General features: G+C 34.1%; 1 protein-coding gene across 3 annotated transcripts; it reads left to right on the plus strand.

Annotated features, from left to right (window-relative positions):
• Positions 1–11498: 11498 nt before the first annotated feature.
• Positions 11499–58601, plus strand: LOC123559656 (uncharacterized). Of its 3 annotated transcripts, XM_053552516.1 has the most exons (8): positions 11499–11792; positions 14143–14181; positions 23001–23058; positions 35234–35289; positions 37441–37496; positions 45060–45300; positions 53539–53623; positions 55918–58601. In XM_053552516.1, the coding sequence occupies exons 1-8, from the start codon at positions 11775–11777 to the stop codon at positions 58371–58373; spliced, it is 3009 nt and encodes a 1002-aa protein (XP_053408491.1). In that variant the 5' UTR covers positions 11499–11774; the 3' UTR covers positions 58374–58601. The 3 variants fall into 3 exon arrangements, with proteins under 3 accessions (XP_053408491.1, XP_053408492.1, XP_053408493.1); XM_053552517.1 differs by lacking the exon at positions 14143–14181; XM_053552518.1 differs by lacking the exons at positions 11499–11792; positions 14143–14181; positions 23001–23058; positions 35234–35289; positions 45060–45300 and having other exon boundaries at positions 37449–37496.
• The last annotated feature ends 13488 nt before the right edge of the window (positions 58602–72089 follow it).

The following is a 72089-nucleotide window of genomic DNA, read 5'->3' on the forward strand; positions in this document are numbered from 1 at the left end:
ATCACTGTTTGTCATTCAGATGCGTAGCATTATATCACTCGGGCTGCGCCCTCGTGATATAATTCCTTCGCATCTGAACTCCAAACAGTGATTTATTCAGCGACAAATCACCGATGAGATATATTATTTCTTAAACAAACGCACCGAAACTTACTAACATGTATTCATAATAAACTATGCAATAACGTATGTATATTAACAGATTTGTATACTGATGACGGTTTGCAAGTTTAATGTAGTACTGTACAAATTTTAGCAATACTTATACAATTTTATGTAGAATAAGGTAATGGATCGATTGATGCCTAAACAACAAAAAAAGTTGCAAACTATCGAATCAGGTCTTACAGAATTATTCTGAAGTTTAAGTCATGTGTACATATTGTACGTGCTCTTCTATGATGGAATTACTTTAGGACTTCAGATTTTTGTTAGCTGTACTAAATATGTCTGGTGATGTGCATGTTAAACTGATACTATTTTACATCAGCATTTCAAGTTATAAAAGGTTCTTATTATTTTAATGTTTAAGTTTTTTCCATGTTCATTTTTCTTTTGAAATCAAATTCTTGAGTAATGTTACGCAAAGATAGTCAGCCGGTGCGTAGATGTTATTTTCCTTGTGTAAAAATGATTTTTCGTACATTGCTATTGAATAAGTATATTACAAGTCTGGATACGGCTTATCGATGAGATAATAGGTTAACCTTTTATACTTGATGAGCATATGAATATTAATCTAAAGTATTTTTCTATCATTTTCCATTTTTAAATTAGATTATTTATACATTTGAACTGCGAGAGTCAACAGATCTTCACAATCATGTTATTTAATACACTGAAAATACTCAGAAACAGTGTTATTTAGTGCAAAGTGTAAGTTGACATTTAGGAACAGTGTTTTAAAATTTCATTGCAGTTTCTAAGTTCAAATGTATAAAATATTGTTGAACAGTGTTATTCGCTGACAGCTAGTAGGTGAACAAAAGATAATATATTGTGTTATGCAATCCAGCTGCTAGGTGGACAATAGATGCAATATTACGTTAACAGTACAGCTGCTAGGTGAACAATACATGCAATATTGCGTTACACAGTACAGCTGCTAGGTGAACAATACATGCAATATTGCCTTACACAGTACAGCTGCTAGGTGAACAATACATGCAATATTGCGTTACACAGTACAGCTGCTAGGTGAACAATACATGCAATATTGCGTTACACAGTACAGCTGCTAGGTGAACAATACATGCAATATTGCGTTACACAGTACAGCTGCAAGGTGAACAATACATGCTATATTGTGTTACACAGTACAGCTGCTAGGTGAACAATACATGCAATATTGCGTTACACAGTACAGCTGCTATGCGAACAATAGATGCAATATTGCGTTACACAGTACAGCTGCATGGTGAACTATACATGCAATATCGCGTTACACAGTACAGCTGCTAGGTGAACAATAAATGCAATATTGCGTTACACAGTATAGCTGGTAAGCCAGCAAGTAGTGTAAAATTGAGTTTTACAGTGCAACATCTGGTAAACATGGATAAAACATTTGGTTACACAATCCTACTGTTAGATGAACAATAGATAGCACTCCAAAGCCAGTTTTAGGAGGTACAACTAGCCTCAATGCAACATCAGAATGCATTTTAATAATTCAAGAAGATGATAACTACTTTTATATTGTATCACCGTTGTAGAAATATTTTTGATTGTACAATTATCCTCTTACAAAATGGCTGTGTCCGATATAGTGTGGAGGTTTATACTAATAAACTTAGATAATGTGGCAGTTGACCTAAATACAATCGACACTGTTTATTTTCCAATACAGGTAAATCCAATTTTTGTTTTACAATGGATCTATGACGGATTACCATTGAATACCCCTGGACTTATTGGACTCAACTGCCACATTATCAAAGCTTATTAGTACATAAGTTTATGTGGCAAATAAAAACACGGGTGTTTAGACTTTCTTATAAGGTATAGTGTTGTGAAACAGGAATTCGACGAAAAAATCGAAAAAAGACTGATTTTAAAGGCAAGTTTATCTGCTAGTCGTTGTGGATTATTTTTGGAGGTCATGTTTGTCACAGATTGGAATGTAAGAAATGACTAACTTTATTAATAAAATGAATCATATTCATTATGCAATTATGTCTTGTTTGTGAGGAAAATATATTGTATGTCTTTTGATGTATGAGAAGAACGTGAATTTATTCTGTATATTTTCAGTAACTACACAAAGTTTGTAAGTATTTATCTGGTGTTTGTCAACCAACGAAAATATGTACATAACAACAACGATTATCCTTGAATATTAAGTCCGCACGAAATACCGTAACGATTTTGTTCCAACCTACGAGAGGTTACGCCAAACAAAATTAAATGATTTGACGGTATAATATCATGTGTGATTTTCTGTGATAAACGTACAAAATTAGAATAAGTATGTATGTGTTTTTGTTATGTATGAAAATACACAAAACAACTTGTTTTATATATTGTAATAAATTAGTTGCAATTGCATGCTAGAAGATTTTTTAAAATATTTTTTTTATCATTATTAGAAGCAATGTTAAGTAACATTTAACGTACGTTCTGAATAAAGTGTTTCCCACTAAGCGTTTGACGCGCATTTAAAATATTACGATGTGAAGTTTTCCCACAGAAGTACTGGCGTAGGTTGGTTGCGTATTGTTAGCTTTCCTTAGCTACGTCTTGAATACACTAAGAGAGAAGTGTTGTAATGATCTTATCCTCCTCAGGAGTGAAGCGTTGTTAGATTTTCCGTTATGCGTATGATGTACGTAACGAGTAAGACTTTGTTAGTTTTTCCGTTATGAATATGACGTACGTAACGAGTAAGGTTTTGTCAGATTTCCCATTGTGCGTATGACGAACGTCAGTGGTAAAGTATAGTTAGTGTTCCTCTTATGCATATGACGTACGCTGCATGTTGAGATATATATTCTTAGCTTCCCTTAGCTACGTCTTATGTAATGTTGCAAGGTTTCTGATCGTCCCTCGGGAATGAATTTTATTAGTATTTCCGTTTCTGCCTCTAAAGAGCGTTAGGAGAAAAATGTTTTTAGATTTCCCGGCGTTCAGAGTGGTATTGCTAGTTTTCACGTTTTGCGTATGACGTAAGTTAGTAGTAAAGTATTGCTAGATGACTCTGACATAAGTTAGGAGTGAAATGTTACCCCGTTAGGTGTATGACGTACGATATGAGTGAAGTTTGTTTAAATTTGTCTGTTTTACGCAAGACGTTCATTAGTATTGAAGTTTTGTTAGTGTTCCTGGTATACGTTTGACAAACGTTACGAGTGAGGCTTTGTTAGTTCCCCATTATGCGTATGATGTACATTAGGAGTGCAGTAATGCTAGATTTCCTGTTGTGCGTATGACATTCGTTGAATCGAATTTCGGGTAACCTTATCTCTCACATATGTTATCAAGGATTTGAATATCTGGGTCCCATATGTACCAATTGTGGTGAATGGCTTTCAACTGATGTTGGTCAAAACCATCACAATGAAAGAAAGAACAAAGCTTGCTGTTTGTGGATAAATCTGCGGAACAAGTAAACAAAAGGGTCATGATGACCCTGGATCGCTCACCTGAGTAGTATGAGCTACATATTTCAAATGTCAAACTGATGATAAAATATTAAGAAAGTCAGTAGGTCACATTCATGGTCAATGAAATTCAGTTTTACGCTTTGTGTGCAAAACTTTGTATGTCATCAAAAGTTCAAGGATGTATCTTAAAAAACAAGAAAGTAGGTCAGTAGGTCAAGGTCACAGTCAAGTGACATCATATTATTTTGGGTCATCAGGTATCAGGATCAGATGAAGTATTTTTCCTATATAACTCACATAATAACTAAGTGACCCCAGGGCGGGGCCTCTTTTAACCCCAGGGGCATAATTTGAACAATTTTGGTAGAGGACTTCTAGACAATGCATCATACCAAATATCAAAAGCCTTGGTCGTATGGTTTCAGACAAGAAGATTTTAAAAGCTTTTTCCTATATAAGTCTATATAAAACTTGGGACCCCCAGGGCAGGGCCTCTTTTCATCCAAGGGGTACAATTTGAACAAGTTTGGTTGAGGACCATAACACAATGCTACAAACCAAATATCAAAGGTCTAAATGTTGTGGTTTCAGACAAGAAGATTTTTTAATTTTTTTTTTCCTATATAAGTCTATGTAAAACTTGGGATTCCCGGGGCGGGGTCACATTTGACCCTAGGGGGATAAATTGAATAATCTTGGTAGAGGACCACTAGATGATGCTACATACAAAATATCAAAGCCCTAGGCCATGTGATTTTGTACAAGAAGATTTTCAAAGTTTTCCCTGTATAAGTCTATATAAACCATGTGACCCCCGGGGCGGGGCCATAATTGACCCTAGGGGGGATAATTTGAACATTATTGGTAGAGGACCACTAGATGATGCTACATACCAAATATCAAAGCCCTAGACCATGTGGTTTTGTACAAGAAGATTTTCAAAGTTTTCCCTATATAAGTCATTATAAACCATGTGACCCCCGGGGCGGGGCCATAATTGACCCTAGGGGGATAATTTGAACAATTTTGGTAGAAGACCACAAGATGATACTACACACCAGATATCAAAGCCCTAGGCCCTATGGTTTTGGACAAGAAGAGTTTTAAAGTTTTTCCTTTCGGTTGCCATGGCAACCAGAGTTCTGCATGGAATTCAATTCTTTGAACAATTTTGAAAGGGGGCCACCCAAGAATTATTCCTGTGAAGTTTGGTACAATACAATTGAAAATGGAAGAACAACTTCAAACTGGTTTTTAATTTATTTCCAACTAGTTTCGGCTTTCAATGCCTTCATCAGGGGTATAATGTTTACAAGCAATAACGTTGATGACGTCATGTGGAACATGACGTCATAACAACGACGTCAAAACGTATGCAACAGCATGGCGTAATTTAACATTCAAAAACATTATACATATTATACAGAAATGCACAATGTAAAGGATCTATGAAGATACATTATTTCCAGAGAAAATGCAGATGGCAAAAAGGATATTAAAAGTCTGGAAAAAACTTGAACATTTATAATGCTTATTACTGTATTTTATATATCAAAAGTAGTCTATAGAATTGACTGATTATACAGAGAAAAATGTAAGAAATGTAAAACATAAAGATTAAAAATCTTAAATTAATTATTAGTATAAATATTTTGAGTTCATTCCATTTAGATAAACTGTGTCTAACTCATGCATCCAGTAAGTCTCCCTCAGAAGACGTTTCCAATCACCATTTATGTGTTCTATGGGCATGAATGAAAAGTCATCAATTGTGTGAAGGTTGGAATTAAAATGTTCAGAAACATTAGTCAAAGATTCGGGATAATGGTTTATATCAAAACGATGACTATTCATGCGTTTAGAGCACATCTGGTTGGTCTGTCCAACATACTGAAAATTACACCTTTTACATGTGATAACATAAATTATACTTTTGGAACTACATGCAGTAAAGAGCACCGATATAGAGTGCAGTAAAGTTTGAAAGTACTCGTAGAAGCCCGTTAAACTTAAGCGTTGTATATTGCCGTAGCGGGATCCGTATTTTGCCATGACGAGCTTTTGTAGTTCAACACGAAGGCTATTTTTATTTGACTATGATACCCTACAAGAGACTTTGCGAGACATTCAAGAAACATTATTATGTATTTGTCTTATCCGTCTGCGTTCGAGTCACAAATTAGTCTTGCCAGCAAAACACGTGACAGATTAACAAATTAGTCTTGCCAGCAAAACACGTGACAGATTAATAAATAAGTCTTGCCAGCAAAACACGTGACATATTAACAAATTAGTCTTGCCAGCAAAACACGTGACAGATTAACAAATTAGTCTTGCCAGCAAAACGCGTGTCAGATTATGATGATACTAAACAGCAATACTTAGTATGGCATGTAGTTGACAGCACATTCATTTTCCAATAGGATAGAACTTTACAGCAATTATAATACTTTGTATGGAATGTAGCACATTTTCCTAAAGGATAAAACTTAACAGCAATACTTTACATGAAATAAAATTGACAGCACATTCTCTTAAATGATAAAACTTAACAGCAATACTTTACATGAAATAAAGTTGACAGAACGTTCTCCCAAAGGATAAAAGCTAACAGCAATTATAAAACTTTGTATGAAATGTAGTTTACAGCGCATTCTCCCAAAAGATAAATCTTCAATGAATGATATAAATTATCTCCAGGCCAACAAAACATCCGTGGATTATGTTAAACGTTGCAAACGCATCAATTTTTGGCAGATTATAATTGAAGAAGGTAGTTAGGCAGAATACGACGTGATCTCTGAAATTTTGAAATATTTAAAATGCTTTAAGTGTAGAAAAGAGAATATGATAGGTATTCAGATTATATATGGCAGTAAGGACCAAGCCACAAGTTTTAACAACATTAGAGGGTTGGTCCTTTGTGTTTGTTTGTTTGTTTTGGGTTTAACGCCGTTTTTCAACAGTATTTTAGTCATGTAACGGCGGACAGTTAACCTAACCTGTGTTCCTGGATTCTGTACCAGTACAAACCTGTTCTCCGCAAGTAACTGCCAACTTCCCCACATTAATCAGAGTGGAGGACGAATGATTTCAGACACAATGTCTTTTATCAAATCGTCACGGAGAACATACGCCCCGCCCGAGGATCGAACTCACGACCCCATGACCCGTAGACCGACGCTCTCCCTACTCAGCTAAGCGGGCGGGTCCTTTGTATTAGTATTCAAAAGTTATTAGAACAATTAAATATACCAGTTTACTAAAAGATTTGCAAAAATAATGTTTAAACTTTCTACTTAGAGTGGAAACTTAGTTTAATGTAATGATGTGTTAAAGTCCATTTTCCTCTGATTAATATTTAACAGCTATAAAAGGATTGGAAATAAACCAGTTTCAGTTTTGTATGTACATACGTATTTAGTTCAAAGGTAAGTTTTGACACGGAGACAAAGTGAACGTAAAAATCCATTTCCTTGGTAATTCCGTACGAGAATATTGTGTCGTGTCGTAGAGCTTTTCGGACATAGCCCGTCAATTATGCCATTCATGCCAATCAATTTGCAAGCATTTTTTAAACAAATCCATAATTTGATTGATGCAGACTAGGACCTTTGTCTTTTTTCATCAATGTTACATAAGGAAATGTAGAGAACAATTACGCGTTTATAGTATACAATAAGTATATAAGATTTATTTCATTCTCTTGATAATTATATCAAAATGTCTTTATACATAAGTTACAGACCATCTAGTTCTAGCTTTGTTGTAATAGGTTACTCCAAATTATACAACGTTCCAATGCTTGGAAAGTTTAAATTTCGATGACTATTCAAGGTATTTGCATTATAAAACTGATTCGTAGGAAATGCAGTAAAATACTTTTTATGTGATACAATATCGTGTAATAGATGGGGAAGTGTTTCCATGGAGTGCATTGAGCACGAATGTTCTCCAAAACGTAAGGCTTTCTAAGACTTTCTAAGACTTTCTGAAGAATGCAAACGTCAGAACTGAACTAAAAATACATATGTGTAATTTAGTACGGTGTACCGTTGGGGCCATCGTGCTATCGATGTCGCCTCAGGTACGCGCAATTCCAAGACGAGATGATGACACGATGATCATGTGTCGTGTTTGATTTTTAATCAATCGGGTTTGTAGGTCAAAGGTCAAGGTCACAAACAGAGCTCAAAGGTCAAATATATCCGCCATACTTCGTGTCCGGGGCATAACTTATTAAGCATGCAAGGTACTGACTTCAAACATTGCATGTTAGTAGGTAGTGATGAGACAATGTGCAGGGAATATGATCCTGGGCTGTAGGTTTTAGGTCAAGGTCATAAATTGAGTTCAAATTTCAAATCTTTCCGTCATATTTAGTATCATATTGTCGTGGCATCGCGCGTACCTGAAGCGACAGCGATAGCCCTAACGGGACACCTAACGGGACTTGATACCATATGTCATTTCCAAATCTAAGGTCTTGCTTGTTATGCCAGCATTTTGCGATTGTGATATAGATTTGCATTTGTCTGTTCCTCCTTCCATCGGAGAAAATCTGTATTACATATACCGCCAAGCGTATTTGACATGCCTTGATGAAATTTTATTGGAATGGTATTCAGCGTTATAAGTTGCTCAGCTAACCTCAGATGAGCTACTGTGATAGCACTGTGTTCAGATTTTTACTGTCAAAATACAGGCCAAGTAAAGGTTTGAAAGACATACAGCTTATTGGTGACAATGCGTTTTTTTCCTATTATCATTGCAAAAATGATCCAGTTAAACGCAATGCCAGTAGAAGTGCCCATGGTTCTGTAACTTTAGTGTCTCAACAGTATACTATGGGGAGACTTCTCCGCAGTATTTTGGTCATCAATCGCCAGACTTGAACATTGCCTTGATCTAATTGATAATCTTGTCACATAAAGACCAATGGCAATACTGAATCATCCTCGTATGCCTCTGAAAAATCATGGAAGTTTACTTAATATACAGTACAACATACTTTTCAATCGAAAATGACACAGGTAACAAAAAGTTTTTGAAACCAACGTAGAGATGAATGTTCGTCATTATAAATAATTGTAAGTTGAAAGCAAACCTATTCCACCAGCAATGTACAATTTTAAATTAAGACAAGCATTTACTCTCTGTTCTAATACTAGAAAGTAAATCCCCAATGCATAGTCCTCATTCTCGCATTTTCTGATAAAGTAAAGATTAAAAAGGTCGTGTTTGACTTTTAATCAAACATTGTTTGATAACTATGCATCGCTTGGGCTCAAAATAATGAACGCAAGTTCCATTCCCAGTGAACAAATCAGAAGTTTTCTAGGTATTACATAGAGGATATTTGTTTGTTTACAGTGAGATATCGAAATATATCATCACCGATAAGGGAGACAATTGAATATTTTCACGAAGGCTCCGCCTTCGTGAAAATATCAGAATTGTCTCCCTTATCGGTGATGATATATTTCGATATCTCACTGCAAACAAACAAATTTTCTTTTTATTTTATGCTAGTTTGTGAAGATCAACGAATTTTCTGTTTATTACGTGCATAAATGTTCATATAAATCCAATAATTCATGACGAAATTCGGATTTATTTAAGCTACCATGTTACAAATGATACATCCGCTAAATTACCATGGACACTTAGGCACATTAATATCGAATATTGGTGATTAGGTTCATTAAATCAACACGACGCCATTTTGTTTTTAAAAACAAAAACTGCATTTAAATATTTTGTGTAAAAATACACAGTCCGCGGCTAACAGAGACATTGACAAATGCCGGTAGTTAAGTAGAAGCATATTTAAAACTTTTCGGGTCAATCCGTCAGTTCGTTGAATAACCGGAAGCTTGCTTTGTTTACCAAAACACACGCTGAAGGTCAGATTAAAAAACAACACGAAAAATCTAAAGAACTGAGGAATATGCGTAAGTCCTTGGAAAGTCAAGCTGCAGAATTAAATATCATAATGGATTCAATAGAAATAGCTAGGAAATATTGATCTAGGAGCTGCATAGCATAACAAAATGAATGGAAGTTGGAACACAACTGGCTGGGCTTGGAGTTGGAGTGGGAAAGTACTTCGTCTTCGACGAAAATGCTGGCATATTACGTAAGGTTGAGTTGATGTCTTGTGATAATTAACTAAGACAACAACCAACTAAATGTGCTGTCGCCAGTAAAATCTACCACACGATAGTGAACCAATGGAAAAAAGTAGAGGAAACACACATATATATCTGTAGCTACATGAATGGCAAGGCCTAGCAACCAAGCTGACAAAGGTAACATTATTTCTTTTGCAAATTTAATTATATAGCTAGCCTGTTCTAAATAGGATTGTCTAGCAGTTCATGACATGTGTATGGCTTGAGTATTATAAGTATCATAATCCAGTAATTTTAAAGGCAGCAAAGGGAGGTAATTAAAGAATATATTTCAAGGGAGATAATTTATCTGGAAAAAAAAGTTCGGCACAGTGAGTGATATCGATTTATATCTCACTGCTATTTTCCAGTATTTCACCAATAAGCATAAAATAAAGTTTTTATAATTTATTCCAAAGTTTTCTGGCGCAATCCAAACGCTTGGACTTTTTGTCCGGTGCCCATCTAGCACTTAGTCTAAAGGTCAGTCATAATATGAGGGACGATCCCTTATAAAATGCTTATGGTGGGAGCTATTGGGGTAACAATTCATCGACCAACTTCTTTTACCAGACCAATAATTGCTGAATGGACGGTTACTGTCTTAAAATCTATTTTGACTCCCTTGAACTATTTTAATCCAACGAATGTAAGCTGTACTTTCCTTTTTCTTCACGTTTTATAATACTATTGAAACATAGTTACTGTATCTGAATACGTACAATTCAACAATGGATTACTTGGTCAGTTACTAGTATTACTAGATTAAATCGACATTTCAGGTATATGAGTTATCATCAATTAATAAGTACAGGAAACTCCCGTATAGTTATGTCCAACAGTTTTCATTAAAGACCATCAGTGATAGAACTAATTTAATCACCCTTGTTTCAGTTAGTGAGCATTGGTTATTGGATGTGCTAAGCACCTTTATTCTGCAAAACGACAGAAAGCTAGCGAATGAATACACGTTTAACCGATGATGTTGAACTTCAGTAGCGAACCCTCTCATTGAGTGGTAGCCTGTTAGCTCTAAAAGGGGTGCTACGTGAGTCCGCCTGGATCCGGCTTTTGGAAATACCGTAGGTGCTTTATTTTAGAGATAGTTATAGGAAAATGTAACGTAGGCATTGTCAAAGTTTAACTGTAACTCTTATTAACTGCAAATTTGTTGAACAAAACACTAGCATTAGTTATGTAGCAATAAGTAAAACGGAACGGAAATATAAGAAATGTTATAAAGGCAATTTTTATAACAATCAGCTGTGCATCGCGATTCTCCTGTAATTGCCAAGTTCAGCACCGTAACGTACTTTAGATTTCCTAAAATGACATTTCAAATTAAAGTACACACTTATTCCAACACAGTACCTCAAAATATGCAACACTTTCAACACAAGACACACAAATAATACCCACCGGTATTATATAAGATTTACTAAATATAACCCGTCAAGCAATAAAAAAACAACACTTAAATAACCTATCAACGACCATTGGTAGTAGTATAATACGCTGAAATAAGTATGTAAATGTGATATTTTCTACCAGTTGGTATCGCTGCTGCTTTAGAGACTTAAGAATAATATATCGACCAATTCACGTAAATATTTAAAAAACAAAACAAAAAAGACTTAAACAAACAAACAAACAAACAACAACAACAACTACAAAAAACCAACAGAAGTCCACGCGCATACTTAAGACAGCGTGACCGCTGCGCGTGAACTCTGAATGCAGTCCGGAAAAAGCTGAAGAGGTTGTCTGACGTCGTTTTCTATGTTGTCAAAAATATACATAGGGCCTATGCCTTGTGAGATTGTTTAGAAATGTGCCAACTGAGCTATGGATATGTAATACAGTGAAAACGGATCCAGTTTAAAACAATAATTTACATGATAATTTCTGGTTTGAAATACATTCGTGGAAGTAAATCAATATCTTAATGGTTGCTGTGTATGTGTCAGGCCAAACATTTCGCACAATAGTGATTGATTAAATGGCGTCCAGTAGTCAGGTAAGTCGTTACTTAATAGAAATTTAACTTAAATATTTGAAACAATGTTGAGTTATTTTCTACTTAAGCTAGGCGAAAATATGGGAAATGCATAATATAGTACAGAAGGTAAATATGACTAATTCTGTACTGAATTCAAGTTGGTTGCCATATGGAATATTTCGGAATAATGAGTTCATAAAGACAATCATTAGCTATTTAGAGTGACCTGTTAGAATATGGGAATAGTCCGGCTTCTACTGGGGTCAATCGCTTGTCTTCCTACGCCAAAACCTTTACTGAAACAATTTGTCCCCTGAGATTACACTGAACTTGGTCGGCAGAATCCTGACAAATATGTCTCTCAATTTTCCTCAGATGGTCTCACTTGACTACATTGAGGGGCCACCACAGCTAACATTAGATACACCTTTAAACAACTTCCTCCAATTTACCTATATCTATGCGTCTTCACCAAACTTGATCTGTTGAAAATGGAAAAAACCTTCAAACGATATCTCCTCAACCGATTTAAAGATGTTCACTAAAACAAAGGCAAATGAAACAGTTAAATACACTGGGGGTTAACTGCGTATATGAATAAGCCACTACGACGACACTTGAAAAGTTTCTAGTTAAAATCGATACATTAATACCATTTTCTGTTGTTATCTAGTGGTAATAGTTGCGTTAATTTGCGTGTATTTCACTGGGGATTAATTCTGTTCCGTATATGATTAAGTGTACCTAGCCGAACACTACGGATGCGTGTCTATACGACACGCGAAAATGTAAAGGTGCCACCACATGTCATCCAATATGGCAGTTTTCATTTACTTGTATTCTTAATTTTTCATTATTTCAGGCTAAAATAGTACGTATTTTACAACACTTTTACTACATCTTATGTAATTAGATTGCAGTAAAGCATTTATAAATATATAACTTGACTTTTTCTCTTGGAGACAACATTAAGAATTTCCTTATTATTTTTGTTTAAACTGCTATGTTATTATATAGATATGTGTGTAGATAAAGTATATTTATCATAATACGGAAGGATAATACTATATTTTTATGAATAATACCAAACAGTTAAGTATTTCCGGTTTTGTATGAGTGGTTACTAGCGAGATGTATATTAGTGCAACTTGCAGTAAAGAGTTAATGTATGGGTAATATTACGACGAATTATATTCAATTTTAGGAATCTTATAGGTTATGAGTTACTGTATTGCTTCGTTTTAGTGCTGTACATTGTTCTGAAGCGCACCATGAAAAATGTTTTGTATGTGGCTAGAACACTTTAAGCACTAATTCAAACTTTCAAAGGGAAAGGTATTTATATCTATGAAAATGATAAACGCAGCAAATTTACAACCAGAAGGTAACAAGTACCAAACAATTCAACAACTACAGAAGTTGCGATCAGAAAATTAAAGTTATAATCCTGTTCAAAATCACCACTAAAAGAAAGCAAATAACTTTGTAGATTTGTAGAAAACAGTCTAATGAAGAAATTCGCCCGTTAGTTAGACTTGGATGGCCAAATATTGTTGAGATACGAATGGATATAAAATCATGAAATATTTAATGACCAGCTGGTCACTAATTCACTCGCCAGGCTTCGCCGAATTCCGTAAACCAACGAAGACAATGTCACGTGACAAAAATTTAAATCCTATTATGTGAAATTTCAGCACTCGAACATTATTTCAAATGCAATAAAATGAAGATATCTAATAGTTCTTTCAAAAAAGTAGGGTGTGTAAAAGCGTTGAACAATCCAAAATTTAATTGTCCTTTTTCGGAATTCAGTGTATAATCAGGAAATTGATAATCGTTTTGTAGAGTGATATGCATTTTATATATGATGTTCAATTTTCATTCAAAACAACTCTTTCTTTCTATGATTTAGCGTTGTTTGAATATATTTTCAAAATATGGACCCTACCCTCAAGGAATAAGTAACGACCTTTCGTTTTTTTTTTAAAGTCAAAATTCATTCCCGGCTATTAACTACCGAGTATAGGTTTGTATCGTGTTGTGAAGCTATCTACGGTCGCGTTACTACTGTCGTTTTCTGCATGCGTGATGTATTTTCATTTTTGTTTCTTCTGGTGTTGTTTTGTTATTTCTGATACAAATAAATTTATGTCCAATGATTATCAATGGTAATATTATAACCTCAGATACACTTTAGAAAACATTTAGGACTGCGTTTTGAATGCATGTCTTTGTTGCAGTGGTGTTAGAGCATTGCTTCCAACATTACCACTGTCTTCGTTCTATCAATTACCCTTTCTTTCTCAGACTGGTAGATCACATAACTGTCATTATATTTATTTATATAAATCACAATATATTTCAGGATAACAGAAAACAAGATACTGGAGGAAAATATCTGCCAGTTTGTATACTTTTCTTGCCTTTACTGCAATTTAATTAGCGTAACTAAGTGAAGATAAGACTGTACCCTTAGAAATGACCCAGTAATTTACATGTATTTCAAAATGTACTTGATCTAGCGTCAAAAAACATCAAAGGATTGTTTTATAGCATGTGAAGTTGTGCACCTGTTGGTGTTCTCTATGGATTTCACTCACTCATGCCGGAGTTATGGTTCTTAATTTAGTGCAAAATATACATAAAGTTAATAAAAGTTTGTGTTGCAAACATCTTAAAAATATTTCACCTAGAGTCATGAAAGCATGTACAGTGGCAAGAGTCGGGGGGCACCTGTGTCCTGTGGACACATATCTAGTTTAATATATGTCTTAGTGCTATCATTTTTGTCTTTTAAGGCCACAGAGTCTATTCAATGTCCCTGCATAATAGATTTTTGCTTAAACTAGTGATTGGGCCATAAACAGACTCAATCAAACCGTTTCTGCTATTATTCTACTTAGTTACCGCTGCCAAGCGATTAAAAGATTTATTGAAATTCTATGTATACACACAAGTCCTTTAAATGTACTTTAAAATCTCCTCATCCATTTAATATATGGCATTCTTGCCGCTTGTAAGACTGTGACATTAACTTCATATTCATAAAGTCTTATCCAATAGTGTTCTTTCTTTTGTGATACTTGAAGCATGACCGTTGGGCATAGAGCTCTTTTATGGTTCGAGTCATATAAAATAATATTAACTGTTTTTACATGATGAGCTGAAAGAATAACTTTTTTATAACTTAATTTCCCGACGTTTGTATTTAAGGTGGAAAGCGCCCAAGTTGATGTGAAATGGTTCCGTTTCGACATTTTGTTTAATATATAATTCAGCATATTCCTCATTTAATGCGTATTTTACATTTTTTTGATATTTCTGTAACTTTCTTCTCTCCAAGTTTTCAAACACGGCTAAGACGTCAATTTTTGATGAACCGTGATTTCACGTCTTTCAGACTGTTTTCGTAAATAAACAAGTACTGATTTGCTTATTACTCATCATATTTCCATTTAAAAATGTCTTTAAAATGGTGTAAAATTTTTGGAGATCATTTTAACATTAAAGTCGATATTTAAGTTAAAATGACGTCAGAGCGGCAAATATGGCGTTAAGGTTTGAATAAAAATTTCGTTCAATCTTGTTTCATGTAAAACCCAACATATAGAATATGACAACCACTGACTTGATTATGAAAACTTTATTTTCTGTTTATTGAAATAGAACTATGGGGTCACCGAATTCATTTTCTGGTAATATTACATTATGCTACCACTACCCCCAAATCACCAGATATCGCAATTGAATATTTTTCCTGCATATCATCTTTCTTAGAAAAACTGTACTATTTTATTTTACTTAGTATAACTGAATTAAAATATCCGTTTAAACGACGGAAATATTTCAGTACAGAGCTCAGATTTTAATGTTTAGATTGTATTTGATATATGACATTGCGACAAAATCGACACCCTATTACTGTTGCGATGAATTACATTACCCTACCCTTCCCACAGGTAAAAAATGTTTTATTTAATGAGTTTTCATATGTGTCGTTATCAAGACAAACACATTTTTCACGATTTTAAGTAGAATTTAATCAAAGGGGTCCTTCATAACTATGTAATGAGTTCATTCAGAACGATAAAATTTTATTACAATCTTCATCGTTATTTGCATTTTAATTTTAATGTTTACTTTCTTTAGTAGATTTGATATTTTTATATTTGTAAACGTTGATCATAATTGTTTGTTGAAGAGCATTTGAAAAAATGTTCACCAAGTGTGTTTGCAATATCTTCTTTTGTACAAGCAATAGACTGTTCTGGTTTGGTTTAGTTAGATCAGAAACATTCAAAGTTTTTGCTTTTCCACTTTGTTTTCGAATCATAGATCACAGACATTTTTAATTGGCGACCTAGAATAATGTTAATGCCAGGACCTTTTCTTTGTTTGTTTAATAGTTCTGCGAGAGTTAGCTTTCAAAATCTTAACTGATTGTAGATTTTCTTTAGTCGGTCTTATATTGCATTTTATCATGTCTTCTCTATGTTTTCAAACAGCAGTCTTACAATCTTCATTACATCATATTTTACTTTTATGTCTAAAACTTCCTGAAGTTTTTTTGTGTGGACCTACCGGCAATTTCAGAAAGAATGACAGAAAGTTGATATTAAAAAATTAAGAAATTATCCAAAGTCAAAGCATTTTCACATAAAGACTGATATTGCTGCCAATCAGCTTTATAAAATTAGAAAATAATGAGTGTAGTGGGAATGATAGGACACACAAGCAGGTATTCATATTGGCAGTGGCTAGAGAACCGTAATCGGAAGTGGATGCGCATGCTGACCTGGATCCATGCTGGTCGCAAATGCACTATGTTGGGTTTCTCATGGCGCGGCTCATATGTTTTTATATCATTGAAATGCTGTAAAATACTGAAAATGAGGTCTTAAGATTTAATTGTTCATATGAAACAAAGAAAGAACTGAATTCGTATAATGTAACCTTGTACCATTTCGGTATTTTCACTCAAAGCAAATTGATTCTTAATGTGCATATTTATAAGTGCCGGAGCAGTCGTACTAAGTTAGTAAAGTAATAAAGAATTAGTTCAAGCACTGATACGTCCTGGATTTATTCAAGTTGCTCAAATTGAAAAAGGGGTAGTGGCGGTGGAGGGCCGGGGTTGGGCCACCTGGAGTTATTCATTACTACTCGGATTTCGTCTTTACACGTTGTCCTGAACTAACTTTCTGTCTGCTTTTTGAATCGAGATGATGGTATATGTGTGTTTTAAATGTTTAGAATGTAAGTCATCATGGTAAAAAGATCATTTGGATTAATTTTCTTATTTTTCCTTTTGTGAATATAAGTGTTTTTGCATATAAAATAACGAAAAAAAAAGCGATTTATTGAAGTAACGGAGCCGGAATGAAAACGTATAAAGATAACATTTACTGACCATCCTTTTGCAAACTGACACTTTAACATATAGATATTTTCTTCGTAACTGCATGCAGAGGATGCTACTACATGAAGAAATATCAGAAAAGCTGTAAATACAGACATACTCTTTCAAAAACATGGTATATTCCTTTGAGTTTTCCATCCGGGGTATGTACAAAATATGAAGTGTACTTGGTAACATACCAATGGTGATGATATCTCTTGAAAGTTGATTGCATTATACGAAATATCAACAGAGTGACAACAACTGACCCACCTCCAAAATAAAAATTACGCAAAGCATTATAATTATTTAGCAAATTTGATCGTACATTCTTGGCAATCCTGTACGTATCCCACCAAATTGGATAAAAGTAAACATTTCCCAACCAACATGATTCGAATTATACGTTCAAACATTTGGGTTGGTGCCGAAAGAGCAGTTGCTTTAAAGGTGGTTGACCAGATTTCAGTTAACAAATGGATTTGTTCAAAACTTAATCAACTGATCATTTACACTTATATATGGTCACCAAGTACTTAATAAATATCAGATTTTCACTGAACATATTTTTTAAAATTTGATTTTCCTATCCTGGTTGCCCAACAAGATAACGTTTATTTGGCATAAGTATAAATTAAATGAACATGTTTTGCCTAAGAAACCATATGAATATAAGTACTACTGTATTAAAGTTGTCAAACATTTGCATTGTCAAGTACGTATTTTGCCAAAATTAATTAGAATTGCACGTTTGTAAAATTATTATTAACTCTCTTTGCGCAACCCAGATAGATTGAAAAAAAAAATGTTTGTTTGTTTTGGGTTTAACGCCTTTTTTCAACAGTATTTCAAAGATGAATTCTGAAGCTGAACGCTGTTTTAAAACTTACATTGTGTTTCAGGTAGTTGAAAAAAATCAAATAATTATCTAATGCAAATATAAAACTAGAAATTCTATTGAAATAAAAAAATAGACTACTTTTTTTTAGAATACTTTTATATTGAAGGGAGTCAGTGCGAACACATATGCGCCATAGTGTTAGGCTGCACTTTTTGAGCTCTGATTTGATTTGATTTTGTTGTCGTTAATAGTGGGAGTGGAGACGTGATTTTTGGAGTGTGGTTTTGTGAATGTGTGTTATATGTGTTGGTGTCATTAATTTTTGGATTGCTGCATGTGTTGATCCAGAATCAGCATCAGAAACAATAACATACAATAAATTTGGATACATTTATTGTTGATAAACACTTTGTGAACTTTCGCTCACCATTGTTATAGCCAATAATGGATTTTAAAATGTATGACAGTAATTTTCTACACCAAATTGGACAATCGACAAAATGTACACCTAATCCTATAACAATTGTGTTATCAAGATTAAAAGATTTGAGAATCTTGAATCAGTACAGAGGAACAAGAGCAGGTCGCCTGAAGGCACAAGCTTTGAACAGTAGCAAAAGTGGTTACCGTAAACCAGTGGTTTTTCGAGGTGTAAACTTTAGCAATCATTTATATCCTAAGAGAAATGGCAATAAATTGAACAGACAAAATGAACAGCTAACATGTCTGACGCTGAATTGTCGCTCTGCAGTAAACAAAGATGTTCTAATTGGTCAATTATTACGTGAGGAAAAGATAGATTTTGCCCTTCTTACAGAGACTTGGTATTCCGACGACAAACAACATCAATATGAAACGTCTGATCTCAATCAAAATGGCTACAAACTGAACAGGCAAAATAGGATGGGTGGTGGTGTTGTACTGACATGTAGATCTGCTGTAAACATACACAAACTATCAGCTGGAAATTCTCAAAGTTTTGAATATGGTGTTTGACAGTGATTTTCAAGAACATGACCATGCATGTAGTTGGGATATACAGACCTCCATCTTTGTCCACTAGTTCCCAGTTTGTCACAGACTTCTTTCAATATATGGAGGGAGTACAGTGTTCCCTCTCTACAGTGGCCCTCTGAACAACAATTTCCTACTTGCAGCAACACTTGCTACTGACTCCAAAATATGCTAATTGTTCTTTATTTTACCTCTCTACAACAACTTTCCGAACAACAATCAACTGTTCCGTCTCCCAAAGGGTGTTGTTGTAGAGAGGGAGCACTGTACTACCACAGAATTCAAATGTAATGGCCATCTTAACCTTCACATCCACGATGGCACAAATGCAGTAACAGTAATCAACAATTCCTTGTATGCCATGGGTTGTAACAGCATGTACAATTCAGTACACACACTGGCGGTAACATTCTTGATCTAGTCCTTACGGAAGTGGTGAATGCTGTTGAAGTAATTTCTTGTGAACAAGGTCCATATATTTCCGACCACTGTGCAGTTAAATTTGTGACAAATGTTAAAAAGGAAAATATAACCAGTGAGGTGGTGTTTTTTAGAAATTTCAAAGACATAGATACGAACACATTTTCAAGTAATCTGAGAGAAATGGCCATCGATAGTGACAATGTCGACTCTTTGTTGATAAATTTCAGACAGCAGAAGAAATGATTATGAACTCACACGCACCAGTTATAGAAAAAACAGTCATCCGTTGCGCTCCAAAACCCTGGTTCACAGAAAAGCTCCTTCATCTTAAAAGAGCGGCACGCAAGTCTGAACGTTTGTGGAAGAAACATAGACAATCACATCTGTATGAAGCCTTCAAAACAGCACGTAAAAATTACGAAAAAGAATTCAAACGTGAAAAAACATCTCTGAGTGAAAAAGTTCTAAATGCCAAAAGTGACTCGTAAAAGCTTTATAAATTTGTATCTGAGACAACTGGCACTAGGTCTGAGAACCCTATGCCAACTGGACATGACAGTACACTGGCAGAGAAATTTGTAGATCATTTCATAAACAAAATAAAAAAAAAAAAGAAAATCGTTGAAACATTTCGATAATTTTCAACCATGTGAACAAGATATTCCTTGTTTTGACAGTCTATTAAGATCTGAGTGAGGAAGAACCTCTCGTTTTTGTCCAAACTTATTGAAAAAGCAGCACTGTTCAGACTCAACGATAATGTAAATGAACATAATCTTCTACCCCAAAACCAATCTGCTTACAGAAAAATCCATTCTTGTGAATCAGCAATGTTACGTCTAGTAAATGATTTACTGGCTGCTATGGAAAAGAAAGAAGTTACGGCGCTAATTGCCATCAATCTCAGTGCCGCCTTTGATACTGTAGACCATAACATTCTCGTTGATATGTTGAACAATCAGTATGGCGTTTGTGGAACAGCACTGAGCTGGGTTGATTCCTATCTGCGGCCCAGAAGTTGCTGAGTAAGCGTCAATTCGACCATGTCCTTTCCACGCCATTTACAATGAGCGTTCCACAAGGGAGTTGCTTAGGACCTTGGCTCTATTTGATGTTATTCCGCCATCGATTTCAGTTTACGGCTTTGCGGATGACCACACTGCTAATAAACCCTTTAATCCCAGGCAATACAAGAACTGGAACAATGTGCTATAACAATCAACAACTGGATAAATGAAAATAAGCTCAAAATGAACACTTCCAAAACCGAGTTCATCATGTTTGGTAGTAGGCAACAGCTCTATAAGTGTGCAACTGACAAAATATGCATTGTAGGTGATGAAGTGAAATTAGTGAGCTTTATTCGATATGTAGGTGCATACCTACACGAAAACTTGAACCTAAAAGAGCATGTAAAACGAAAGTGTACAACAGCGATGCTCAACTACTTCAGAATAAAATGTATTCGGAAATATCTAACCAAAGAGGCTGCTGAAACTCTTGTTGAGCAAAATGCAACGAATTCAAAGCATGTGTGCAAAACTTGTTCTAAATCGAAGAAAATATGACAGTTCCAAACAAGCGCTCTATGATCTTCACTGGCTACCCATCAAAGCTAGAATCACATTCAAGATGCTCACCTACATGTATAATTGTTCAGTCGGAAATTCTCCTAAATATCTTTCAGAACATCTCATAAACAAACTCAGACAAGGAACTTGCGTTCTTCAAATTCCGTTACTGGGTGTTGTTCCTTTCAACAAGCGCAAAACGTTCAGTGGCAAAAGTTTTAGTGCTGTTGGACCTAAAATCTGGAACGAATTGCCTCTCGAAATAAGGAACTCAGACACATTAGATGTTTACAAAAAGAAGTTGAAAACTCTTTATTTTAGAAATTACTTTTAGAGCCTGTGACTGTGATTTTGAAGATATTGTGGTAACATGAACTGCATGATTTTTACTGTGTACATATATTCAATTATGAACAATTTTATCACGAATACAAAAAAAAAGTTTGTAATAACTTATGGACATGTCACAATAACTCACTTTTACTTACTTACTAACTAAACAGCTACCGGTATCTTACTGTATCTAAATATTATAATATTTTATTAATCTTATCTGATGCCTTATCTTTTGTTTCATACTTACTAAAAAGTTTATTCACAATGATATTTATGCTCATTCATTTCTTACATCTTTAAAATGTCTTAATTTTTAGACGTATTTTTTATGTGTTTTTAAAACGTCATTGAATATGTTTTACGTAAAGATAGGCGTTTAATCAAATAAAACAGTTTCAAGTTTTAAAGGGGGTAATTACAAAATTTTATAAAAAGTAATAAAATATACATTTTCAATACGGATCTAACTCTATGTAATGAGTATTTTTGTTTCTTAAATAAATCTCTAACAGAGCATATGAAAACAGAAAAATGTCATAAAATGTGATTGACCATCTTTAAGTGCCCTTTTCAGGAGTTTTCAATGTGCAAACGCATTGACTTTTTCAAAAGTTCAATTTAAATCAAATCTGATAATTATTTGAAAAGGAACTTTCAGCACAGATTTAGTAGTAGTAATTCATTAATGTTTAAAAGCCCTTACTGTAATTTCAAACAAAGAATTATGCAGTTTTGTCTGTACCTGTTGGATAGCCATTCTTGTTTCCTTGATTTTTAAAAAAAAGAGGTAATTTGAATTTTTTACATTTTAAAACGCTCGAGTGATGTTGTAATACAATGGCTATGTTTTTCCAAGTAAATAACTAATTAGCTATTCATTTCTGTGGAAACTGTACTTTGAAAAAAATAGGCATGCGATTTACGTTCTATTTTACTGTTTTAATACAATAAGCGATAACACTGTTACAAGTAAAATGATCTTATCCAGCAAGTGATCATTTTGCAGCATCCATCAAAATACAAGAAAAATACAATTGATCTATACAAATGAAGCATGCATCCTCTGAAATACATAATTTCGAAAAGTGGCCGGTTAATATTTTGATCAAGTGCGCTGTGATCAAATGTGAAAGAAAAGACAAATGGACTGGGAAACAAATTTAATATAGTATTCTGTTCTGTCATTTTTAATAGAAATTTTAGCATAAAAAATAACAGCAACATAAAATATCGCTACATCTAATTTTAAAGAAGAAATCCTTAAAAAACAAATTAATAATTATGCACGTGCGAACTATGTAATTTTGCACATGCGCCCCAAATCTAGGTCATTGAGATAGTAATTTCCATTATGTTAAATCTATGTGATGGGTACTAATGTAATAATACCGTATGTCAAGTTTCACTAAAAACATTTAGTAGTTTTAGTTTTAAATCATTTTATAAACGTTTGACCAGTTTCATCAACCGTTCTCATGGTACCGCACACCGCTACATTTCTACGTCCAATCTTAAAAGTCAGTTTTTATTTCACTTAATTGTCTTATCATAGTAAAAAGTTTTGTATGATGGGTAAAGTAAGTGTGGCAGATATTTTGAAAGATTTCTCGTATAATATATATCTATATATACATTTCCAGGATGGTTGGGAGGAGAGATATGATACAATACGCGGGCGTGTATTTTATGTTCATCGTGGTAAGTTGTTTACCTAACCTTTCTGTTCAAAATATTTCTATTCAATTAAAGTAGGCAAGTAGGCTGCAGAGCTCATGCATATTTATCGATACAAATCTAATAACCTATTATTCTTCATACAGAGAAACAAATGATTGTTGTAAAATTAATGTCAGTGTTCAAGTTATAATGTCGATGCCCTGTCATCAAGACTGTAGATAATGAAAATATGGTAATCCACTACGAGAATTTAAATGTGCTACATTGCATTCATTTTAGTCGTATATGCATAATTCATGTTTTCTCTAAAAATTTCTGTAGACATGCCTTATAGAAGTACGTTTTGATTGATTTAATCATTTAGTAATTAGGTCATCAAGACTACAACGTTATAAGCATTGTTATGTAGAGCTCTAACATATTTGCTTTTCACTGTTGGCATCAAATACATTATTACGAAATCTTTATATTAGTGATACAGTTCTATGATAGTCTGTCCGTCTGTCCATACGTTCGTATGACTTTTTTCCTGGGCATAACTCTAAAACTATTTGTGTTGTTGTCAAAATTTCACACAATAGCAGAGGCCATTAAAAGGAATGGCAGTGTATTAGGCTCATACTGCGGTGAAATCATATATATCAAACCATTTTTTCCATGAATGGTCGTTTCGTCAGATGAACAATTGACAAATTTTAACTAAAACTTGCAAATATTTTCAAAGCGTATGCTATAAAGGTCTTAAAGTTCGGCAGACTTTTCAGTATAAATAGTACAATACTATACAAAATTCCAAACAGCACATTCTGCAATGTAAAGTAAGTTTCATCCACCTCTTCTTCAAACCAGTAACAGGTTTTCTTTAAATAGAACCCAATTATGGGTGTCATGAAGAAATTATTGAAAGTGTTTTCTACGCAGTGGAATATCAAACGAAATATCGAAAACATTTTAAGATGGAATTATCAACACGAAAACGTGCGGCAACTGCAAAATTTAGATACATACAATGAATAAGTCATTTTCTACATGACGACTGGGAGATCATATACGTGACATTGAGTCTAATTTTGCAGTTTTACACAAGTCACTAGTGATGCTTACGTGACAAAAGTATCTAAAAATAAGTTTGAATTTGTGACTGAAACGTAGCGGCTGAAACAGTTAGCACTGTAGAAAAGAAAAATAACGAGAAAATGACAGATTTTCTTTTAAATTTTAAAGTTCGAAAAGTCTTCAACAATTATCTTTCATGTAACTGTAATTAAAATATTTTACAATCAAATTTAAATGTGCACTTCAGAGCGAAAAGAATCTGACGTGTGTATGCCACTAGCTCGAAACTGCTTGATACATACTACTTCTTGATTTATTTACATGTGTTTATATTTTCAATTTTTTTCAAGGAATAATTTTAAGGTTTAATCACCTTGAAGTTGTTCATATATTACATATTTTACTACAAAACTAGTACAATTGCTCATATGTACGAGGGAACAAAAAGTTACCTTTGAAAGAGAACAAATGTTATCAGATTAAATGTATGAAACACAATGTTTGCTAGCTTTTATTTCGTTATCATTTAATGAAAGCCCTGTAACTTTTAACACGTTCGTATGTTTACGAAAATACTTGGCTAGATTTGAGGTATTACATCTCTATAACTTTCAAAAATGAAAATGGCTTTCGTCTTGTCTTCTAAATCTTCTAAGGCATTACAGACTATACATTTCCTTTTATTTTCTAGGAATTTCATTTTGCTGTTGCCAACAACAGGTTTCTATTAGGCACCGAAGTGGAAACCCTCCATCCCCTTAGGGAGTTTTGAAGACAAACATTTTCTAAAAGCACAGTGTTTGTAGAGCATATTTCTGAATTCTGGCTTCTCGCGGCCGGGTTCTTTGTAATTTTCAACATGTTACTAGTATATACGTTAGAAATAATATATACTGGAAAACAAAATCAAAAGGCATGTCTTTATGGCAGAAAAAAAAGAAACTTCCGATTTCTATACATATTTATTTAATTCAATATGTCAAGTGGCTTACATATTTTCGGGCGAACGATTATGTGTGAAATACAACCAATTGTAACTGGATTGTACGCATTACACACACAAAAAAAAGAAAACGTTATACTCGATTTCATCGTGCATGCACGGACCAGAATACTCATTGTTTATAAAATCAAACCTTTCAGTCTTATTATCAATAAGAAAATATTTACGTGAACGTGTCCTTGGTATGCTTAATGCTGGTATGGCGACGAATCAGGTTGCTAGGGTTCTTGGCACTTCTAGCCGTCTATTCGAAACCTTAGGCAACGTAGTGGACGTCCGCCGCGTCACAACGCTGCATTATGAACACCCACCGTTTCCAAACTGCCACTGCCACTGCTGCTAACACCCCTGGTAACAGATAACAACCAAATATCTTTTGAAACTGTACGAAACCGTCTGCGCGAAGGCTACCTGGACATCGTCCTTACATTGACTGTGTTTTAACGTGACGTCACCCCGTATATCGTGTTAATTGGGCAAGTACACACTATCACTGATTAAGGCAACAATGGAATTGCGTTCTCTTCTCGAGTCGAGATTTTCCATTCATCGAAATGATGGCAGGGTTCGAATATATCATAGAAGAATAGAACGTTATGCCGACTGCTGTGTACTTGAACGAGATCGTTTTAGGGGTGGAGATTCCGTCTTGGTCTGGGCAGGCACTGCGCATGGTTATCGCACACCTCTCGTCGTGATCGATTGGAATTTGAATGCCCAACGCTACCTGGATGAGATTCTTACGAGGCGACAGCCCACTGTTTCAAAATAATGCCAATATCACTCTGTTTCAACAGGGTAATGCCACAAGCCATACAGCTAGAGATGCTGTGAATTTCCTCTGGACGAATACCATTAAATTTGACTGGCCCGCCAAAAAAAGAAAAGAAAAAAAAGAAGAAAAAAAAGATCTAAACCCCTTCGAACACCTGTGGGATAATTTGGACCAGCATGTTAGACGTCGCAGTATTCCACCGCCGAACGTCAATGAACTAACACCAGGTTAAACTCAGGAGTGGAACAACATTCCAACGGCCAAAATCAACTTTGACAATTTTCCGGAATAATCAGGGGACATTTTCACCAATATATATAAATTTCTGCAATTTACCAGAAAGTTCTATTTATAGTAATATATGTATACGATAAGGAACAAATGTGACGCTTTTTCATGAGCAGTTCCTCTTACAAGCACAGCAGTTCCAGTCGAAAAATTCTAATGCTTTTCCTGTACAGAAAATGAAAAATAGAAAGATTTTCAACACAAATTCACACTGAAATACTCTTACAATACATATAAAAGTAATTTAACCCTTGTTTTCATATTTACGTATATCTGCACTTAAACACAACGGAAGTTACTTATCTTGTTCAGTATAATTATATTTGTATTCTTGTCATTTGTACTAACACTGATGTCTAAACAGTGTAGAATTAATCAAATGAATGCATCTTCCCTTTGACCGATCACATCACTACCAGTAAAGAATTTACACTTCACAATAGTCTTCGCTCCAGCATTCATACCAGGGTTGAAAGAGAATCTAGAGTTTTTCCTGGAATGTCAATGGAATTCCACTGCAATTTTGACTGAAACCTTTTCAGACAGATTTTCTGATGTTAGGTATAGCACATTGCGGAACTCCTTCCATCCATAGATTTCCACATGATTTCTTCCATAAATTTTCACGAACTTCGATGAACAAATTTTACAACTGAAATTCAGATCCGACTTTGACAATATCCCGGAATAATCTATAATATACCCAAAAAGGATACTTATAGTAATACGAGGATTGTTCAAATATGAATGCATCTAGAATGTTATCTCGCTCAATAATGCGAAAATCACGAGGAAATTAAGATTACTGAGTAGATAAACATGTTAGCTATACATTGATCACGGTGAGGATGCGTACACCGGATATTGCCATTAAGTGATAAGGTATTTTCCGAAAACGTGTTTATTTTTCGTCAACAAGGTAAGGAAAACACCTATTTACTATTGTATTATACTATTATGGAAGGAAAGGGCATTACTTTTAATAACTAGATACTGTGTATATGCTCTCACAAGCGTAAAATGAGTCAATCTTATAAAGGAACGCTAAAATTTGTGATAAAATGGCAACTTTATCATCTGATAATTGCAGGTCGGGAACACATTTCTCCCGATATCGTCACTTATTGTTGTATGATAAAAATTCTGAATCGTATGATTTATTTAGTTACATACAAAGAAAACATATGCAAAATTTCAGCTTTGTAAATGTTCAGATGACAGAGAAATCGATGAAAAATGAGCGTCGGTGGTGTACTGTGTATTGCAAATATATGTACTGTGTATTGACCTGTATCACATTTTACTGTACTGTGTATTGTTTACATTATCGCTGAGTTTTATAGAATGAATCTAACAAAATGTACATTATCATTTCCTTTTCAAAGTACAAAACAGTATTTCTTTAGCCCTGAAGATACGTGATGTTTTACTTTGATATGTATAGCGTTTACTCTGTTGTATTTCATGTAATAAGCTCTAAACGTAATTCACTACACCATAGTGCAACAGTGGGCAATATGTTTTGTTATGTTACCAGTTGTAAATGTATAGATATATTCTATTCTTCATTGAGCATTGTTTAAGTTGATATTAAATGAATTATCTCAAAAACAGTTAAAGGTACATGTATCTTTTAAAATTTTGCATTGGGATGCCACTTAGACTTACTCACAATATCTTGCAGACAGCCCGGTCCTACTTATAAATATTATATTGTGATTTTTTTTCGTTGCAGATTCAACTTGTGTATGTGTGTTTATGACTGGCTCGACGAACGAATTTAAGGCCGTGATGTCACTGTTGAACACCACCAACATGTCGAGAATATGTTCGTGTGCTAACGACCAAAATTGCAAAAAAAGTAAATTACAAAATAGCACCAGACATATGCAGAGAAAAAATACTGTCGATTCAGAAAATATTAACAAACAGTTTAAAAAAGAACCCGAATTACAAAAAGGGACCAATTTGCAACAGAACAGAAAGAAACCTTTGATTTGGGCAAATGGTGAGGAGCCTGTTCACTGACGGTAGTGCAAATGTATTCTACCTACCACGCCATCTAGCCCTAACATTTACACAATGCATACCAGTACAAAAAATATGATCTAAGAAGACACATACACGGCGGTGTACATGGAACTTTCAATGTTACACAGAGTGCAATTCCATGGATAGACAAGGTTCTCGGAGAGTATTGTTACACAGTCTATGAAAGAATGTGACAAAATAGATGAATGAATAAATAGCTTTAATTAGTTTGTTTGCCAAGAAACGTTTTCTTTAAGTGATTTTATTGTTTCCTATATTTTTGACGACGCAAAATGTTTTCATCGACAACTTGGTTAATATGAGGTATAGTGAAACTGCAAGTTGTTTTGAAGAGCAGGCTTATAACTTTCCAATGATTTACAATTATACAACTGCTTGCATAACAGAGACCGCATTTCTGACGCTAAATTAAGAGCAAAGAGAAAAGCAAACAGACAAATACTTACTGACATTAAAAGAAGTAGCTAGTTACTGCATAAATGTGATGAGTGTACATTAGAGTTTACATAAGAGTGGGTATTGATACTGAAATAGGTTCTGTTGTGACATATTTATTTTACCAAACATTATTTGACAAGCAATATTGTAAAAGCTATGTTTTACTTTGATAAAGAACAAATACTTAGTCATGTACGTTGTAATATTTATTAAACAAACTTGAAACCTAAACACAAATTCATAAAATAGCAAAGATCATGATAAGATAGTAGAAGAACTCTATAAGATTTGTCTTTCTTTCTAACCCTTTCCACCAACTGTACTTGTAATGTTAGTATATAAATATGGTTATGTATGGTGTTGGGAATAAATATGTTAAACCAAAGATCATAAACATTTTACATTCAACAGTTTGAATACATGAAAAAATCGGAATGATCTTCAAGTCAGTTCCCGATCGTTTGTTATAGCTTGAAGTTGACCTTGAATATACTATTTTGGTTAACAGGGAAGTTAATCACATAACAATGATAACGAACTGTTTGCATAGAAATGACATATATCTTGCAAATGAAGTGTGCAAGAATTACATATGGCACTGTTTCCTCCTACTTCTAAACAAATTGCTCAATGCATATGACACACATTTTGTTTCGTATGAAGAAAGTGGTGAGCTAATTACCTTTCAGAACAATGCATTTAAAACAATAAAAATAGCTTTGACTATATTACTTTAAGAAAATTTCAAGTGAAACTAGTTAGAGCGTTCTACGTCAAATGAGTCTAAGGTTATTGAGGAGAAACCACTTTAAAATCTCAAAGCCCCTATGACCTTGACCTTTGAACTGTTGACACCATAATTGATAAAGGTCGTCTATTGACCAAGGTTTATATCTCTTTGTAGTATGAAGGTAAAAGTATAACATATTTTCATGTTTGCTCTTCTTATAAAGAGAGACCTTTTCCACTCTTATCGTTCTCATATCCTGAGTTTCATTATTATAAAACTTCACGGTTGAACTTGTGGTTGTGCCTTTTGTCGACAATGGCTAGTCTTTAGACAGTTTCTCGGATTGTTTATTGGCATGCCGCTGTAATTTTAAGTTGTAATATCAGTGTTCAAACTGGTGCTTGTTATTTTCGCTGTGAAGTCTAACGTCATCTGCAAACAAAAAAAAAAGAAATTCCATCATTTTGGCCAATGGAACTCCATACTTTGTCTATCTAATGACCATAAATGCTGAAAATATGCACGTTTTACAATATCAATACTCAGTACACCAAACTGCAATACACAGTACAAATATTACTTTGAAAACTCAATACACAGTACACCATCGACGCTCATTTATCACCGATTTCTCCATGATTTGAACATGTACAAAGCTGAAACATTTTTTCTTTGTATGTAACTAAATAAATCGTTCGATTCAGACTTTCCCCACAATGCAAATAGGTTATGGTATCGGGACAAATGTGTTTACGGCATGCATTTATCAAATGATAAACTTGTCATTTTATCACAAATTTTAGCATTTCTACTTAAGATTGACTCATTTTACGCTTGTAAGAGCATATACACAGTATCTAGTTATGAAAAGTAATGCTCTTTTCTTCTGTAGTAGTATAATACAGTAGTAAATCAGGGTTTTACTTACCTTGTTGACGAAAAATAATCACGTTTTCGGAAAATACCTTATCACTTAATGGCAATATCCGGTGTACGTATCCTCACCGTGTTGATACCACACCCGTTAAAGTCTGTTCACTTTAACTGTGTCTATCGCTCGCTAAACATTGCCTACTCGTGTATACCAATACAAAAATGGTTGGAAGAAAGTCAGCGTACGCCGTTGAAATACGGTCCTATATTAAAAATCGTTGTATTCTTGGTATAGGGGTTTTGATGAAATATGTTCTGTTTATGGACATAATGAAATGTCTTTTTCGACAGTTATTCGTTGGTTTAAGACATTCAAATGTAGGTTAGTTTCAACAGAAGATGCACCACATGGCCGTCGGCCGAAAACGGCAAGGTCTGCCAAGATGGTTGCTAGAGTGAAAGAATAAGTTGCTACTGATGCAAGATACACCCCTAGGCAAATAGCTAGTATGGTTGGCATCTCATTAGGAGCAGCTCATACAATTCTGATCCGTAATTTGAAAATGAGAGAGATCTGTGTTAGATGGATTCCCCATCTGTTGACAGATGTTCAGAAAAAGGCACGCGTGCAATGCGCAAAACTGTTGCTTAAACAGTTTCCAAATTACAATGCACGGTCTTTCGCAAATGTCGTCACTGGCGAAGAGACATGGGTCCACTTTTTTGAGCCCAAACGAAAGATTCAGAAAAAAATATGGGCAACAAAGTTTGGCAAAAGACCTTGCATTGCAAAGCGGACCATGAGTGTTAAGAAGGTTATTATTATCTTTATTTCCTCCATAACTGAAGAGCATTTACATAATAAATATATAAGTACAGGAAAGGAACACATTATAAACACAATATAAATACGAACATTTGTCATAAGTAACTATAAATGTAACGTAGTATTAACGTTACAATAAATATACAAGTACATTCGTCGTGAAGAACAACAATATGGATATCAATATAATGTATATAACCGATTAAAACCAAACAGATGAAAAAAAAAGTAAAGAAAAAAAGCATTTGTGCTGATATTTTTCCATAAAACAAAGTAGCACACAGAATAACTCAAGTGGTTTAAATTGACATCATCATACATAGCGTCATCTTTTGGAAATGACGACAACGTTTACAATTTTTGGCATTCGTATTCAATTCTAGAGAACATCTTACTTTACGACACTTGACTAGTTTATGATAAATTGTGCAAAGTCACTTCCGTGTTTATATCAAATGGATTTAATTTTTAGAAAATGAGCTAATTGGTTTACACAGATTGTCGGTCATGGTAATTTTATCTATAATACATTTAAGATATACTGATTCTCATACTTTATGTTAGTTGTCAGCTGCATGGGCTGATGTAATATTTATAGAAGATTTGTGAGTTCTGGGGCCGTATTCATAAAACATTTTAAGTATAAGTATAAGAAATTGATTATTTACTCAAGTATTACTTACTAATAGGTAAGAAATTTATTTTACTTAAGTATATTTGTTATTCATAAAACAACTTAATAAGTAATTCTTGGCTTTTGTTGTGGACGAAAACATTAAAAAAAAAACAACAACATTAATTTCAGACAGATACAGCATGCACAATTATGTTTAAAGTGCTTTTATCTGAAAAACAACACTTTAATCGTACTCATGACGCCATTTTGTTTTCTGGCTAAAGTCATTTCTTACGTATCTTAAGTTTAAACTGTTTTATGAATAGGACTTAAGTTTTTTACATAGACTTAAGCAGAAATCACCACAAACGTAAGTAAAATCTTCAACTTAAGTCAAAACTTATACTTAAGATGCTTTATGAATACGGCACCTGGTCTTTGGGTTTCCCTTTGTGTATTGGGTCTAATGACCACATAGAGTAATTTAAAATTACAAATAAGACGGTTTATCAAACTTTTGGGGATAAAATAGATAATAGCCGAGAGTAGCAAGTAGTCATTATTTTAAGTCTGAGATAAGTTTTAGTTTAAATATGTAGTTTAAAACTTGTACAGACGGAGAAAAGTGATAAGTAAAATATTAGATTTATTTGTTCAAATGCTTTAAAGGTATACATTGATATTTTTAGCTCGACTATTCAAAGAATAGTCTAGCTATTCTACTCACCCTGGCGTCGGCGTCGGCGTCACACCTTGGTTAAGTTTTTGCATGCAAGTACATACAGCCATCAATTAAAGGCATATAGCTTTGAAACTTATTTTTTCTTTTTCTAGGTCAATTACCAACCTCTCTGGGTCAAGTCCCATAACTCTGACATGTATTTTGAGCAAATTATGCCCCCTTTTGGACTTAGAAAATTTTGGTTAAAGTTTTACATGCAAGTTACTATCTCCAAAACTAATGCAGATATTGATTTGAAACTTCACATGTGTCTTCGGGGTTATAAAAGTAGTTGATAGCAGCAAGTCCCATAACTCTGACTTTCATTTTGGCCAAATTATGCCCCCTTTTGGACTTAGAAAATTCTGGTTAAAGTTTTGCGTGCAAGTACATACAGCTATTTCTAAAAGGCATATAGATTTGAAACTTATTTTTTCTTTTTCTAGATCAATTACCAACCTCACTGGGTCAAGACCCATAACTCTGACATGTATTTGAGCAAATTATGCCCCCTTTTAGACTTAGAAAATTTTGGTTAAATTTTACATGCAAGTTACTATCTCCAAAACTAATGCAGATATTGATTTGAAACTTCACATGTGTCTTCGGGGTTATAAAACTAGTTGATAGCAGCAAGTCCCATAACTCTGACCTTCATTTTGGCCAAATTATGTCCCCTTTTGGACTTAGCAAATTCTGGTTAAAGTTTTGCGTGCAAGTACATACAGCTATTACTTAAAGGCATATAGATTTGAAACTTATTTTTTCTTTTTCTAGATCAATTACTAACCTCACTGGATCAAGTCCCATAACTCTGGCATGTATTTTGGGCAAATTATGCCCCCTTTGGACTTTGAAAATTCTGGTTAAAGTTTTACATGCAAGTTTCTATCTCCAAAACTAATGCAGATATTGAATTGAAACTTCACATGTGCCTTCGAGGTTATAAAACTAGTCGATAGCAGCAAGTCCCATAACTGATATGCATTTTGGTCAAATTATTCCCCCTTTTGAACTTAAAACTCTTTTGATATTTAACCTTTTTGGGTAATATTTTCCTGCTTCTGGGACAATATTTCGAATAGTCGAGCTTGGCTGTCTTACGGACAGCTCTTGTTTTTTTATTATTGTCGGACTCTCTGATGACAACAATTCAACAAATTTCGGGATATTAGGTCTTTTCCAATAATATGTATGTATATACTGAATTCTAAGCTCCTTAAAAAGTGTGCATTCTAAGAAAAAAAAATGAAATTCATCTTCTATTTTATTACAATATAAGTATTTTCTTTCGTTTCTTTCAATTTTTCTAGGTTTAAAAATATATCTTATAATTAAATTCTGAAAACAATTTATAAGTTGAGGCGCGTGTTGAATTGCTTAATTCTGCATTTCAGACTTGACTAAACTTATCCTTTAGTTTTTGTTTAAGTTCACTAATAAAAAGTTTTTCATTTCCTACTCCTTTAAATAACCAGACATAATAAAATCCTAAAGTCTTCAATGTGGATTTAACAGATTTTGCCCAATTGTTCTTATTTGTTTTTTTTCCAATGTCTTCAACCATCAAATTTTATAGATTTGTTTTATGTACTTTTTATTGTCGCTTTTAATTATTTTTAACCAGTAATTTATGACTCTGACTATTCTGTTATATTTGAGTGGCATCCTGCCGTATTCACCATATCTAAAGTTATTTTGTGTTTGTAGTTTAACAACACTGCCCACGCCCTCTAGCACCGGCTTAAGCAGTATTCAATCTTCAAATCTAAATGACTTGAACAAAAAATCAATGATCCCGAAGGACTAGAAAATATAACAAACACTGAGATGAAGTCGGGGCGACTTTTTACGGCCGCCACACAACACTTAACACCCGCTGTTGTGAAGTAAATAAAATCTGGAAAGTAGATCCCTCGGAAGCACCGAGAGCAAGGCAAACAGTAAAAATTGCAGACTCGGTTTGATTGAGCCTGTTCATGAGCAGTAATCGAAAATGCAACACTGCCCATGCCCCCTAGCATCGGCTTAAGCAGTATTCAATCTTCAAATCTAAAATCTAATCAATGATCCCGAAGGACCAGAAAATAAAACAACACTGAGATGAAGTCGGGGCGAAAGTCACAAATTATGGAACATGAATTGTGCTTCTGTCAAAAGTATAAAGTTTTGAATAATTTATTCATGATACATTCAAATAATGTTGTTCCCTGTAAATCAGGCTGAAAAACATATTCGACTATACTATCAGAACTTTTGACGTAAAGTGTCTCATCTACGATGAATCCGTACTCCGATATATGTCTTAAAACTCTAACGTTCCTTCCTATAGCTTTAATATGTTAAGCTCCTAAGACCACCGACTTAATCTTTTACCTAAATTTATCATTCGAGGCATTATATCCTCATGCTAATGTACAATGGAAGAAAACTAACATGAATTGTGGATTTGAAAAATTATCAGTGTACTAAACATTATGAAGTGTACGTGTTTATGAAAGTAATTTCCAAAGGATCGTCTTGTAGATTTGACAATTCGTGTTACTGTTTACAGAGAACGCGAGTCACTTTGAGTTGTCGTTGTAGGCAAAATTTTGTTCCAGTCTTAAAATTAAAAGATCTGTTTCCATGCCATTTAATCATTTAGTTACAAAGGAAAAGATTTGCACTAATTTATTTTGAATTTATCATATAAATTGTATTATTTCAATTTCCAAAATATTTTTCAATCCCATTAAATCATTCAGTTGTAAGGGAAAATAATTGTACTAATTGATATTGACTTAATCATAATGAATTGTATTATTTTCATTTCAAGAACAAAGGATTGCTCAGGATAAAGACCCAAGTATATCTGCGTTAGAATCTAGTCAGGTAAGACTCAAATTCTCACTTGTTTGTAGTACATATTACCGCTTTTAATATTTACCCGTGGTATATATGGGATACAATATACAGCATATCTATAAAAGGTACAGTACCCAACATAATTGTAAGGGGTACAATACTTAACATATATGTATGAACCTGTACGAAATTTTACAGCTCTAAAAGTCCTGTATTTTTGTTCAAAATTTCAAATTTACACCTGTAGACTGATTTCACATTTCTAGATTTTACTTTACGGCTTTAAAGCGACTTTTCGAATTATACAAATTAGATATAAAAAAATACGGCCGTAAAAAAAAAAGAGAAAGAAAAAGGACATGTAACTATACCTAAAGGATACCGATGTAGAAATGTTACAGGTGTTGAAAAGATGGCATTGTTTTAAGGGACGAAAGCAGAGGTACAAAACGTTTTGGTATGAATTGTAGTTCTCTAGAAAAGGTAGCAATTATTACACAAAGGCTTAATAAATTACCTAGTAAGTATAGAACAAAATGGAATATGCATGCAAAATTCAAGAGTTACGAAGTAAAACTGTTTATATAAAACTCCCTTTATCGTGAAAGTAATATATCTAAATGACTTGTTATACAGGATAACACTGTCATTCATCTAGCAGTCCTTAAATTGTTTTCCTTGATTTTCTCGTAACTAGATATTTTCCCATACTTTGATACGTATACATAGGTAGTAAGGATTGTTCTCTCACGCTTTCTTAACAAATGTTTTACCTTGCGAAACTCTGTAAGTTTTAACACTTAAAAATCGTGTTTGTTGACTAATTTCACTTACAGAAATGCCACACTTCCCCAGGGAATCTCTTGATTTGATCTTTCCAAATTGTTAAAATGCATAGTTTGCAGGACATAGGTACCTAGTCACATAAGCTTATAATACAGTTTTAGATGAGTTGTCTCCATTGTTTCCAAATATTTTACCAAGAATATTTCTTTTCCTGCTCAAATAAAACAGTTAAGTACATATATATTTTAAATAGGTAGTGGCTACCTTTTGTATTTTAGTTCCACTGCCTAACATGTACGTCACATAGCCACAAGAGATACATGTATTTTACTGGACGTTAATCATAGAAAGCGTTCGTTGTGACATTACGTATTGATATCTGCTAGTCTGACATAGCCCTTTTTAACGATTTTGTTGTTTTAGACATCTGCATTGTCAATAGTATGCAACGTTTGGTGTAATGTGAAAAAGGAGAAGATAAAACTATTAATTATATCTGAAATTGCGGTTTAGTAATTTCCGTTTAGGTTTAAAGTACGTGCGAAGGAAAGCATCCAAAAACTTCCAGTACGGCCATATATTTCATATTCAAATTGAAATTTTAATAGCTCGCGATTTATTTTTTAAGCAAATCAAAACAAAAAAGAAAATCATTTAAAAGGACTACAAAAAATTCTTTTCCACTGTTAGGATGATTTTCTATTATTACGATATTTAAAAGTGTCAATAAATGATTATGTGACTCAGGGAATTGTCTATGCCTTATATATCTTGAGCAATGAAATGGGTACAATCGCTAAGGTGACTGTCTTCTATTAGCTGATATTTGAATGTCCAGAGTGTTTTTCCTACTTGTGTAGGTGCGTTTGTATGCTTGTGAGTCTATAACGGTGCCCTACTATTTTCTTATGTGTTGCTTGTACGTTTTTCTATGTTATTCAGTTGATCGTAGTTATATGTTTATCTTTGGTACATGAGTGTCTGCGCTATTGTGGTTTACGTTGTAGTGCGACTGTTTCTAAAGAACATGGCATTCCCTTGTATATTCGTCCTTGTTCAACTTTCCCCTTCGGGTTCCTCGCCCCCACACCCCCCCACCCCGGACCCCATTTCGCCCTTTACCATTTCCTTCCCCTCCATCAATATTTAGCATGAATTAATATGTAATTGTTGGATGTTTGAAGCAACCCGTCTGAAATATTTTTCCATTACAGCTTCTTTTTGCTGTTGGCATATGCGTGGCTCTGGGGCTGTCTTTTTGGTGCTCTGTGTTTCCGAGAAATCTGCCCATACCTATTATCTTTTGTAGGAGAGCGGATATTTCCATCTTACATGTATTATTTACAGAAATTGCACACTATCTTTACAGTTTTTTTAAAAATATTCTTTCAGTGCGACGAAGACTCGATCAATCTCACCGATAACAAGCACTCTTTAGACGACTACCCGTAAGTAATAGAAATTACAATTCTTTTGAAGTATTCATAACAGAAATGCTGAACACTCTAAAATAAAGGTATTAAATACAGAAAACTCAACAAGTCATATTATATTTAAGATGTGATAGATTATCTCGCCAAGACTTTGTGATTTGTTGTTTAAAGTTAGAGCATTTGTCATGTGTTAACTATGGAAGGCCGGTGTGTCATGCTAATTGCCAAATGCTAAATGACAATTTCTTAATGCAAAATGCTATTTGACAAATGCTTAATGTCAATTACTGTACTTTTCAAATGATAAAAGCTAATAGTTAATTGAGAAATGCGAAACAATAAATGCCAAATGCTTATTGCTAAGTCCTTATTAAAAACAAGAGCTGCATATATCAGCTATAAATAGTCACTGGCCTTTGCTCTAGTAAAAACTTTTTTCTAAACATCTAAAGAGTAAAAAGTTTCGGTCCAATAGAACATGGCCGGTAGAACAAGTTATTGTTTTAAGTCAGACTGGTAGAATGTTATATGTCTTAAATAATTACAGAATACATTCATTAGGTTTAGTATGGAAGGTCGATGCGCCATGTTAATTGCCAAATGCTAAATGACAAATATTAATGATAAATGCCATTACTTAATATTAAATGCTACACATAAGATGCTATATGCCGTATAGGTAATGCTAAATGCGAAATGCCAAATGTCAAATGGCTAATGCTTATTGCCAAATATTTAATGTTAATCGTCAAATACTTCAACTTAAAATGTTAATGATTTGTATTTCTTAAACTAATGAAGCATGTCTTGATTATTTTAAAACAAATAATGTTCTACATGTCTGAACTGAAACAATATCATGTTCTACCGGAGATGTGAACATGGGACCGAAACTGTCTACACTAAAATGTTTCGAAACAACTTTTCTAACAGAAACAAAGTAATGTAACGAAGGCCAATGACTTTGAAAGGAAGATTTCATCCGATGGTACATATAGTTCTTTATTTGAAGTAGCAATTAGCAATAAGCTTTGGCATATATTATTTCGCATTTCGCAATGAACAATAAGCATTTATCATTTGACAAAAAATATTTGACTTAAGCAGTTTGCAAATAACATTTAGTAATTGCAAGTTAGCATTGGACATTTGTTATAAATTTAGCAATAAGCATGGTGAACCGGCCTTTAATAGCAATGAGATAGCCTTTCTTTCTTTCTTGCAGAAAGATATGATAACGATGGTATAATATAATCATAATTGACTAAACGATATTAATTCTAATCTTATTATCCAAGTATCGGTCATTTTTACAGATAGATTTGTTGAAAAAGTATAAACTAAAACAGCCTGAACCATTTGAGTTAACCTATTTAAACAATTTAAACTTTGATACATAATTTGTACGCTGGAAAATGACCATAAGCATATTTATCGATACTCAAGCTAGGTACACTGGCCAGATTTTAAATTGAAAGAAGCACATCCCAACCCAAAAGGAGCCTTTTAAACTTTTTACAAATACCATACATTTTTGAAATGAGGCTTTTGAAAAATGTGTACAATCACATGTAAAATTTCATCATATCTAACAGTCATGTGACATCAGCGACAAGACACGCTCCATCCAAGCAACTTATTCAGCAGAGTAAAGAAAACAGTAGGACAAAATAACCTCTTTGTTTTATTTAGAGAAAAAAAGTCAGCATTATTCATTGTTTGTCGTCTCTAAATGTTTCCGAATACTGAAGAAAAAGCACAGCTTATCATAATGCATAGGCTGGTCAAGTTGTGTTTGCTATAATGTGAGACTTAGATCTATTTATAATAGTGCATTCAACTATGAAAACAATACCCACAAATTCTACATATATCAGTTTGATTGACACTGAAAAAAACATCGTTACAGTGATGGCAGCTACGCATACTTCATGTCATTCAGAATCATATTTTTCCTGAATAACTTGACTATCATGCATGTTTGTTGGACTTTCACCTCAGTTGAAAATAATGGTTTTCAATGGTGAGTTATTGTTACCACCCTTTGCTGGTTGTCGTCCGTTAGTCCGTAAACAATTTTAATATTAACCTTTATAGACCTCTTATCTTTAGCACTTTTCATGAAACGTCCAGAGAATGTATACGGCTACATACAATATTCATCAGGTTCGATAATTTGGAGATGGTTCCTGAAAATTTCAAATTCAACTTCTAAAGTTTTCTTTCCCATGTGAAACGATAGCTTACTGCGCCAATTTACAATCTCCTAATGAAGGCAAAAATATTTTTATTATTTTTTAGCTCACCTGTCACACAGTGACAAGGTGAGCTTTTGTGATCGCGCGGCGTCCGTCGTCCGTCCGTCCGTCCGTGCGTGCGTCCGTAAACTTTTGCTTGTGACCACTCTAGAGGCCACAATTTTCATCGGATCTTTATGAAAGTTGTTCAGAATGTTCATCTTGATGATATCTACGTCAAGTTCGAAACTGGGTTATGTGCGATCCAAAACTAGGTCAGTAGGTGTAAAAATCCAAAATCCTTGTGACCTCCCTAGAGGCCATTTTTTCAATGGATCTTCATGAAAATTGATTGGTCAGAATGTTCATCTTGATGTAGGTGAAGTTTGAAACTAGGTTACGTGCGGTCAAAAACTAGGTCAGTAGGTCTAAAAGTAGAGAAACCTTGTTACCTCTCTAGAGGGCATACTTTTCAATTGATCTTCATGAAAATTGGTCATAATATTTACCCTGATGATATCTAGGTCAAGTTTGAAACTGGGTAACGTGTGGTTAAAAACTAGGTCAGTAGGTTAAATAATAGAAAAACCTTGTGACCTCCATAGAGGCCATATTTTTCAAGGATCTTCATGAAAATTGGTCATAATGTTTATCTTGATGATATATAGGTCAAGTTTGAAACTGAGTCATGTGCAGTCAAAAACTAGGTCAGTAGATCTAAAAATAGAAAAACATTTTGACCTCTTTAGAGTCCATACTTTTCAATGGATCTTCATGAAAATTGGTCAGAATGTTCACCTTAATGATATCTAGGTCAAGTTCGAAACTGGGTCACGTGTGGTTAAAAACTAGGTCAGTAATTCTAAAAATAGAAAAACCTTGTGACCTCTCTTGAGGCGATATTTTTCATGGGATCTGTATGAAAGTTGGTCTAAATATTCATCTTGATGATATCTAGATCAAGTTCGAAACTGGGTCATCTGCGGTTAAAAACTAGGTCAGTAGGTCTACGTCGTCCGTGTGTCCGTGCGTAAACTTTTGCTTGTGACCACTCTAGTTTAAGATCCAGCCTTGAAATTTGGATGACGTGTACAATTTTGCACACCAATCTTTAAACTGTCTTTCAGTGACCATAAATGTGACCTACTGATCTACTTTCTAACATTTTAGCATCAGTTTGCAATTTGAAACATGTGGTTCAATATACTCAGGTGAGCGATTCAGGGTCATCATGACCCTCTTGTTTAAAATTTACCATCTAAAATATCTGAAGAAAAATGGACAACTTCTGTATTCTGAGTTTTTCATTGGGATTTCACCAATCAAAGTCTATATCAGATGTCTTGAAAAGTTTATAAACTCAACAGACTTTTGTGTAAGCGTCTAAATTTTAATTTCTTTTGACTATCCATGGGCAAGCGTTTAAAACTCATTTGAGTGAGAGAGAATCATTTGCTCTTTATTATGAGCTTACCAAAACCATACCAGAGTTTAATCTGAAAGAAGTTATTGAAGATTTTTTGTTTTACCTCCCGCCAGATTCTAGTCCTTTCATTGGTTGAGTAGTGTCACTTGGTTGCCCTCTATATTTCTATAGAGGGTCAGTGGGTGACCCTACATGAGAATACGCCGAACCATTACACAAAAGGTATTTTAAATCAAAACTATTATAATATAAGAGCTGAAAAACAAAGGCTAATATTGTTTTACTTTGTGCCCGACCTCTCTGTTCTGCTGAACATTAATGAATAATTTTAATTTGCTACCAAGTGAAATTTTGTCCGAAGTTCAGTTGCATGCCGGATTACCCATCCTCGCCAAGCAAACGATAGACGTGACTTATACACACGCCGCTTGACAGAACAAATAGGCAACCTGTTTATTCGATGATTTTATTCAATAACACTCCATTCCAGATGCAATATACTCCTAAATTTAAGTGCAGAAAGCTAAAATCCTGAACAAACGCTAACATGAGTCACTTTCCGTTTCTCCAAGCGTTTCCGTTATAAAAACTTTTTTGTAGTAATTGCAAATACGGTATGCATACACTATACATTTGTACCATGGTCTAACGTACCTAATAAAAGCACGTTTTTAAAAATAGTTGCATAGATATGTCTTTTTTAGCTCACCTGTCTGTCGTCTGTCTGTCGTCCGTCAACATTTAGCTTGTGTATGCGATAGAGGCTGTATTTTTCAACTGATCTTCATGAATTTTGGTCAGAATGATTACCTTGATGAAATCTAGGCCGAGTTCGAAAATGGATCATCTGGGATCAAAAACTAGGTCACTAGGTCAAATCAAGGAAAAACCTTGTGTATGTGATAGAGGCTGTATTTTTCAATTGATCTTCATGAAATTTTGTCAGAATGATAACCTTGATGAAATCTAGGCCAAGTTTGAAAATGGGTTACCTGGGGTCAAAAACTAGGTCACTAGATCAAATCAAAGAAAAACCTTGTGTATGCGATAGAGGCTGTATTTTTTAATTGATCTTCATGAATTTTGGTCAGAATGATTAGCTTGATGAAATCTAGGTCGAGTTTGAAAATGGGTCATCTGGGGTCAAAAACTAGGTCACTAGGTCAAATCAAGGAAAAACCTTGTGTATGCGATAGAGGCTGTATTTTTCAATTGATCTTCATGAAATTTTGTCAGAATGATTACCTTGATAAAATCTAGGCCAAGTTCGAAAATGGGTCATCCGAGATCAAAAACTAGGTCACTAGGTCAAATCAAAGAAAAACCTTGTGTATGCGATAGAGGCTGTATTTTTCATTTTATCTTCATGAATTTTTGTCAGAATGATTACCTTGATAAAATCTAGGCTGAATTCGAAAATGGGTTATCTGGGGTTAAAAAGTAGGTCACCAGGTCAAATCAAAGAAAACCCTTGTGTATGCGATAGAGGCTGTATTTTTCAACTGATCTTCATGAAATTTTGTCAGAATGATAACCTTGATGAAATCTAGACCAGTTTTGAAAATGGGTCATCTGGGGTCAAAAACTAGGTCACTAGGTCAAATCAAAGAAAAACCTTGTGTTTGCGATAGAGGCTGTATTTTTTAATTGATCTTCATGAATTTTGGTCAGAATGATTGCCTTGATAAAATCTAGGTCAAGTTTGAATATGGGTCATCGGGGATCAAATACTAGGTCACTAGGTCAAATCAAAGAAAAACGTTTTGTATGCGATAGAGGCTGTATTTTTTAATTGAGGTTGATGAAATTTAGTCAGAATGATTGCCTTCATCAAATCTAGGTCAAATTCGAATATAGGTCATCTTAGCTCAAAAACTAGGTCACTAGGTCAAATTGAAGAAAATGCTTGTTTACACTTAAGAGACCACATTTTTTTTATCCAATCTTAATGAAAATTGGTCAGAATATTTGTTTCCATGAAATCACTATGTCAAACATGTTTTCACTGTTATGGTATGTTTATCAGGTGAGCGACCTAGGGCCATCTTTGCCCTCTTGTTTGCAGTTATTCTCAAAACAAGATGGCGTCGTTTTAAGAAAAAATCCAAAAAGTAGTCTGCCAAGCTTTATTAAGTCACTGACCTGATAAAGCAAAATTTATCTGACCCATTGATTTTTGCCTTTATTTTGCATGAAGGTAGGATAAAAGTAATTAAGTGGTCGATAAAACAAATCAATTATTGGGTTTGTTACTTCGCCTCGCCCTCTATAAAGCATACTGACCCTACATATTTCCGTAGTGGGTCAGTAACAAACCCAATAATTAATAATAATGTAAACAAAGGTTTATAGCGTTTTACAATCACTGTTGTTCCACTGATGAATATATTCAAAGCTGGTGATACTTGTTATAATGAATTGTCTGGACATATTGCTAAATGCAATAAAGCCAAGACGTAAATATTCTTTTTGTTGTTGTAAATTTTCAAATAAAAAATGACATTGATGCATTTCTCAATTTGAATGCAGCTAAACTTTTTGACATGGCCTCAGGACGATTAATAAAATGATTGTTAAGTCGTAAGCTATAAGATTTTTTTTTCAATTTTGATCACTGCTTTCATATTCGCCTCAGTTTATTGGTCAATTCAGAGTTTTCACCCGTAAGTCTTCTTGGGTAGATACCGTCTCTATATAATGGACTAAATTGCTCCAGTAACATAAGAGGTATGGCTTTTGAATTAGTTACACTTACCATGTATGTTCTTTATTCTTAGAATATTTTAATAATGGGCAATATACTTATCATATAGCTAGTCAATATGTACACGCTAATTACTTGATATGACCGAACCAGTTCTTTTCAACTGTAGTCCTTTGCTCTGATGACACTCGCCTTAAAATTACAGCAGTTAAGTCGTGGGTTTAATAAACAATATAATGTCCTATTATAGTTATATGGTTATAAAATAAACATTAATGTTTATACTGGTAGATACATAAAGCAATCTGAAATAGTAACTGCATGGGGAAACTATTTAATGATTACTTTGTCTGAGTGGTTAGTTGAATAAGTAATTGTGTTATATATGATAAAATACTATAGCAAGAAGTCACAGTAGAAATGAAGCACATTTGAATCAAAAAGAATTAAAATACCTTACATATGAGTTAAAATATCAAAATTTAAATGAAGAAGAAACGAAAACAAACTGATTTTCATAATAAACAATACCTACGAAAGTAGCAATGAAAGGCGTTCATTTTCTCTCACGTTTCTAAACATTCTGCATAAATGATAAATCAATGTTTGCATGTTTGCAAGTAAAAATCAGCTTCGTTAAATATTTAAAGAAGTCTTGTTTTTTTTTCTTGATACCACACGTCTAAGTTCAGATAATCGGAGTAGTAAGAATAGCATTATTTCATATTGTTGACACATTGTAGACTTCATTTCTCCAGCATTGCTCATGAAACCACACAGAATGTGTACGGTCGAAAGATCACGAACAATTTTAATAATAAGCAAGGCTATAATTTACAGACAGCTAAAACTAATGGATTTACTGACATTAATATAGTATCAATCTTGATATAATTTTTCATCTTAGAGTACATATATTGAAATCTTAAGTGATAAGCTGATATAATTATTTAACTGAGAGATATTGAGCAAAGCACTCCTATTTTGTTGAACCAAATATAATGTTCATAGATTTTTTAACAATATATAAATTTTCGTATCGTATATAATCTTTAAATAAAGATCGATTCTTTTTCGTCTTATACTAACATGATATATTGCAATATTGGATAAGGAATGACAGAAATTAGATTTGCAAATATATTTTTTTTATATATTTATTCATGCATGTATATATAAAATGGTTCATTTTTACTGAAATTCTGTTTTAGATGGTTCTTCGGTAAACTTCCCAGGGAAGATGCAAACGAGCTTCTAAGGCACCAGCCTGATGGAACTTTCCTAATGAGGGAAAGTGAAACTCGCCCAGGAAACTTTGTCATTTCCGTAAGATATGGACAACACAAAGACGGCGTAATACACTCACTTATAAGTAGCAAGCATGGAACATTTTTTCTTCAGCTTGGTAGCAACAAGGATACTACATTTGAGACCCTGTCCGACTTGCTAGAGGTACTCTGATATTAAAGTGTTACGTTGACAAGAACAACCATAACTCAGGGGTTTAATTAAGGGCCGGGGGCGAGGGCGGAGGTGCGACTTTCGCCTGCTATAGTGGTCTGCAGCTCCGACTACTTTTCCTTTTTTTAAACAAATTCTATATGAATGAAGCCCTAGATCATCCTCCACTTCCACATTCTACTTTAAGAATGAATGAAACCCCTGAGTTTAAGACATATGCTATTTCAATCATTTTGGTACTTCATGAAAGTGTCTCTGTATATGCATTTAGACAAGGTTTATGCTCATTAACATACTAATTGTTGTGTAGTTAATTTAAGGTATTCTGTCCATAACAGAAAACCTTCTGTCAATTCCAATTCTAATGAGTTGTTGCGACAAATTTGCAGGATATCAGCTATGCCTACATACAATCGATAAATAAGTCTTAACTACATTTGACTTTTGTGCACATACATGTGTATTAATGGCTGTAGGCTGGTCGGTTTTAATTTTAGGGGTTGAACTTATTCTTACATAAACATTTTGGTGTGTAATAAGTAGTAAGCAAGGAAATGAAACACAGTAAAAAAGTAATATCTTGGCACATTTTTGTTATATTGCATCTGGAATTCTGGAGTAGATCTAACGTCTAATCTGTATTGTGGCCGTTATTATTAGCCATATGCTAAATGTTTGCTTTGAATATCAGGAAACACATTCTAAGATTTCTAGCAAGCACTCGTAGACTACGTTAAGTATTTTACCATCTTTCCAAAAAGCATTTTGTTGTCAAAATTCAGAACATAGGAGTCAAAATTTAGAACATTATTATTATTAATATAGAATTCCTTACCCAATTTGTAAATACATATTTCTAAAACAAACACCCGCATTTGAGTTAAAAGGGGCTGAACATCAAACACTTGTGTCTCAAAGGCAGAAACAAGAAGGAAAAAAAAACATTCAAAAGGGATTTGTAAAACAAAAAATATATTCACACTGTTACTGCAGATGGGTGAGGTACTTGATAACATATTGATGTTTGCTCGACATTCGTCAGCAGTTACAGCAATTATTTATAAAACGCTTCTTGAACTGCATTATTATGTAATGCATGCATGTAAATAAAGAAATGCTACTGCTAATTCTTTTAATTGATTTTATTTTAGATGAATATGCAATACTTTGTTTAATTAAAATCTTTTGGAAGCTCCCCTTAAATATCATTTGATTTTCAAAGCTTGGCTTGGATTTCTTTTGAGGACTTTTTTCTTGTATTGCATAAATTACCTAAATATTATGAATCATCAGCTAAATTTTAAGTTTGAATTAGCTTAAGGTTCTGAAATTATTTCTAGTAATATAATCGGCCTACTGTAGAATGACAGACAAATGGACATGGACAATATCAAATTTATATTCCTTCAACAGATAAAAGGTGGGAGAGTAAATTTTGACAATCTATGTTCAAACTAGGCAGCTGCATTTACATGCATAAGACTTTGATAAATCGTAAATGAACACTCAAGAAAGCAAGTTTTGAAAATAAAAGAGTAATTTTAAGAACAAGTAAAATTTGTTATCGTACCGATTGCCACATTCTCTACACTACTCAGTTTAAATTAAAAAAATTCATTGTCAATGAAAAATGTTGCCGAATGGGAAATTTCCCAATATTTGAAAATATCATATATAAACTATTGACCCTATGGTCGAGTGCCATTAGACAACAGAATTGCAAGTAGCCTTCAATACAGTTTACGTAAATCGGATACAGCCCTTCAGCACTGGCTCTTTCTCTTGCTCACAAATGTGTACATATACAGATGAAAATGAAACCCGTCAATAAAGCACGTAGGATATACAGTAGTAAAACAGACTTTCAACAAAATCTGTACAGTGACTTTTAAATTCTTATTTTACGTAAATTAGGGCGAATTAGTATAGACACTACTGTCTGATAGAACCAATCCTATTTGACAACTTTCAAAAGTTCTCACGTCAGGAAATGCTTTCACTCTGCAAATCTAACTGAAAGGGTAAAAGTATAACTATTTCTGAGTGGATCTTAATTGCCAGTTTTGGCTCTTTTTCTACCATCTTGAACCGTCCCCTGTTTAATTAGAATTTCAGGTTAAAGTTTTGATACACTTTCACACTATCTCTGAGTCAGTTATTACAAAATGGATTTGATTCAAACTTAAAACAGTTGTTCCACCTTATCACCCACATCATATGACAAAAGGTGCAGTGCATAACTCTGGCACTAATATTTCCTGAATTATGCCACCTTTTACTTAGAATTTAATTTTAATTTTGATGCATTTTCACTATATCTCAGTTATTACTAAATTTATTTGATTCAAACTTTAAGTAGTTGTTCCACATGCATCACCCACATCATATGACACAAGGTGCATAACTCTTGCACCAATATTTTATGAATTATGACCCTTTTTTGCTTATTATTATTATACTTATATAGTGTTTTGATACACTTTATCTTACCTCTCTTATTACTTGATATTTTTGGCACAGCCTCAAAAAAACAAAGAAAAGTATCAAACAGGGAATGCCACGCACTAAAAGCGCAGCCTCCTCAAAACGAACCCCCCAGCACGCAAACGCGTGCACCACATACACACGCACACTCAACCAACACATAAGGACAAAACGAACAACACACAAACACACGCCACACACACTCAAAGCCAACACACAAGGACAAAACGAACAACACACACACGCACACAAAATCAACACACAAGGACAAAACGAACAAACAAAGGAACACAGTGGGGCACCGCCCCGGAACGGCCAGCGGCAAAAACACCATCGGGAAGCCCAAACCGGTTTCAAGTCAAACTATTGTGTAATATCTTCATCCACCATTTGAGTCATTAAACACTCCCGGGTCAGCTCCAGTCAGCTAAAAATAAGTAAGACCCAAAATTGTAGTGGTGGTGTATGATCTAAGATTCCAGGACAAATTCTGTCATGGTAGTATTTAATTATGAACTAATTATGACAATGCTATACAAATGACAGCATTGTAGAAAGAACATTGAAGTTTAAAAATGAATAAAAAAGATAATAAATGTCACAGATTCAACTTATACCTCTTAAGTAAGAAAAGTTGTGATTTGAAAACTAATTTCATATATTCTTCTAAACATTGTCTGTCTTATAAAATTCCATTATTTACGAAAAGTCATAAATATTAAACATAATGTGTTGAAAAACTGTGTTATGTTTAAGCCATTTAATGAGCATGTATTATTAAACATGTGTTACTCTGCCATATAGCATTATTCTAAGACAGAGTGACTACTATTTTATACAATGAAATGTCAGTCAGTTGTTTCGGCGTCAGGACATATTCATGTATATTTCCACTTAATAGGGAGAGCGCAGTTCTACGGCGTATGCTGTCCATGACGATTTGATAAAAAGATACTGTGTCCGAAATTTTTCGTCCTCCAGATCTGATTCGTGTGGACAGGTTAGTACTGTATGGCGGAGCATCCAGGAACACTGGACAGTTTAATTGATTGAAATACTGTTGAAAATGGAACTCAACACAAAACAAACAAAGAAGTATATATAAGTTGTAAAATAAAAATGCATTTGACTGAACAGAATTCTTCCAAAACTATAGTTTGTACATTTATCTACAATTACGCCGTTCCACCTATTATTATCGAGACCAGTACCTCGTTTCCATTGTATGTTATATCTCGGACAGTCATACACCGCAGGAATCTTGTCTGCTTCCACCAAGGAAATCACATGACGATGGCAAAACCATGTGATCACGTTTGTAAACACCTACCACAATGTGAATAAAACGCTTAGCGTAATCTACAGGCAAACTACCATATATGCCACAATCTTTAAGAACATAATGAAAATATATAATTACAATCTGTTTATGTTTTACTCTAAGCGATTGGTCAAATTCTTTGACAGTACTTATTCAAAATACTTTCAAATACTTTCATTGTTTACATTTTAACAGTTGCACGTAGGAAGACAGTTTAGTATTACTGTATTATTGTTGTTTTTATACTCGTATTACAAGCAAAATGTATAATATCTAGCTATTGGGATTTGAAAACTGTACAGCAAAATTCAAATCTTAAAAAGTAGAAATTACATTTTCTCTTTGAACTGCTTGACGGTTCTGCATCTAAAGCATCTTGTAAGGTCCTCTAGCACCGTTTTCCATATGGGGTCGCATAGCCCATTAGGGATTATAAGGGCCGCTAGAGCTAACAAAAATAGAAAAACATTTAAACAACTTCTGCTCATGAACCGCTTGATGGCGCATCATCGTTCTGGTATGTGGCAACGACCTAATCTCACGAACTGCTTGTTATATCTACATTAAACGTGGTCTGTAGCATCATTACAAAGTCTTCTCCTATATTTCTTAAAAATGACACTCTTGGCCGCTTTAGGGACCGCTTGGGCTAAAAAACATACATTTAAACTTCTACCATTCGTGAGCCGCTTAATAAAATGTGATTAAATCTAAGTTGAACATCATATTAAAGTGTTTTCTTCTTTTTGTTCAAATGTGGGAACTAATGTCCTTTTTGTGGGGCAACTACAGCTGAAAATAGACAATAACTTAATAAAACTTCTTCTAATGATGGGTTTGATAAATCATTATCATACTTGGTTTTTAGCATCTTTATAAAGTAACCTGTAAAAGGTATTCGCATTGGCGCACTTTGTTCCTAAAAGGGGACACTAGAGCTAAGAATAGAAATGTCTGTTTACTAGTTTTTCCCATGAACTGATTGGAGGATCTTCATTTAATTTGTTATGTAGCATACTTGAGGTCCTCTATCAAATTTGTTTAATAAGGACACTCCATCTATTTTATGTATTTTATAAATAAAACACAGCTGTTACTACATTCAAGTTCAAATAGTCATGGACAGGTGAGAAACTTTGGGCCACAATGGTCCTCTTGGTAATCTTGCTTTTGTTATTGTCATTTCTTTTTGGCATTTACCTTGTTAACATTTATTTTGAAGCCTGGTACAAAAAATATTAAAATCTTTTTGTTTTACCAAAGCAAATTAAATAAAAAGAATATAGATGAAAAGTCTGGTACCGGCTTATCTAACATCTGATTCTTTGAAGATTTACACGTCCTGGATATAGATGAACTATAGTTTGAACTTATATTTTGAAAACGTATATGTTTATACAATGCTTTCAACAATATGTAGTTTTAATGTGTCTAATTAATGCTTGTTATGGATGGAATACATAACGTTAGCTTTTAACTTTTTTTGTTAGGTAACGTCGCATCGACACAATTATAGTTTATACGGCGACCTTCCAGCTTTTATGGAGAAGGAAGACCCCTGGTGCCCTTCCGTGCATTGTTTCATCACAAGCGGAAACCTAGGTAGAACCACCGAACTTCCGTAAGTCAGCTGGATGCCTTCCTCACATGAAGAATTCAACGCCCCGAGTGACGCTCGAACCCACATCGGTGAGGGGCAAGTGATTTGAAGTCAGCGACCTTAACCATTCGGTCACGGAGGACCCCTAGCTTTTAACTGATTCACCCATTATGTACCAATAGATTTTCGAATTTCTTTCTAAATACAAAACAGATTTAAGTTAAATATAATGCTGAAGGTCTCTATACGTTACTACTTTTTGAAAAATTGGAACTCGACTCGGTAAAAATTACCTATATTTTGAAAATATACGTGTTTATACAATGCTTTCAACACATATTTAGTTTTAATGTCTAAATAATGCTTGTTATAGATTGAATACATAAAGTTAGCTTTAACTGATTCATCCATTATGTACCAATATATTTTCGAATTTCTTCCTAAATACAAAACAGATATAAGCTAAATATAATGCTGAATCTGTATCTGTAGCAGAAGGCACGTTTTGATAAAAAAGTTAATCATTTTAGATACATGACCAACGTTCAGTTTTCGTAGGAAAATTTCCGTGTAAAAGTTTATAATTTAGTAAACGAAAATTTAGTACATTATTGTATCATTTTTTTTTGTCTTCACAATTTTACTAGATTTTCCATTGAAATGTAAGACTTATGCACAATTTCTAAAAGAATTGATAAACTACATACTTGAAATTTACAACAGTACAATACCGCCCCCCGCCCCCCCCCCCGAACCATACCCTCTTTCCCCCTCCAGTTACAAACACACACTTCCCATCAATATGTTTTCTGATGAACTCAAAAGTAGGAAATGTTGTTGTAAATTTTAAGACCTGTTGCATGAAGGGCGTGGTAAATCTGAAAAGAACGTGTACTCTTGAAACGATAAATTCGCATTATATATCTAAATATAAATGTTTGATATCGAAATTAATGATTTATCATTGTTAAAATAAAAGTAAATCATCACCGTTTTTAGCTCGACTATTCGAAGAATAGTCTAGCTATTCTACTCACCCTGGCGTCGGCGTCGGCGTCGGCGTCACACCTTGGTTAAGTTTTTGCATGCAAGTACATACAGCCATCAATTAAAGGCATATAGCTTTGAAACTTATTTTTTCTTTTTCTAGGTCAATTACCAACCTCTCTGGGTCAAGTCCCATAACTCTGACATGTATTTTGAGCAAATTATGCCCCCTTTTGGACTTAGAAAATTTTGGTTAAAGTTTTACATGCAGGTTACTATCTCTATATGCAGATATTGATTTGAAACTTCACATGTGTCTTCGGGGTTATAAAACTAGTTGATAGCAGCAAGTCCCATAACTCTGACCTTCATTTTGGCCAAATTATGCCCCCTTTTGGACTTAGAAAATTCTGGTTAAAGTTTTGCGTGCAAGTACATACAGCTATTTCTAAAAGGCATATAGATTTGAAACTTATTTTTTCTTTTTCTAGATCAATTACCAACCTCACTGGGTCAAGACCCATAACTCTGACATGTATTTTGAGCAAATTATGCCCCCTTTTAGACTTAGAAAATTTTGGTTAAAGTTTTACATGCAAGTGACTATCTCCAAAACTAATGCAGATATTGATTTGAAACTTCACATGTGTCTTCGGGGTTATAAAACTAGTTGATAGCAGCAAGTCCCGTAACTCTGACCTTCATTTTGGCCAAATTATGCCCCCTTTAAGACTTAGAAAATTCTGGTTAAAGTTTTGCGTGCAAGTACATACAGCTATTTCTAAAAGGCATATAGATTTGAAACTTATTTTTTCTTTTTCTAGATCAATTACCAACCTCACTGGGTCAAGACCCATAACTCTGACATGTATTTTGAGCAAATTATGCCCCCTTTTAGACATAGAAAATTTTGGTTAAAGTTTTACATGCAAGTGACTATCTCCAAAACTAATGCAGATATTGATTTGAAACTTCACATGTGTCTTCCGGGTTATAAAACTAGTTGATAGCAGCAAGTCCCATAACTCTGACCTTCATTTTGGCCAAATTATGCCCCCTTTAAGACATAGAAAATTCTGGTTAAAGTTTTGCGTGCAAGTACATACAGCTATTTCTAAACGGCATATAGATTTGAAACTTATTTTTTCTTTTTCTAGATCAATTACCAACCTCACTGGGTCAAGTCCCATAACTCTGACATGTTTTTCGAGCAAATTATGCCCCCTTTTAAACTTAGAATATTTTGGTTAAAGTTTTACATGCAAGTTATTATCTCCAAAACTAATGCAGATATTGATTTGAAACTTCACATGTGTCTTCCGGGTTATAAAACTAGTTGATAGCAGCAAGTCCCATAACTCTGACCTTCATTTTGGCCAAATTATGCCCCTTTGAACTTAGAAAATTCTGGTTAAAGTTTTGCGTGCAAGTACATACAGCTATTTCTAAAAGGCATATAGATTTGAAACTTACTTTTTCTTTTTCTAGATCAATTACTAACCTCACTGGATCAAGTCCCATAACTCTGGCATGTATTTTGGGCAAATTATGCCCCCTTTTGGACTTTGAAAATTCTGGTTAAAGTTTTACATGCAAGTTTCTATCTCCAAAACTATTGCAGATATTGAATTGAAACTTCACATGTGCCTTCGAGGTTATAAAACTAGTTAAGAGCAGCAAGTCCCATAACTGATATGCATTTTGGTCAAATTATTCCCCCTTTTGAACTTAAAACTCTTTTGATATTTAACCTTTTTGGGTAATATTTTCCTGCTTCTGGGACAATATTTCGAATAGTCGAGCTTGGCTGTCTTACGGACAGCTCTTGTTCTTTTAGTATTGCACAAGGTACCAAGTGTTCATTTATGGAATGTTAACTGCTCCACTGAACAAATTTGAATTGGAAAAGGCTAAAGATGGAGGTATTTATTTAAACTTTACATTTAAGTGGACATAGATATCTGAAAAGTAGTAGAATATTTGTAATGTAATGCAAATTACTCGATAAGAAGATATTCTTGCAGACGTCACACCGGGTATTTTAGAAAACAGTAGAAATCTTCATATGGAATGTACTTAATTATATAAATGCATTGTTAGTGATTTCCAGGGAGGTACGGTGAATGCACCAAATAAAAACCCGCATTATCTGGAGACAAAAGATGTTTGTTAGTTTTTTTAGTTTAACGAATGTTAGTTTTTGCATACAGAAGATAAAACCTACATGTTTCAAAGCTTTGTAGCCTTAAGTTATTGAAAAATTAACTGTATTTTTGTCTAAATGATGACAAAGAGTTTTGCAATATTACGTTCAAAGTTATTAAGTTTTATTTTTCTTTGCAGATAAAAACTTAAGCATTATTGTAAGATAAGCAACAAAGAATATATTTGCTACAATCCTTTTATATGACAGTATTGCCATGATACAAGTTCGGTGCCGAGAGGCAAGAGTGTTCCAGATTGGTCTTAAATTGATGCAATACCTTTTGAAGCTTATAGGGGGACCAAGGAAAGTAATGGATTTAGGTCTGTTAATCATGTTCATGAGAGATAATTAAATGTGCAGATTTCAGTATATGAACAGTAATATATACTGTATAATCATGATAATTATATAGGCGCAAGAGCGTAAGAGCAGGGAGATGGGGGATTGGAGAATCTTTTGAGTATATGTGAAGTCATTTTATTTATTTGATTTATAGACATCAATATTGTGCCGAGTCTTTTCATTGTCAAGTTTATATATATATCCTTCTTATTTATTGAGACCATACTGATAAGTCTATCCTAAAACCTCAGTAGAATTCAGCATTTGGCTTTTGAAATATTCAGATATTGCTACAGTATCACTAGCTACAAAGATATTGTATTATGATAAAGATTTCTACTCAAAATATCTTTTATCCAAGACTTGTTGAAATTATATATTCATTAACTTATTAAGTTAAACTTAAAGTATTCGACAACCATAAGTTTTAATGTTTAAAACCCTTTAGAATACAGCGTTTGGCATGCATAAATTTTTTGCGGGGAGGACTCCCTTAACCCCCTCATACAGAAATAATACATCACTTTCTCAAAATAAGATAACTATTTTCTTGAGAACAGCTCTCAAACACATAGATCAGAGAATATGAAAGAAAATACTTATATTTTTTCTTTATAATTAAAATTTCATCAAAAAAAGGAGAAACTTTTCTTAACTTTTCAGGTTAAAAAAGTAAAACTTTGGAGAAAGTTCGGTTAATGATAGAAATGATATTCTCTTAAAACTCAGCAGAATGCAGGATTCAGTGTTTAAGAATACCAAAATCCTGCAGGATTGGGTTCATCCTCGCATAGTCTTACCCTCCTACACCTATTGCTCCTTCGGGCTCATTTAAGTTGTAGGTATCAATTATATAATTTATGTATATATGTATATGGACATTAAAGGCAATTTTCTACCTTTTTTTCATAAAGAAGTATATTACTGTGCTCAGATTAAGGAACTGTAATTTGGGTTAAAAGATCAAAGAGACTTGCATTTAGTTATTCATGTGTACATAGTAAAATTATTTAATCAAATTCAAAATTGAATTGAATTGAACTTAATAAAGAATGTATGTCTTTATAGCGATTGTAACTTTTAAATAACATAAGGAAAACAGAAGTATTTTGAGAAAAAAATAGAAAAAATTATCTTAGGTTTACATTTGAAAACTTATTCTGGCTTTCCCAGCTACCATCCCAAAACAGAAGTTCCAATGGTCAGACCCTAAAACTGATCTTTCTAACTGTAGTTTGGTCATCCTATGAACATTAGAACATGAGCTTTTGTTACTAAACAATCTTAAAAATGCGAAATCAAGAAAAAAATGTCAGAGTCGGAAAACGAACCTCGACCGATTCTGCAATTAAAAATTTCCTACCTTCTTGGCCAATATATCACTTATCGACTGTTAAACATAAAGCTGCTCAGTTAAACAGTTTACCTCTGGTACCCCGTTACAAACACATTTCAATTCTTGACGGAAAAAAGTAAAAACAACTAATTTCCATGTGTTTCCGTAACACATAATGTATAATGTATCTGTAACTGAGTTTAAAAGCTTTCTTAAGGAATATAGCAATATTTTTCTGAAATGTTCTTTTTTGTTGTCATACGATCTGGAGGTCAGAACTTTTAAAGAACGAAAATAGTTCTTGTCTTAATAAAGTCATTTGTCTCTTATAGAGTACAGGATTCCAGAGGAGCTTATAAATGATCCATATGCACAGGAGCTTTATGAAAAAGCAATAAAAGAAGGAACCGAAAAAGACAACACTATAAGAGTTATGGTTATAGGCTGCTGTGGGCAAGGCAAGACGTCATTGGTAAGAAGGTTATTAAAACAGTCTATAGAAGGAGTTGAAACAACGAATGGAATAAATATACATAGATGCGCTATCATCAATGATACGGAATGGGTAAACCAGGAAAGTGAAGATCCAGAAAAAGATACAATTCAGCGTTTGGCTAATATTGCTAAATATGATCCGGACCTCTCGCATCATGGAAGCTTTGGAAATGAAGAAGAAGTTTCTATAAAATTCTGCGACCACAAAGATACAGAGACTGACAATTACACCATTGATTATGATATAGCATCCTTATATAAAATGAGACCTTCAGCAACTGATAAATCAGATGATGATTTCAGCAAAAATGGAAGAAGCAGTAACAAGCATGCAATGTCAACTGTAAACAATACTTCTGTAAGCAGACCAAAGATTGATGTTCAAAACTTGAAAAACTTTCAAACTGAATTAAAGAGACTGGAATCCGGCAAAGATGAAAGAAAAGACGGAAGAGCGACATTAAATATTTGGGACTTTGGAGGACAGTTTGTTTACTACGCAACCCATCAGATATTTCATTCGAGCCAAGCTGTTTACATTTTGGTTTTTAATTTAGATGTAGGACTGGACACCATTATTGAAGATAGCGAATTTCCATTGCATAAAAAGACTATGAGAGATTACTTGAAATTCTGGGTTAGTTCTGTTAACTCTTTTGTCGGAAGTCTAGATGGATATGAACCTCCAGTTATTTTGGTTGGAACGCATACGGACCAACTTCAGGAGGGCGTCGAAATCTTTGACGTTTTTGAGGAAGTGAGGAAAATGTTTGAAGGCAGATCATGTCTCAATCATATCCAACCAGATCATTTTGCGATATCAAACAAAGATTCTTCAGAAGAAGACATAGATCAACTGCGCGAAGCGATAACTCAAATTGGACAAAAACAGTTTCAAAAAAGAGTTCCAGCAAAATGGATACTTCTCGAGAAAAGTTTGAAAATGACAAAAAGAAAGAAAATTGTAAGTTTTGATGATGTGATTGAGATAGACAGTTCTACCGACAGTCCTCTCCAAAGTAATGATCGTAAAGAATCTGTTGACCAAATTAAGTTGTTCTTTTCATACCACCATGCAAGAGGAACATTCTGTTATTTTGATGATAACAGATTGTCAGGACATGTGGTCTTAGATCCACAGTTCCTCATTGACGCTTTCAGGTGCATCATTACATCTGAAAATTTTTGTAGAGTTCGTCCAAGATTGCGAGGTCTCTGGAATGAACTCTGTGACAAGGCGGTTCTACGAAAAGAACTTCTGGAAGAGGTTTGGACAAGGAATGATGATAACGATTTCGTTCAATTTAAGGAATTACTGACAGAATACATGCAAAAACATCGCATTATATCGGAAGTCGTAGCTTGTGACCCGAACTTTAAATCTGCAACTGAACGACTAGGATACTACATTGTACCAAGCTTTCTCAAAGTCTCAGATGACGGTGCTACAATTGAATCCTTCTGTAGCGGAAAAAAGGTATCTGAAGTATCTTTGGGTTACGTTATAGAGAATGAAGCCATGGTACCGGTACTTTTCCAAACAACTGTAGCAGCTTTGATTGGGCGATGGCCACTTATACGTTTCAATGGAAACGATATTTTGTACGATAATGTAGTCGCTTGTGAACTAGTAAAAGATCACGCTGGAGTTTTACTTTTGACAGAAAATTCCATCGAACTGCTTGTAGTCAACCTCTGTCCCCCTGACAGCGCAAAAGCTGAAACATGTGATATGTTTCGAAGGTATGTGGAAGTAGTTATAGATACTGACATGTGCAAACTCCGTGGCACAATTGGGGACAGACGATTTGTTAAGCATATGACAGTACGTTGTTTTCATGAAGACCACGGCTCAAAAGGAAGCAAAGGCATATATGTCGTCGAAGAAATGCAGTCATACTTGAAAGAGAAACTTCCATGTCCAGACAAGAAAAATCACTGTTTAAGATTTGAAAACATTTTACAGGAGTGGTTCTTGCATGACGTGGTGGAATCTGAAAAGGTTCCACACAGAAAAATGACAAATAAGGAATATAGTACGCTTTCAATGGCGATCGGGCGTGGTTGGCAGCAACTTGGACACCAGCTAGGTCTTGATACTGTAGAAATAGATCATATTGAAATGAATAAACAGACAGTGGATATGAGGATATATGCAATGTTGCAGTTATGGGATAAGAAGGAAGCTGATGCAGCACAATTAGATGTATTAGTCCGTGCAATTCACAAATGTTCAAGGCAGCATATCAATGTTAACTGGGATGTATTGAATAATATCATTAATGGATTCTGATCATGAAATAAATACACAAACGACACACGTTTGGACGCCAGGCACAAGCGCGTGTCTTACTTTGAATTAACTTTGCACTAATCATTCAATTTTTTTGTGAATCATGACACATTAGTGCTATTTCCGTTCAGTTCGATATTTTTTGAGAAGATGAGAAGATGGCATTGAAACTGTTAAGATTGTTGTACTGACTCAGTTAGTGAATGAGATTAAAGACGCATGAACGGATACTAGTAATCATTTCTTTGACCTTGGCTGAGATACAAAATGTACCGTGTTACATAAATGATTCTCGTGTGTTGCATAGACGTACGCTTCCATTATCTATAAGTCTGACATCTTCCTGAAGTGACTTGTTTAACTGTTTCATATGTTCAGAATATATATCCTAAAGTTTACGCATGTAGCTAACTTTAGTCTTGCTGGCAGTGAGCAATGGATTGCACTCCATTGCCATTTTCTAAGATCTATATGACTAGCTTCAATAACATATCAAAATGTGTTAAAATAGTAATTCAGAAAGATGTTAACTACCTTTGTATCTTGTCACTGTTGTAGAAGTAGTTCATTTTTGATATTTACTTTTTAGATGCAAAATTATCGCTCTTACAAAATGGCAATGGAGTGCAATTTATTTCAGTATAGTGCGGAGGTATATAAATAAGTTTATGCAGTAAATGAACTGTAAACACAGGCCTTCATATTCTCTTATAAGGAAAATGTTGTAAAACGGGAATTAGAAAAGGGTTTTTTTTTCAAGCAAGTTTATCTACTAGTGGTTGTGGACTATTTTCAGAGATGATCTTTGTCACGATATGATGCACTTTGCTGATGAAATGAATGAGATTCAATAAGCATTATGTGATATTTGTTTGTGTGTGTGCTTTCATTTGTGAGAAGAAAGCAAATTTATTCTGTATATTCTATGTAACAACAAAATGTTACCACATAAAATTTGTATGTATCTATATGTTTGTCAAACAGCAAAACTGAGTATATAATAACAACCAATATCCCTGTTTTTATTACCTTGAATTTTAAACCATAAAATAAACGCAGTTAAGTCCGCACGAAATTAATGTTTTGGCACATACCATGAAAGGTTACTCCAACAAAACTAAATGATTTACGGTATAATATCATGTGTATATTTTTTCTGTGATACATGTACAAATTTTAAATAAGTATGTCTGCGTTTATGTTATGTTTGTAAAATGCACAAACCAGATTGTTCTACTATACTGTATTGTAATAAATTATTTGAAATTGCATTCTAGATGATGATTTTTAATTTTATAATTATATACAATTACTAAAAGTAGTATTAAGTAGCATCTAACGTACGTTGTAAATAAAATATTTCCCAATAAGCTTTTGAAGTACATTCAGAATATTACATTGTAATTTTTTCCCACAGAAGTACTGGCGTAAGTTAGTGGCAAACTACAGAGTTGCGTGTTGTTAGATTTCCTTTGCTGCGTCTTGAGTACGCTAGGAGGAAAGGGTTGTAATGTTCCTAATCCTCCACCAGTAGTGAAGTGTTGCTAATTTTCACGTTATCCGTATGACGAACGTTAGAAGTGAAGAGTTGTTAGATACGTACAACGTACGTTAGGAGTGAAGCTTAGTTTCCCCGTTATGCATGTGGCGCACGTTCAGAGTGAAGTGTTGGTAGTTTTCACGTTGTAAGATGCGCCTGACGTATGTTAGAAGTAAAGTATTACCAGTTTTCCCGTCATACATATGGCGTATGTTCAGAGTGAAGTTTATTTATTATTTCCGTCATCCTTAGGAGGAAGGTTACGAGTGAGGTTTGGATTTTTTGCCGTTATTCGTATGGAGTGAATTGTTGATAATTTTTCTATTTAGCGTCGATGTACATTAGGAATAAGGTGTTGTGTTTCTCGTTATACGTATGAGGTACATTACGTGTGAATAGTTCTTCATTTCCTCGTTGTGCCTTTAATAAAAGAAGTGACACGTTGATAGTTTCTCTAAGGTAATATAATTCTGCTATAAAATACGCTCGTAGAGTTATAAATAACGTCATATGAGTCTACAGTGCATCTACACTTCAGCTGTATGAAAAAAAAAGCGTAATATGAGTCTGCAATGCATCAGATTAGATAAGGAATTGATAAGTTTAAAGAAATACCAAGAAACTGTAACCTGAGAAATGAAATATATGTTTGGATAGGAATGATCACGAATATTGGAGAACAAGAATAGAAAACAGCTGTCCGTATTTTAACACATGATGTGGACACTCACTTCACTTACGTTAGTATCTTGCAATTATTTGAAAGTCAGAAACAGTTGAATTGGTAATCATTTGACATAAAGATTGTGTCTAGACTAGAAAACAGTATATACTTTATAATAAGCAATTACGTAACGTCTACAAGGGGTCGAGGGTTGAATATCATAAAATTTTAATGTTTTCGCGGCATATTTCTAATTTAAAGGTAAAATAAAAAGATCAGTTTAAATTCAGTTTCAGAATATTCAAAAGCAAAATAGATTTAATAGTTTTCTTTCAAAATGAAATATTCAATATTTGAATACATTTCAAATTTGATAATAATACAATTTGGATAAAGGTTACAATATGACGAAGAAAACGGAAGTCCTGTACGGAAACAGTCCTCTGTTTGAACAAATCCTCCAACGCAACATTGCAGTCGTATTACTTTTTAATTATCATACTAAAAATTACGAAACGCACAATTAAAACTTGACAAACATTTAGGTCAAAATGTTGGTAATGACAAGGTCGAAATTTCAATAAATACGTCACACATTTTTAAAATAAATTCGTTACATATGCATTAAACAATAACGATCTCGTTTTCATATGGTGGCTGATTTGTGCCATTTCATTATTTCGTTCTGTTGCGGGGGGGGGGGGGGGGGGGGTGGGGGGTCATGATCATTTTCACTGAGACAAGCATATAGCATTTTCTAAATGTACGACAACAAAAATTAGACGGACGGACAGGTAGGCTTATACATGCATGCATATTGCCCTCTATTTATCTACATGTCATGAAATACCTTTTAATTTAAAAGTGCCATAATAATATGAATTAAGGTGCTACCTAAAAGGCAGAGCTCCCTTGAAAAATCACCAGTGCCCCATAAATAAACTAAAGAAGTGGTATTATTGCAATGATTGCGGGAGCGGTGGTCTAGTGGATAAGGTGTCAGCCGCTCAATCCAGGCGTCGTGGGTTCGAGCCCCACTTGGGTCACGACCATGACTACTCATATGACACCAGTATTGGTTTTTCCAGGAAACGGACTCGAGAGTGGTTCCAATAAGCTTGTAGCTTTCATCACAATCGAGCTAAAATAGATCAGTATGAACTAATGATTGCAACATAGTATAAATAATGGCACATATGAGACAGCGTGATAACAACTGGATGTTAGAGGGATGGCAACTATAAAATAACAGATCATAAAATAAGTCATCCCAATAAGCCAAATAAGTAAGGCTACATAGAGCTATAAAAATGTATTTTATAATTTTTTGTTTGCTAATATCTCAAATTATGTATCTGTTTAAGGAAGTTTGTTTTATTATTACAGTTAACTGTATTAATGATAATCCGTAATTTCTGAATGCAACACATGATGTATAAGCTTGTTATGTCTTAGACTGCATTAAAATTAAATCTCAACATGTAAACACATATTCTAAACAAAAGAAAGTATTGTATAGATGTACATTTGCACCAAGATGAAGAGAAAAACGTATTTGAATAATTTCTGTTATTCATATTGAAACATACTGTACCAACAATTTTACATAAATCATTATCATATCATAGTTCTAAACCAATCACTTATAATAAATGCTTCAAATGTAAAAGCTGTTTAATCTAATAGAATCTCATTAGGCCTATAGCCTAATTAAAACAATTGTGTCTCTTTTCGTGTGAATGTTTGGAAACGAAGACCTAATGTAAATGTAGGGATAATACACGTTTTTTTGTGTATTAACGTCTGCAGAAGCCCGCGGGATTGTTGTGACCGAGACCGAAGGTCGAGGTCACAAACATATCTCAAGGGCTTCTGCAGACGTTATTACACAAAACAAACGTGTATTATCGCTATTCTTGCATAAAAATATATTTCACGACGATTTATGTATTGTTTTCATATGTGATGACTTGACGATTCCGGTACATTTTTTATTTACCATTCCAGTTGTTCTTGGAAACGGTAAACATGTTTTAAATATCCGTATCCAGGGCCCGGAAATAAACAACACTATCAAAAGCATATCCTGAAGGTTTTTAAGCGATTTTTTTATCTCTCATTATTACAAACATAAAATTACCAATAATTGTTCATATCATTTCACAATTTGGTGGACTCGATCACAATTTCAAGAATAATAACTTTACATTCGAGTTACATTGAGTACGGACACGCAGCTGGAGTACGGATGAGTACGAGCGTAGTGTCAAGTTCCCAAGCTGTTTATATAAATTCTTCGAGAAATTAGATAAAAACATACTGACTGATACTTACCAAAGTCGTAGATATGATACCTAAAAAAGAAGGATCGCACAGGTAAACACGCGATTCTTTAACATTCACGGTTGTCTACAAAATCTGAATTGACGCAGAGTTCTAAAAGGGGAGTAAACAAGGGAAGAAACGAGTACGAACAATGTTGGTGGCAGCGCATTTGGCGTTAGTTACTGATACAGTAAAACATTCTATGGTTTAGATTGCATCTTTAATGCTTCAAGAAGAGATTTTTATGAAAGAAAAAAGACGCAGATACCAGATGTCAGTCTGCGCAGAATTACATATACGTCCCTGGGAAAGCATTTCAAAAATAAAAATCGGGTATTAACAGCACGTGAATTGCCTTGTTTGCACACGATTTCTCTCCCGTTAATACATGGGCGGATCCAGTGAAAAAAGTAGTTTTTATGCAAGAATATTTTATGTTCCAATTCCAAAGTTTAAAGAAATCAGAATTTATGTAACCCTGGGATTATAGACAATGACATATGTAATTTATTTTAATGTCATTTACATATTTTCAAATTACGTTCTTATCTTCAAATGGGATCAAATTTCTGCCAAAAAGTTTGCTATGGTACACGTCTGGTATGGAAGAATGACAAACATCCATTTTCATGTAGAATGTTTATTTGAATTCAAATGACAAATCATGATTAGAATTTCACTCATAGAAAAAGACTGTTCAGCAAATTCTCGAAAACCCCTGTTTAATTTACTGAACTGCTAAACATCTAGGGTTTTTTAAGATTCATCTTTTAGCTCCATTTTGATGTTTATTCTCTTTGGATATCAAACAGTTTTTTCCAAGTGTCAAACTCTGGTCCGTGGTTCTTAAGAGGGTGGATGCAAGGGGAGAAGAGAAATGTGTGCATTTCCAAATTTCAATGCCTGTTGATTTTGACCACAACACTTTTTTAAAGATAGATCTACTTTACAGACAGTATACAGTATACAATGGTGTTCAAATCTACATTGGAACCTGACATCAAAACAAAACATTTGATAAAATTTCACATGAATGATGTTTTTGTTACAATATTTGAAAAATCATGATAAATACAGTAAAAAAATAAAACAAGTGAAATTTAAATATTAAAAAGAAAAAGTCTGACGCTGGTAGGGATCGAACTCCAGACCTCTCGATTGTAAGACGGACACACTACCTTTGCACCTAGCTGAATCTATGACGTCATATCATTTACTTGGATGTATGTATAAAAAATCAGTGAGGCAGCCGGATGATAATCGTTTCACATTGAAAATTATGTATTACAACTCTTTTTCTACGTAGAAAATTTATTTGACGCTTACTTCTTATCGTCAAACACGCGTTTATATTGTTCACAGTGTATAGACTCTCTGTACGCCCAACCGGAAGTCGCCAAAAACTAGGCGTTCAGAAATCAAAACACAAATTTTTGCTGTCGTGAATGGCTTGGATTTTCATTGTTTATTTCGTTAATATCGCATAAAGTAAGTGTACTTTTAATCTGCGTATTGTTTACGAGTTACTGTTTACGTAGATACCGCCTGTACGAAATTTTACAGCTGTAAAAGACCTGTATTTTTGTTCAAAATAACAGTCATGCTTATTCCAAATTTACACCTGTAGATTTTATATAACAACATTGATATTACAGCTGTAGATTTCAATTTACAGCTGTCGAACGACTGTAAAACAGTTCGAAATATGCAAATGAGCTACACCTGTAAAAAAAGTTACTGTAAAAATATTATAGGTGTTGAAAAAGAGGGCATTATTTTAAGGGACGAAAGTAGAGGTGCAAAAAGTTTTAGGATGAATTGCAATTCTCTAGATAAGGTAGCAATTACTATGAAAATGGCAAAATAAATGATCTAGTACATAAAGTATATGTCACATGTGGTATGATTACAGTATAGCAACAGCAAAATTCAAGAGAAGGATACAAAGTAGAACATATGCAGATCTTGTTTATATAATTTTCTTTGTCAGTCATGAAAACATATGACAATTTTGTAATTATTTCTTTTAAACTTATCGGCTTCTAGTATAGAGTAAATAGTTAATGTATGTACTTATACATGTCCTTTTACAACTATAATAGATAACTAAACATCTGTACTTACTCTAAACCGCTTTTAATTCCAAAATTTTTAAGATGTGATGTCTGTGTGAATTTCAGTTATATCCCGCCAAAATGCATTAAAGATGGCTGACAATACTCATGTTTCCCTCCAAAAATGTTACAGCTGTAATTTTGAGACATGACCATTTTACAGCTGTAACTTTCAACAGTAAAATTTTTACAGCTGTAAATTGAAAATTGAGACCTTCATATTTTACACCTGAAAATTTCAACTGTATTTCTGATCATTTTTCTACTTACAGGTCTTTTACAGTTGTAATTTCAAAATACAGGTCTTTTACAGACGTTTTACAGCTGTAAAACAGGTCCTTTTTTCGTACAGGCAAACACGCCTATTAAAACTCTTAATATACTTCATTTCAAGTCAAATCAGGTGTGGGTATTTGTTCGATTTTGTAATAAAACTATCAATTCTTTGAAATACATGTATCTTGAGTTTTTGCAAAGAATTGAAACCTTTGCTACTTTGTAGATAAATATCTTACGCATCGATAAATACTAGCATGGCTCTATGGTAACGAATGCGTTTTTAGGGAAAATGTGTTTTTCTGAGACATATATGCCGGTTACACTGTCCCACTAGTCGATACATTACTGGCCCACTAATCGCTATTTCTAAAATCCGGACTGAACGCTTAGTCGAAAAACTGTACGCTTATTCAAAACTTCTTTTCATTCATATATTTCAATAATTTGACTTTGTTTTATGATAACCAACAGTTAAAAAGTAATAGTTATAATTTTCTTCGTTTTCGTAACAGTCACGGACGAGTTAATATGTTATTACTGCAATTTCGAATCCACTTTTCGTAAAGGTTAGTATTTATTAGTAAGTAATTATCAAATTAATTTAGTCTAACGTGGCACTGCCGCGCGACTAATTCAATTTGGTAAATGCGTACTAACAAGTGAATGAAGTATTGCCATGCAATACAAAGTCCCCTACTGGAAGGCACCTAATTTTCTCTACTGCAGTATAACATAATGAACTGATATTTGTCAATGATGTATAAACAATATTGTACTATCTATACAATATAATCTATAAAATGTAAGTCCACAAGAAAATCTTTTACCAGGTAGAGATAGATCAAAATACACCTAAATATTGGATGTAACATGCATGTTGTACCACAGAAAAGTGGTCTCGATTTTTCCCTACGGCCAGTAATAAAAAAAGTTACAATGTAATCTATTTATAGTAACAACAAAGATACGTAATTCTAAAAAAGTGTGCCTCATGGTGGTGAACATTTGTGCCAAGTTACATCAAAATCCTCCATGCATGAAGAAGAAATGCTCCGGACAAAGTCATTCTTGAATTTGACCTTTGACCTCTAAGTATGACCTTGACCTTAGACCTAGCGATCTGGTTCTGGTGCAAGACAATTTGTCTTATGGTGGTGAACATTTGTGCCAAGTTACATTAAAATCCCTCCATGCATAAAGAAGAAATGCTCCAGACAAAGTCCTTCTTGAATTAGACATTTGACCTCTAAGTATGACCTTGACCTTTGAGCAAGGGCTCCGGGATTTGCGCAGGACACGTTGTCTCATCATGGAGAACATCTGTGCCAAGTAATATTGAAATCCCTTAATGAATGACAGAGTTATGGACCGGACACGAAATAGACCCTGTTCATGCCATGTTAACATTTGACTACTAAGTGTGACCTTGACCTTTGAGCTAGGGGTCTGAAAGTTGTGCATGACACATCGTCTTATTATGACATACAATTTTGCCAATTGATATTAAAATCCCTTCATGGATGAGAGAGTTATGGACCGGACAGGAAAAAAACCCTGTTGAACTTTGACCTCCAACTGTGACCTTGACCTTTGAGTTAGGGGTGCAGGTTTTGCGCATGACACGTCGTCACATCATGGGGAACATTTGTGTCAAGTAATATAAAAATCCCTTCATGGATGAAACAGTTATGGACCGGACACGAAACAGACCCTGTTCATGCCATGTTAACATTTGACTACTAAGTGTGACCTTGACCTTTGAGCTAGGGGTCTGAAAGTTGTGCATGACATATCGTCTTATTATGAGGTACAATTGTGCCAAGTGATATTAAAATCCCTTCATGGATGGGAGAGTTATGGACCGGACAGGAAAAAAGCTCTGCTGACCTTTGACCTCCAATTGTGACCTTGACCTTTAAGCTAGGGGTCCGGGTTTTGCACATGACACGTCGTCTCATCATGGGGAACATTTGTGCCAAGTAATAATAAAATCCCTTCATGGATAAAAGAGTTATGGACCGGACACGAAATTGCGGACGGACGGAATGACGGAATGACAGAATGACGGAAAGACGGAATGACGGAAAAGTGCATTCCTATAGTCCCCGAAACTGGTTTTCAACCAGTAGGGGACTAATAAACTGTAACCTGCAAAGTGTTAGAAATTATTTTTTGTAATAATGACTAGATTCTTTACACATAAATCACTAACGTGTCATTCATATAATCGTTACGTGACACAACTCAGTGTTTGATCCATTTCCGGCATCTCAGAGACTTGTTCGGACTTTACCTCGGGAACTTTATCATCATTCACAGAAGAAACAGCTGCCGTCGGCGCGGTTATTGGTAATTTCTGTTTATTTTAATATCCGGCTCCAAATCACCGCTGATATCAGTCAAAATCAAGCAGATTGAAGCTAATATCCAGTTATTTTTCTTTTGCATTAATAATTATTGCAGTAATCGCTACAAATCAAAATGAAAATGACATGGCTCCTAATGTTTACTTCAGTTGTTCTACACGTATAAATAACCACCGTCTTTGATGAGCGGACTCGTTTTGGACACTCGTTTTGGACACTTTGATTGTACAAAGTTTTCATATAGACAGCGCGTTTGTCTGTTGGCGGAGCTTAAACTAAAAAAAATAATTTTAAGAACAACACAGAGTGACCTTCACCTTGGGTATAATGGGCAGTCCCTGCATAAAAATGCTTTGTTTGCACAATGTTTATGTGAAGTTACAGTAAGGTATAGGCAAAAGTAAAACAAACAAAAATATGTGACAGAAAAAAGGTTGCCGAAAAACTTAACCTTAACTGAAACCGGGGCAAATAGAATAGCACCGCTATTCTCCGAATAGTCGAGCTGAAAATACAAAGAAAAAAAACAACAAAAACAGTGTCCTGTCAAGCTGAGCGGAATAAATATATATTTTTCTCGTATGTTAACGGAAACACGTACACAGATTCTATTTCTTGTCCAAGACAAGGGCATCGTTGGTGAAACAGACCAATAAATACTGTTTCACTGTCGCAAGTAAAATACAATACAAAACTTGAATTTATAAATTCAATAAGTACAGTGTATAGAGCCTACAAGCCCAAACACGTCGTCATTTCTTTATTGAATAGGCGTACAGTGTATTGGCGAATAGTGGGACAGTTTAATATAAAGTTTTGCGACTAGGCGGTCAGTGCATAATTCAGATGCATGTTGAATTAAACAATATTTAAACTATTCAGGATTGTAAATTCATATTTGTAGGTATAAACTCATTTGCATGGATTTATAATTTAACATTCAGAAGCGGTTCTGACATGTATTTCACTCGCAGTTCCTAAATAATGGGCATTTTTAGCCTGAATGCATCGCCTTTTGCTTTGACCTGCTGGGTTTTGGGTGAAAATACGTTTTAATTTCATATGTTAATGTTTATTTAACGGCAGTTTGTTGCAGAGACATTTATCATACATTGAAAAATATATACAACAAGAATATTTATTTCAAATAGCCAAAGAAAAACATAAGAATACTCACTACCTACAGCTTCCAAAAAAAATGAAAAACGAAAGTGAACGCCTAGTTATTGGCGACTTCCGTTTGGGCGTACAGAGAGTCTATACACTGTGTTGTTATTCAATGTTCATAGCAGTAAGCGGGCGGCTTTTATAATCCGTAAATAGCAAGCGTTTGCTTACCCCATTAATTACTATGCGCATAGTGTACTGGAAGAAAACCGAACAACACCGATTCCAATAAATACCATGAATTTTCAACTCGATAGTATACACTAGATCCTTTTTCTCACGTCTAACCGTAATGCGACGCTGTTGGTGCAGCTTCGCGGCACCGGGTGCTCTGCTACTAACTTAATTAATGTCATTCCGGAAGGCGAAAAGATGACGTTCGACGGTGCGACATTCGGCAGGGGCGACGTTTAGCTGGGTGCCATAACAACGTTTCGCTGGGGGGCTGTTCGGCGGTGCGACATCCGAGGGGTGACATTCGACGGGGCGCCATAGCGACGTTTGTCGTTGTGTCACTGCGAAAGAACGAGATAACGAAATGACACAAATCAGCCACCATATTTCATTGCTGGTATATATTTTACCTGATATGTGAGTATGCTTGTTTTAAAGGGTCATAAAGCCTAAGTACGTAATGTGGTGGCCATAAACATAAATATTTTACGTTCTTGTTAAGGATGTATGTTACCTTAAATTTGTATGTGCGCATCAACATAATGTGAGGATTTACGACATTTCCGACAAACTAAATGTGTTTGTATATCTAGTTTTCTGAAAAAAAAAATGATCATGAACCTGTGTCTAATCTAATGCTTAATGGTTTGCGGAAATAATAAATAAATTACCAAAGAAACGCTACAAAACATTGTTGCCTTAAAATGACGTCATCGACGTCATGTCATTACTTGACAGCTACCGCGCAAAATTAATAGCTTTTATTTTGAAAGTACGCAATTTTGAGCATTTTTATTTGAACTATTTTTAAACAGCCATTATTTGTTAAAATATTTGTATGAGTCTTTCGCTCTGCATAATGATCAATATTTTGCGGCTTTTGAGTAGTAATATGAAATATTATGAGGAATGTAAGAAAATGGATTATGGTAACTGAAGGTATTGGGAATATAAATAGGTGAAAGGTTACTTATTACGGCCATTTTCAAATAAAAATTGGAACATGTTATTTTGCAATACCTTTATTCCATTTCCATTGACTATGGTACCTACATACATAAACTATGCTCTAAAATTGTTCAAATTGCGATAGAAAATAAAGATTTCTTGAATTAAATTAATGTTACCATGGAAACGAATCCCGTAACCTATATAACTAAATGTAAAATTCAAATGCGTTGACACTTGTCTATTTAAGGAACACAACTTCAGCTATTTATCTGTATTTCACCACTAGCCATGAGAATAATAATTGCAAGCACAATGCTTTTTTTTTTCAAAAAAAAAAAAAAAAAAAATGTCAGACAAGGAGTACTGCTGTAAGAATTTTAAGCTTTGACCTTCGTTTTAATAAATGCAAATAACACGAACGTATTATTTACTGTAGAAATAAAATGTTTCGAAGCTACACTAGACGAGAAAAATAATTTTATTTAAACTTTTTCAAGAAAATTACGACAAAAAAACAAGATATGTATATTTTAAACATCTTTGATGCCATGGTTACATTAAACGTAAGATAAATAGGGTACCATGTAAAGTGTTGAGTATTCTGCTAATACTATTACCCTAGTATTCCATGTTGATTATTAACAGAATGGCACTGAAGCCGTCAAAAAATCGTTACCATACATAGTCGTTTTAAAATGAGAGAAAATGCGTGACCATGGAAACACGAACCCCGCGGCATAAACATTTTAAGCTTATTATGTCCCACTTCGAAGAAGGAGGGGTATATTGTTTTGCAGATGTCGGTCGGTCTGTCTGTCGGTAGGTCGGTCGGTCGGTGGGTCTGTCGGGATGTAGACCAATCCGTTTCAGGATGATAACTCAAGAATGCTTGGGACTGTCCGATATTTAACACCCAAGTGGGAGCAGGAAGTGTTAAATCTGCTTCAAGGACATATTCTTGAAACCCCTAGAGTTAACAGGACACATGGCATGCACATTTTTATGATAACAATCAGTATGCAGTCAGTGGATAGGAAATTTTATGCAAACTTAATAATTTTATATTATTATATCCAGAGTAATCATTGTCTATTTGAAACAAAGCATCCATACAGGCGTAAAATTAAGCAATATTTTCAACTAGCTAAATTAGCTAGCCTCACTTTGCTAATAAATTAAATGGAAATGTGACTCGATTAAAATAAATGCTACAACAATATTTCAGTTATATATAACTGGCCAGCATTTTGAAATGATAAGTATTCTACAAGGCTTTAAATTTTATGTTAAAAACAGAAGAAACAGCTATCCAAATATATGATATTGATAAATAACATGATTATATCTTTTTAATTAATTTATATAATCACCTTTTTATTGAGCTGTTAAACACATGAAGAGTTTTAACACTATGATAAAAGCTGAGAATACACTGCCTGATAGGACCTATTCGCCCGTAGCGACACCTGTTAAATCATTTGGGAAGATAACTCGCCGAATGCTGCAATTGAAAACCCTGATGCTGTATTTCGTTACTGTATACATGACCTCGGCCACACGAACATGTATTTGATGCCTCTTAAATACTTTCGCAAACCTAGCCTGTCGTCATAGGTATGTCTAGGAATAGAGAACTTTCGTAATCCTAGAATTATGGTACCGTAATCCTAGCCACTGCCAATTAAATAATTGTAAATGTTGGCTCATTTTGTGCGTGAGGGGTGGGCATGTTTAGATACTCACATACAGACTTCTTTTCATCCTATTGAAAGTTTTGGTTTAATTTGGGAAAGATATATAAAAGTTCAGGACCAGTAAACATGGTAAAACCCGCTTTTGGTCATAAATTTAAAAATCTTAAGGTAGCAGGGTACACTTCGAATTTTGGACCCCGTCAATTTTTGTAATAATTAGAACTTCGTGATTTTGGATGTCTGTAAATTACAGTGAGAGATAATGATTGTTAATTCTTTAGAACATTTAAACAGCTGATACATGTAAAATTCATGTCAGTTGTAAAACTAACTGCTGCTAGCTTTGTATGATTCGATGAGAGTAGTAGCAGACTAGGCTAATTAAAAGAGGATCAGTCCAAAATCTGGGTCACAGGAAAGGTCATTCCCTTATTCATTCTAT

Source organism: Mercenaria mercenaria, chromosome 10 (assembly GCF_021730395.1).
Source record: "Mercenaria mercenaria strain notata chromosome 10, MADL_Memer_1, whole genome shotgun sequence".
Lineage (NCBI taxonomy): Eukaryota > Metazoa > Mollusca > Bivalvia > Venerida > Veneridae > Mercenaria > Mercenaria mercenaria.

What these genes read in the sequence shown, in the direction of transcription:
- LOC123559656 (XM_053552516.1), top strand. An exon ending in TGTATTTTATGTTCATCGTG is followed by an intron (nt 23,059 to 35,233) that starts GTAAGTTGTTTA and finishes TTTCATTTCAAG; the next exon opens with AACAAAGGATTGCTCAGGAT. An exon ending in GGAAAAGGCTAAAGATGGAG is followed by an intron (nt 53,624 to 55,917) that starts GTATTTATTTAA and finishes TGTCTCTTATAG; the next exon opens with AGTACAGGATTCCAGAGGAG.